The sequence below is a fragment of the Bidens hawaiensis genome, unplaced genomic scaffold, assembly GCF_021521415.1.
Source record: "Bidens hawaiensis isolate Kalapana, Puna unplaced genomic scaffold, B.hawaiensis_p1.1 tig00004864_1, whole genome shotgun sequence".
NCBI classification, from domain to species: Eukaryota; Viridiplantae; Streptophyta; class Magnoliopsida; order Asterales; family Asteraceae; genus Bidens; species Bidens hawaiensis.
The window spans coordinates 5,577-77,665 of NW_027491306.1; the positions used below are offsets into that span (position 1 = coordinate 5,577).

General features: G+C 38.8%; 3 protein-coding genes and 1 pseudogene across 4 annotated transcripts in view; 2 read left to right on the plus strand and 2 right to left on the minus strand.

Annotated features, from left to right (window-relative positions):
• Window positions 1-2,781: 2,781 nt before the first annotated feature.
• Window positions 2,782-3,791, minus strand: LOC143628256 (uncharacterized). Its single transcript, XM_077097893.1, has 2 exons — window positions 3,778-3,791; window positions 2,782-3,697 (listed from the first exon to the last, which is right to left on the minus strand). The coding sequence occupies exons 1-2, from the start codon at window positions 3,789-3,791 to the stop codon at window positions 2,782-2,784; spliced, it is 930 nt and encodes a 309-aa protein (XP_076954008.1).
• An 18,524-nt stretch (window positions 3,792-22,315) lies between these two features.
• On the plus strand, window positions 22,316-23,905 carry LOC143628258 (uncharacterized). Its single transcript, XM_077097894.1, has 2 exons — window positions 22,316-23,041; window positions 23,465-23,905. The coding sequence occupies exons 1-2, from the start codon at window positions 22,316-22,318 to the stop codon at window positions 23,903-23,905; spliced, it is 1,167 nt and encodes a 388-aa protein (XP_076954009.1).
• A 19,488-nt stretch (window positions 23,906-43,393) lies between these two features.
• On the plus strand, window positions 43,394-58,446 carry LOC143628297 (flavonoid 3'-monooxygenase-like; annotated as a pseudogene). The gene is made up of 3 exons (XR_013152724.1): window positions 43,394-43,848; window positions 52,936-53,376; window positions 57,767-58,446. The product of XR_013152724.1 is annotated as a flavonoid 3'-monooxygenase-like (transcript).
• Window positions 58,447-70,826: 12,380 nt separating this feature from the next.
• LOC143628298 (flavonoid 3'-monooxygenase-like) overlaps window positions 70,827-72,089 on the minus strand; it is a 4,427-nt gene continuing 3,164 nt past the window's right edge. The window contains exon 3 of the mRNA XM_077097928.1: window positions 70,827-71,617. Within this exon, the coding sequence (XP_076954043.1) occupies window positions 70,973-71,617 (645 nt within the window). The 3' untranslated portion in view covers window positions 70,827-70,972. The remainder of the gene's footprint in view (window positions 71,618-72,089) is intronic.

Consider the following 72,089-nt stretch of genomic DNA (forward strand, 5'->3'; position numbering starts at 1 on the left):
TGATGCTGGACTGGGTTACCGGATAGGTAAATGGAACTTAAATTATCACAATACACCAATGAAGCATGAGTGAGCGGCCAATTGAGTTCCAGAAGAAGGTTTCGAATCCAGCATATTTCTGCAACAACATTTGCAATACCTCGGTATTCGGCTTCCGCGCTTGAACATGAGATGGTTGATTGGCGTTTCGAGGACCAAGCTAGCAAGTTGTTACCAAAGTATACACAGTATCCCGACGTGGATCGACGAGTGTCGGGACACCCTGCCCAATCGGCATCAGTGTAGGCACGTAACGAGGTCGAGGTCATCGGTCCAAGAGTAAGCCCAAGATGAGAGGTGCCCCGAATGTATCGTATGATACGTTTTAAACTATCCCAGTGCGGAAGGCGCGGGGAATGCATGTGCATGCAAACCTGTTGGACCGTGTACGAGATGTCCGGTCTCGTAAAGGTGAGATACTGGAGGGCTCCGGCCAAGCTTCTATAAAGGGACGGGTCTTTGAACTCAGGGTCGTCTGAAGGAAGCTTTCCTTTAGTGTCAACTGGAGTTGCAATAGGTTTGCCGGCTCGATTTATTATGTCTTGCGCGTAATTCTTTTGTGAGAGGAACATTTCGTTACCCGTTCGTTTTACTTATATCCCCAAGAAATAGCTTAGCGGCCCCAAATCTTTCATTGCGAATTCCGAGCTTAGACGGTCTATCAGGTTAATACGGAGTTTCGCAGACAATGTCGTGAGAAGCATGTCGTCCACAAATAAAAGCAAATATGCGGTGTCGGAACCGTGATGATAAGTGAACAGTGAGTTGTCACTCCGGGTTTGCTTAAATCCTAATTTGAGAACAAATTCGGTTTCAAGATCCCATCCATGGCACGTGTCCGCATGGTTCGAGTGGGAGGGGGGCTGTAGGCTGTGATGTGGAGTGTGTTGGCATTGGGGCCGTAGGTTGGGTGGAGGTGGCTGCGGCTTTCGAACGGCGAGAGTAGGTGAGAATCGGTGAAGGTATATTAACCGAATGAGGTTCGGTTTGGGGAGAAGCCGGTTCGTTGGGAGTTTGACCGAGTGTTTGGGGAGTTTGGGGAGAAGCCGGTTCATGGGGATAATCCAGTTCGTTTATTGGATTGATGGGTGGGGTAGTAGAGTCCCCCGGGTTGGCAGTAGGTGGGTTTTGAGAGGAGGGTTTGTGAGGAGTGTTATGGAGGTTCGACCAAAGATATGGATGTGGTGGTTCGGACAGGAATATATACGGGTCCGATGTCGGTTTGGTGGTTTTGGCATATGGGAAAACAGTTTCGTCAAAGATTACATGTCGGGAAGTAATCACTTGACGGGTTTTTAGATCGAGGCACCGGTAGCCGCGGTGGTTTGGTGGATAGCCGAGGAATACGCATGCGTTTGACCGGTGTTCAAGTTTATGTATCATGGTGGATTGTTTGAGTCGGTAGCATAGGCAGCCAAACACTCTAAGATGAATGTAGGATGGTTGATGGTTATATAGAACTGTGGTTGGGTTGTTGAAGTTATTTGGTTTGTTGGGTAGGATGTTTAAAAGGTAGGTTGTTGTTTCGAGAGCATAGTGCCAATAGGTGTTTGGTAGGTTGGATTGTGCAAGAAGAGTGCGAACCATGTTATTGATAGTGCGGATTTTGCGTTCGGCCCTACCATTTTGTGAGGAGGTATGAGGGCACGATAGACGGAACGTCATACCGTGTTGATTAAAGAATTGAGTAAATTGATTATTGATGTATTCTTTACCGTATCGCATTGTAATTGTTTAATGCGTTTATCAAATTGTGTGCTAATCAGGTTATAAAATTGTTGAAAAATAGAGAAAACCTGTGATTTCCTACTGATCGGGAATGTCTATATAAAATCAGAAAAATCATTAATAAATAAGATATAGTAGCGGTGACCCCCGGAACTCAATATCGGTGAGGTCCAAAGGTCACTGTGAACGATTTCAAAAGGCAAATAAGTACGATTACATGAACTAATAAAAGGGAGTTTGACACTTTTCCCAAAAAGGTTCGCAGACACGTTTATTAGACTTAGAAAAAGGAATAAAAGAAGACTTCTTGAGAGATTGCAAAGGCCATGAGCCAGGGTGGCCAAGACGTTGATGTCACAGTGTTTGTGAGATCGCCACATTTGCTGATGGAGACTTGATTTTTGAGAGCATTTGTGGCGTCAGGAGATACAAATCACTGGTACTGTTGCATCGGAGGATACGGGTCCGCGTCTTGAGGTCCTTCATAGTAAAACCGAAAGGGTCAAATTTAATAGAAACCCAATTATCTGTGATTAAACGTCTAACAGATAAAAGATTATGGATTAAATTAGGTGCATAAAGGACGTTGGTTAATTTAAGTGGCGGAAACGGTGGGGGTAAGGTTTGATTTCCTTGTCCAAGAACCGGAACAGTAGTCCCATTTCCAACGATAATATTACGATGAATGCCATTATTAAAGTAAGACGTCATGTGGGCGGTTGCTCCGCTGTCCATGGCCCATGGAGTATCCGGTGGATTGAGTGACATTGTGTATAAGGCCTGGTCAATGTCGGTCGGGGTGTAACCTGCTACAAACGCCTGATTCGGTCGTAGGCCTAGGATACCTAGAGATTGACTACCAGTGGACCGAGGGGTGGTTGGATATGGGCACGGTGGTTGATTGGACCATTGATTTGCATGTGAACTGTGGCCCCATAAGAGCTGGAAAACCCATTGACCTTGAACCGAGTTGAATGGATTTGGAGGCTGTGAATAGGTGCGGTTGGGTGGTCCTCAACCACCAAAACGACCACGGCCCCTACCAAGGGACCTACCCCTACACCAACCACGGTCAGCCGATGCGTCAGAAGTGGACCGCTGGTCCGACCGAGGGGTTTGGGCGTCGGGTTTTTGAGAGGTTGTAGCATGAAGAGTAGCTCCTGCGCTCTGTGATGCATGTAAGGTCATGTTCGTCTTTCGATCATATTCCCTCATAAGTTTGGAACGTGCCTCGTGGAACGAGGGAAGCGGTTGAAGGTTGGAAATCAACATAGCAATCCCTTCGTATTGCTCATTTAACCCGGTAACAAGTTGTTGAACCATCTTCTCATCCGTTAATGGCGCCTCGACATTAGCAAGCTGATCGCATATGACCTTGACCTCTTGACAATAGGCTACCATGTTTTCAAAGTTATCGAGGCGGGTATTATTGAGTTTCTGGGTAAGGTAGATGGCTCTAGATGATTTGTTATCTTGGAATAATGTTTCAAGGGTGGTCCAAGCTCCACGTGCAGTCGTGTTGGGTTTGAGGATGGTGTTGAGTAGGTCAAGAGAGATGGTGCCATAGATCCATTGAAGGACTATGGCATCTAACCGATCCCAAATGTCGGCGGCAGCAAGGGCAGCAACGGCTTCTTCGGCGGTTTGTTGTTCCTTGGACGCAGAGGAGGCATCAGGGGTCGGTTTTGGCAATAGGTGATCGTAAACATGATATGCACGGCAATGTATCTTGAAAAATTCCGACCACGAGGTGTATTGGTCGGTCTCGTTATCGAGAATGATCGGGACAGCGTTCTTGATGTTGGAACGGTGATTACGGGGTGAAGTTTCGATTCCATTGTTGGTGGGTAGGATCGAGAGGTTGGGTGGGTACCGCCGGCGAGTGAAACAGAGATGATGAAGGAGGAGAGGGTGGGCGGCGGTGATTAGGCTAATGATACCATGTGGAAAGGGATAATTGGTATAATTTTCTCTGCCCCCTCATTATCAGAAAACCGGTTACATATATACACTGGAAATCCCATTTAATTAGGGATGAAATCAACTAACAATATTATCTATATTTAACCGATATACATGCCAACTATACAATATCTATTAACTATAACAACTAAGGTCGTTTTATGAACGTCATAAGGTCTCTCCTTTTATTGGACACTATTCTGGCAACCTTTTTTTTTGTCTCAGTCTCTAGATAAAATATACTTTCGGCTGTCTTTCCAGGCAAACAAGATTCATATAATCGGGACATTAGTAAGGCCTATTGGTTAGATAATCCATTTACTCGTACATCTCTTGGTCTCATTATGTTTACAGTGCAGTTATTCTATTTAAATGATTTAGTTTGTTCTTTGTATTTGTAACATCTAGTATAAAAGTATGTATGTATATACGAGTCTCATAAAGTATTCCAAGTATTGGGTTAGTTCGTTTTAACGATTATAAAGTTGAGGGGCAGAAGTTGTCATTTCCGCAAAGTTCCAAGTTAATGGGCAAACGTGGGTTAAATTATACATATTTTATATAAATATTCCTTACACTTTTAATACTTTTTGTGTTCGTTTTTATTAAATAATATTCATAATTAGTTTATATTTTAATTATAAAGGTTTCAAGAATGAAATAGCTAAATTGAAATATTTTTATTAAATTTGAGACCAACAAGTGAATTGTATATTATTATTATTATACACATTTAGTTTATACAAAACTAGCGTTTTACCCGGCGCGTTGCGCCGGGCAGGTTGGCTAAACTCGGGCATTGGTAAAACCCAAGCATTGTAGGTCCTAGTTTTGAGGCGGTAAGTCAACACGAATTCGGCCAATTTTGGTTATGTGCGTTATGGTATTGGAACTAAACCAAAAAATAAAACAATTAAAAAACTGAGGTGGACCAGCAGGGTGACGTCGGTCGGTAAAGCTCGGGCTTAGTAACACCCGAGCGTTGTCGATCTTGGTTGTTGAGGCAATGAGTTATATTTTATACTTCAAAAATTTGGTCGATCTTCGTCACGCATGTTACGATACCAAAACTGAAAAAAACAAAAAGTTAAGTGAAACCGACCAGATTACAAAACTAACCGGTCCACGCCAAAGTTAATGTTGTAAGACAAATCATTCTACCATACACAAACACATAAATAACACAATTAAAAAAAATAAACCATCATTTGCAGCACAAGGGATTTGAACTTGGGATGAAAGCCGGTGCAAACATCTTCCACTACTAACTAAACCATCCAGCCAACATCAATGCTTGTGAAAACTGTCGAAATCATTACTACATATATAAAAACAGAAAGTGCCAACTTTGTGGCACCAAACTTCTCTTTTATACTATACTAGTCTATATACCCGTGTGACACAGGGGTTCTAAATTATTTTTGAAACATATAAAAAAACATATTAAAAATATAATAAATGAAATTTTAAAAATCAAATAAATATGTAATCAAGTAACTTACATATGCACACACAATTGAAGTTAAACAATTACATTAAAAAGTATGCCACAAAATGTTCAAATGAGAGTCAACTTCTTAATATGAAGATGCAGATGAAAGGCTAAAATGACAGTACAAAGTGATCATGTTTCTCCATATTAGTTTAAAAACTGATAATTTCTAAAAAGGGGCTTCAAAACGGGTTCAGCAATTAGCCTATTCCTAAAGTCAGTCCTAAAGTCAGGATTCAATGTGGTAAACAACACTCAAATCCATAACAAATTAATAATAGTAATGGAACCAAACCTACCCCATGCATTCAAAAAGCTTTCCTTCTTGGCATGTTGCCTATGTTTTTGTACCAGACTCCAGAACCTGCAGATGATTATTTTTGTGAGTTAGCTTAATTACTGAATAGCTTATAGGTTCATGTTATACTATTGGATGATGATAAACTCCTGGTTTAATAATCTACTAAGAAACATATACACAGATAAATAAATAAAAAATGAAGATAACATATATTGATTAAGAAATTAAAATTTATACAAGATTGATATAAACAAAAAAAATGTAGACTGATATGAACAAAAAATTGTTCATGTTACATGTTTGTGTTCGGTATAATCCATCAAGTCTTTTGACTTGATTAATATTGCCTAAAAAAAGTCAAAATAGCCTCAAAATTCAACTTTGATTCAGAAGAAACTAAAATTTAGTAAAAAGTCAAGGTTTCCGTAATTTCCAATACGACCAAATTACCCCTAGCATCAGATAACATCCTCAATCTATTGTAGCTTCTAATTATTTTCTTATAAGTCTATATAGAAAGAAAAATAGTCTGAATTTCCACCATATAGGTTTTGATCAATGCAAATCAAGATTGAAAATGATTTTGTAATAATCATGATAACAATCATTAACGGAAAAAAAGTGATATAGATTATAACAGTGAAGGATAATTTTGCAAAAAAAAAAAAGAAAGAAAGAAAGAAAAAGGGAAAAACAAAGTCGCTTACAAAATAAGGGTACCAACAGTGACACTTGCCCGTAAGGAAGCCTCTTGATTCTTTCACTGATTCGAGTTCCTCTCTCCTGAAATTGATGCCAAAATGATAGTAAATTAATATCAATTTTACATAAAACTGATCATATATATCTCAAGATTACAAATTGAAATCTCAGTACCCGTTTGTACAACGCTCCATGGGTGTCTGATGAATCCTCTTTTTGCAAGCGTTTTCCAAGGAACCGTTGTTTCTTGTTGAAAATGCAAATAATTATCAATATTACATCTCGAAAGGTGATTATCAATATTGGCTCATATGATAAACCAAATTAGGACTATTAGTTCCAGTCTCGCCATTCTACAAGCAAGTTTGCAGGAAACAAAAGCACAATATAGTTACATGATTAAAAAAACTAATGCAGATTATAAAGAAGCATTAATAAATCAAGAATGTACCTGTGGCATCTTCAAATCACAATCCCTGCTTCTTTTCATGCTACCAAATGAGGATTTTTGCAATTCATTCTCGCTTTCGGCTATTTGGGGCAAGAATCTTGATGAAGAAGATGATGGCCCTAAAGAGAAACTGATTTGGTTATTCGATGTCTCTAATGTACTCAATGAACTACCTTTATCAATCCAGTCTCAAATCATTTTACTCAAAAAAGAAATAAATTAAACGTTCAATTATACATGATGAATCACAACATTTTTGGTCTGTAAATAATTAGTATGTATGGATGCTCTTTTTGACTTTTAGTAACCATTTGATACTTAAAAAGATTGCCATATGTTGATAAATTAGGATCAGTGAAGGTTATTTCTGATATCCGAAAGGCAAAAGCATAAAGTTAACTGCTAATACATGCCACTAAACAATATCAAAATAATCACAATAATATTAACAACTTCAAAGACAATAAATAAAACCAGAACTTGAAATAAACAAAAGTCAAAAGTTATTCACCATTTTCAACCGTCAACGCCAATAGGAATCTGGCTGGTGTACTATTCTGCCTCACGAACTCGTCGAAACCAACACGAAGAAATAGGTACTTAAATATCTAAATCTAACTTCGATTTAACAAAAGCAGCAGCCAAAACGGAAATAACTGACCTTATCTCGACCGGAAATCGAAAACCATGACCATCGTCGTCGAGTTATTTCAACCAGAAAATCGGTTGCTGGACTGGTTAGCTTCTTACCGGCGACGGTGTGATGAAGACGACCGAAGATTGAAGATGATGATGTTAAGAAGAGCGAGTATGAATGTTGAGCCTTGAATCATGGAGAGATCTGTGGTGTGGTGTGGTGTGGTGAAGAGGAGACAGAGAATGCAGGTATGTTTTTTCAAACCCTAGATATAACATAGAAAACTTTCAGTGTTGATAAAGCTTTCAGAGGAAGGAAGGAAGGAAGGAAGGAGTTCTAAAACCTTCTCTTCATTTAACACGATTGTAGAGTAAATAGGGTGGTGACAAGTGGCTAAAATGATCTAAATTTATTATATTGGTAGATTTATAATATGTGTTAATGAATTTAACATACAAAACGTGTTGTGTGTGAATTATAACTTTTGAATGATGAATATATACAATATTTAGTTTTAGATTCGTACAGAGTGGGCCATCATTGCAATTATAAAAGGCTTATTATATCTAGAAGGTTATGATGTACTTCGACGATAAAATAATTGGGCTGCAAAGTGCAAACATAAAGGGTTCTTATTAAGGGAAAAGTTAAAAGTATAAATAGGGACAAAAACAGAAGTATGAGTTGAATGTGTGGCAAAGACAAAATCTTTAAAAAAATTAATAAAAAATTATACTTAAAATATAAATAAAAACAAAAATGTTTCCACCGTTATTCCTGTTCAAAAAAACAAACGACGAAAAGACACAATGCCAAGAAAAAGGCACACTGACGAAACATTTTTTTTTCATTCTATAAAAAAAAGTAAGTGGGAAACGAGAAGAAAACATCTTTTTGGAATGAGGTTTGGTGGGGTGATCTTTTGTTTTCTGAGTGGTATCCTACATTGTTTAATTTGGAAACCAAGATTGTGTGATATGCTAGGTAGCACGGAAACGGGTACGGGACCAAGGTACGGGGACGATACAGGTATGGGAAACGGTAAAAATAAAAAATCCAAGATACGAGTACGGCAACGATACGGCAAGAAAAAATATAAAAATTATAAATATTAACAAAGCTGTCCAAAATAGATATCAAAATATAAAAAAATTCCAAATATATTTTATGTAAAATATGGAAGAAATAGTAAGATAACAAAATGAAGAAAGTAAAAGCTAGTTAATGAGATAGTTAATTCACAAAAACTAAAATAATGTATGCTCCCGAATCAAGATTACCCAAGTAGAACTAAAAATTTATTTTGATTTGATTTATTTAAATCATGTATACCATGTACTATTTATATCATGTATACCCGTCGGGTATCTTCTCGGTCAGGTCGGTTAAATAAGTTATCATCTCTTGCAGGGATTACAGTCATATTTATGTCACGAGTTGGAGTAAATGGGTCCCGTCTAAGTGTAACATTCACGCTTGGAGATCATAAATGGATAAAATTCTCACCAAGATCGCCCTTAAAAGAAGAAACATCTCTGCTCCGGACTCCTCGTGAGTTTTCTGTAATGCCGCAGAAAAGTCTACTGAGCACATCTTCACCGGTTGTTCGGTGACCATGCAGGTTTGGGACGCTTTAATCTCTTGGTGTAAGATCCCGTCTTTCTTTGCCTTTCGGTTAAGGATTTACTCGAAGCTTACAACCATGTGGGGCTGAAAAACAAGGAAAAGGAGGCCTTTAAAGGCATTGTTATAATTGCTTGATGGCAGATATGGAGGGCCCGGAATGCTTTGATTTTTGAAGGAAAAAAGACAAACATAGAAGATATCGTTTGCGACATCAGATCGTCAAGTTTCTTTTGGTTCAAACATAGATCTATTTGTTGGTCAGATTGGTGTAACTTTTCTTTGATGTAGTTGTCTTTTCTTACTTTGTTTCGGTGCTCCTCCCTGTTGTGGAGGGTGCTTTTGGCTTCGGCCTTTGTATATAGAAGTTCACGGTTCGAAAAAAGGGGGGGGGGAGTTAAATTAATAAAGCCTGAGAAAAAGTAGGCACAAAAGCATATGTAATAAAATATCAATTTTTTAATCAAGTTGTCACCCCTAGAATTTACTTTCTTCTCACTGCAACTCGACAATCACCGGAAGTTTTTTCCGGCAATGTTTCTTCTTCTCCACCCCTAGTTTAGATGTATTAGATATCATATCTAAACATAAAACCCTAATTTTATTAGGAAACGTCCCAGAAACTCCGATGGAATCGTCCCCAATTACCGCAATCGTCCGGGAAATGTTTCGCCGGTGTTTCGACAGCGTTTCTGTCCCCAAACCGTCCCCAGGATGGGGACTCACACCTTTCCGGCGTTTCCGTGCATCATAGGTGATATGTGACCACATCACTACTTCAGGGATGGTTTGGGGTTGGAGAAGAACACCTAGGAGAGGTTCAAAAATATAATCAGTTTATCGACCTTCAATTAGTTATAGCTGATGCTTGTTTGGGAGATTCAGATGATAAATGGGTGTGGGAGTTGGATCTAGCAAACGATTTTTCGGTTTAAAATTCATATGTTATGGGTCCCGTAACTCATTTGCTAGACCACTAGACAAGCAAGTTTACCTACCGACTGTAATAAAGCCTAATGAAGTCCGGATATCGAACCCACGAGACACTAGCGACACATATACTTGACTCGGACTGATAACTTAAGTAAATTGGTTGAATTGATTTTTGGTATTTTTAATTATTAAATATAAACTAAAGAATACTTAGACTACGACTAACACGAAAACTAGAGACGAGCGGAGCAGTTTAAAACTAATATATGAGATACGAGCTACCTAGGTATGCATCCCCAAACACATGTAATGAAATCTTAACTATGGCAAATTTGATTGAAGACCCGACTCTCACCTAGTAAATCTTTAAACCATAAACGATAAACTAGCCTTAAAATTGGGACAATTGAATATGTGATAAAATGAACCAACTCGAACCTTTGACACCTAACCCCACAACTATCGGATATAATGCCATTTATAAGCTAAAACTCTTTAATTGCGGAGCTGAAAATATCTTAAATAATGAAATCCTAGGAAACACTAGGCACAAATAAACAGCTAAATCCGAGTTATCGGCCACCCAACTACCAAACAATGCCCATCTAATAGCCTAGCTAATGTGAATCGTATTTCTAGTCACCGAGTAGGAATTCACACCTTAGTGGATTGAGTTTAATACTTGTTTAACTTGTATTGTATCTAATAACAAGAAGTAAACCGAAAACCTATTGCTTAACAAGCCAGGATGATATTTCCGGACTGCCTAGACCAATGAAACCAATAAATAAATAATCAAACACAACCAATACCAATACACGTAGATTCAAAATCAATATTAGAACATAACTGCATAAATCACCACATCCAGTCAACAACCAAAATTAAGAAATCAGGACATGGTGTTTAGTTCATCAATCTAAACAACTCAAAATTGTTTAGCTATAACACATTGATCGGTAAGATCTTCCGTATGGGAGTCATGTTACTAGATGGAGTAGACTTATCCCGAAGAAGGTTAATTCATGTTTGGAGAATTCTTTGGGATCGTCTTCCGACTATACTAAACCTAAGCAAGACGGGCTTTTAGCATTCAACATATTGTTTGCCCCATTTGTTTAGCTACGGCTGAATCTTTGGATCATATTTTTGGTGAATGTACTCTTGAAATTGGATATGGAGTTGTATTGGTAGATGGTAGGATATTTTGTTTTCGCTTGTCCGTTCTCCGTATTCGATAATTTTGTGGTTAGATTCGCTTATTTTTACGAAGAAAAGAGAGGTTATTGAGGCGATTACTTATTAGCTTGGTGGAGTATTTGGAGATTTCAAAACAGAGAGGTTTTCGATCAACGGGAAGTCGAAAAAGAGAACTTGTTTGATTCAAGTATTTCATTGTTGTATTTGTGGTGTTCTAGTCGTAGTGTTAGATTTTTTGTTGGTTGGACTGAGTGGATTAAAAATCCTCTCCTTAGAAAGTATGCGTTTTTGTTTCATTCCAGGTTAGCTTCTGGTTAACCGAGTTTGTGATCTTTATAAATTCGCCTTAAAAAAACAGAGAGAATGGGATCGACAATTAAAGAGGAACCACTCCTGTTGCAATGATCTTGTGTAACGCCCGTAAATTTTCGTTAAAAGGACTTATCCCTTGTAAGTTTGTATCTTTAACCGAGACTCGTTCTGGCATTTTCAGGGACCTCTTGGTCGTTCTAGTGAGTTAAATTTCCTAACCTCTCATCCTAGTTGTTGCATCTTTCAAAGTGGAGGGGCTAGTATATAACTTATGTATTATAACATAAAAAAAAAGAAAAAGAAAAAGAAAAACCCTAACTCCCTTGCCTGGTCCAATCGCAAGTTCTACAGCAGCTCCTCTCCATTTTTTTTCTTTTTCCAACCATCTCCAAGGTGTAAAACTCTAATTCAAGGTCGGTTCCATCATAATAAAACTCTTTTTCTTCATTAAACCCTTCGTTGATCATGTTAGGGTTGAGTTTTGATTAAAACAGTTGCTGACAGATTCATACTCGTTTATTGTTTGGACTGTAACTCGATGAAAATTTTCTGTTTTTGTTCAATTCTTGTTTCAAGGTTGTTCTACTTTGAGTCTAGCTTCCATAAAGGTATAATATGTAATTTTTGGACAAGATTTGAATGGTTTTTATAATTTTATACAAACTGCTGTCAAAGCTGATGTGGGGTGACGGATTCTGGTATGTCTTCCCGGCATCATAACTCTTTTTTGACAAGTCCAAATTGGTCGATTCCATTTATGAAAGTTCACGTTTTGAGTTAAGATTACAACCTAGTTGGAATCGCTTAATTTGGTTTGGTAATGATTTTTAAACAATTAAAACACCTTTGCTGCGCGCTGAAGTAGCTACACGTACCTTTTTGTGTTGGAGAAATTTTTATGATTTTTGTGTGAATTGGAAAAATATAATAAAAATATTTTTACATACCCAAGACATTTATACAACTCTGGTAAAAAATTTCATAATTTATTTCTATGATTTTCCTATGTACTAAAATACACTTTTGCATGTTAAAATCTGCTCCTTATTCTCGACATTGATCAATTCTTTTGGTTTAGGACTTAACCGGTGGCTGACCAATTGAGGTCCTTTCGGGGCTGTTTTAATTGAAGTTCTTGATCTATCATCTTCCTAGGTAAGTCTTGTATATCATACTTTAGTATCATGAGTTTTGGCATTCGTTAGATTGGTCAATTATTGATGAAGTGAAAACTAGGTTTCGGTTGTCTAGTTTGTCAATTGTTGCGTCTAGCGCGTTGTTTGAGGGAACTAACAACCAATTTAGTTTGTGTAACTTCGGTTTGATATACAGGCTATGGAAAAATAATTTTTGTAAGTATTGGGGCTGAATTGGTTGTTGGTTACTCAAACGGGTCGGTACGACGCAAATTCGCGTTTATTTGGTAGTTGGTGCGTTGTGCTTGCGACTTACCAACCCTTCCAACTCGTGTAGTGTCATGTGGGCTAGTAGGCTGTGAATTTATCAAATTGGGTCCACACGGGGCTGAGTTGGATGTTAAGTGCCTAAACAACTCTTAAACGTGCATATTAGTCTCACCTAGTACTTCCGGGGGTAATTTGGGAATTCTTTATTCTCGAGGGTATCTAAGGGTCATGTTAGTAGATATGAGGCCCCGGGGGCTGTTTTAATCAAACTTGGTGAGGTTGAGGCTTTAGGTAACTTGAACCATATTAGAACGTCTCGTAGGATAAACGAGTCCCCTCGGTATCGTTAGTAACTATTGTATATAATCCGGCAGGCGCGTGAGTTATGGAATTACTTAGGGGCCCTCTAGCTCGTAGTGACTTGGTGCCTCGTGTCAGGTGAGTTCATGATGCCCCCTTTTAACTCTTTTTACGTTTTGGGCTGGTATACACACTCAATTACAGTTTTACCCGATTTTACTCGTTAAAACAATTTGAAGATCATTGTATTGTTTTGATAATGTTTGTGCAATTATGAAAATCCGGTGTGGGTTATATTTTGAGCCTTATGATATTTTAGACTCGTTTGGTCATAAATTCCTTAAAGTTATATACATGGTTATGGTCTAGACTCGATGATGTTGATGGGCTTGGTAGTAATTGAATACGAGTAGACTTATTTACTTAGTTCATATTTTGGACTGACTATTATATATTACCTTTTGGCCCATAGGCTTATTTGTAATATGGTATATTTTGGGATGATATATATATATATATATATATGTGTGTGTGTGTGTGTGTGTGTGTGTGTGTGTGCATGCGTTACCCTATGGCCTATGATTAGTGATGTTAGTTAGCCATTCGTGACTAAGGATGGCTTACTTGTGATATGTATATTTTGGGATTATATATATTCATCTATATATATAGGTATGAGCATTTGCTACCTTATAGCCTACGGTTGTGTGATGATATTTAGTTCCTTGTGGCTAAGAATGATGCAAGTAGGCTTATTGATGTGTGTGTGTATGGTGATTACGGCCGGGTCAAATATATTACTCAGGTTTTCAAATCCCGTGGTGAAGAGGCCCGTGTGGCGTGATCATCATTTTGGCGGATCAAATATATTACTCGGGTTTAAAATCTCGTGGTGAAGAGGCCCGTTGTATGTTAAACTGTAATCGGGTCAAATATATTACTCGGGTTATACTCGTGGTGAAGAGGCCCGTATCACGTGTTTGGATGTGTAAGCCGTGACCGAGTCTAATATATTACTCGGGTTTGACTCGTGGTGGAGAGGCTCGTGTCATGTGCTTAGGTCTTACCGTGTCCGGGTTAAATATATTACTCGAGTCTTGACTCGTGGTGAAGAGGCCCATGTACGCGTGTTCGATGATTAATGTATTATTTGGTGGAATATACTTATTTATTTTATTATTATTCTCTCTACTGTTTTAGAGCTATAACTTTGAAATAAATTATGATTATTGTTTATGAAAACTTGAACTCACTCAGCTCTAGCTGACTTTGTATGTATGTTAGATTGATTTGCAGGTTGAAAGGTAAGGAACTACGGCTTGGACGTGCTCGGGATTACTTGGACGGTTGAAGGCATATCTAGTCGGAGATTAATTACGCAAATTGTTTTCTTTTCATTTATTACTTTAAACATTTAAATTTTGGTTTTGGGCACTCTTCCCGGTTTTTGGGGATTTTGATTTTTATTATTCCGCTGTTTAATTACTCTGAACTGATTTTAATAAGATGAACTTGTTTGGATAAAACAAATTGGTTTGGTTTTACATTTTTGAGAATTTTTGGAAATGATGACCAACTGTAGGATTCCCGGGTTTTGGGGTCTTACATCTTGGGATGATGACTTACTTTGGGGAGTTAATTTTACATGCTTGCTTTAAATGTTGGGGAGTTTGGAAGTGATTCGCGGGTGTTTAGAAGTAACATACGCATACTCGGGCTTGAAAATGAGTTACGGGGCCCATGACATATGAATTTTAGGTTCTCTTGACAAAATAAATCCGAAACTGAGGTTATCTTAGCTCGCCTTACGAAATAAAGAGTGATAAATCCTTCGAGCTATGCGAAGGACAAAAAATCGGGGAAAAACCCTAACCATTGATATAATCTGTTTTCAGCCCCCCATGTGACATATCCTTCATTCGAGAGACTATTGAGGACCTAGGAGGAAATTTTGCATCATCTCAGAGCTCCCGGTTCATTGATCCATCAATGCTTTCTCTCATTCAACACATAAGCGAGCTATTCGTCATGTAGATGCAAGGCTAAATCAATCATTCCATTGTGACCACTTTAGGTATAGGGTTATTGTATGAAACTGAACATGCCTATGCTTCCATCTTTCTTTTTTGGAATGTATTTTGATTGATGTTATGATTAATCTTTCTTTATGTTAGTTGTGATTACTTAAACAGTTCTTTATCTGGGACTAGGGTTTATCACCGATCAATAGGTTGTGTTTATCAACTGCTAGGATTAGGTTCTTATAGCCATTGAACTATTGTAGTCGATCATTAATTTACCTAAAATCTTATATTAACAAACTGGTAGTTAGATGGACCACGTTCAATTATGCCAATTAATCAGATTAGGTTATGTGTATCAGCACGATCAAGCTGCCGTGTCATGTAATTTCTTAACAATCTTAACTAACGATTCATGTCTATGTGTTTATCCAATTGGTAGGATTCATAGTGTTTAGTGGATTGCATAACCTGAAACCTGAAGTGTGTCGCCCTTTTCTTGAATTGTTTATAAATAGTAAAAGTAATCGTGTTGCTTTAAACTAATCTTTCAAAACTGCTTGACATCATCTATCCGCCTAGTTACTTAGTTTTTAAGTCATGAGTCCAACTTACACTTTCCACTGATTCTCTTCTAAGACGCCTTACTTACTCGTACTAGTTATAGGCATTTAAGTGATTAAAGTACGTATGTTTTTATTAGAGCACGATATCTACATCAGTTGGGATCGCAAGCTAACATCCATTTATATAATCAGGAGTTTGACACCCTAGGTTTACTCGATATGGACCGTATCGAAAGCTCATTCGGCCTGTATTGCAGTTAATTTAGGACTGCCACTTTTGGCACATGAAGACTATGTGTATCCTTTTTTACGAATATAATGCTTCTCCAGCATTCATTTCTCCACTCCATTGTGATTTTGAGCCTTGGACACCTCCTATTCACCCCCTTATTCATTCTCATGCTAAATTGAAGCTGTTAATGTGTATAAATCGTATTTGTTATTAAATAGAAGATTTTACACAATTGTGCATTGAATTTATAAAATGATTTCTACATGGATACTAATCTACACACACAAGCAAATAAACCAAATGTCTACGTAATATATTTGTAAAAACATTGTAGCTAAAGATACCAAATCATTATTGATACCAAATCCTTATTGATATTTATCCAAAAATTAATGACGGAAGCAATAACTAAGTTAATTGGCATAAAAGAAAGACATACCCACTAAATGAAATTGAAGAGCCTACCCATAAGGTGGCCTCATGGGCAGGCCTTGGCCCAATAATCCGAACGAGACCTAATGAAAGCAAGCCCAATAGCATAAGAGATTCTAGAAGATGGCTTGGAGGCAAACCATTGATCTAGTGGGTGGCCCGAGGCACGCATGACCTGGGATAGGAGGCAATAACCAGGAGATAAAAATCTTCAGACTGACAAAGCCCAAGGGAAAGAGGATCGGACCAAAGGACTCGGCCGGAAGAGATAAACCATTAGACCATATGTATAAACACTCTCTTCTATAAATAGGGAAATGATGAACATTGTAATTCATGCACCTTTTAATACAAAACACTTTCACTCTTCACTTCTAGTTGATCTCCATTCTTGTGATTGTTAGGAACCTTCCCTGTTTACTCAGAATAGGTTCCAACATTGGCGCCATCCGTGGGACCTCTTGATCACAGGTCTTACCGTAACATCAAAGAAACGCCGATCAAAACCTAAAAGACATCTCACCACCTTTCCCTTCAGGTTCCGGGAAAAGTCACATCGTTAACGAAGGAGCAAGTGAAGTCCAGCGAGAACCAGATGTCCGGCCAGAAGCCGGCGAACCCGTTCTTGTAGAAGATATCACAGGACAAGAGGATGAAGAAGAAGAACCCCAAGGCGAAGAAGGCGAGAGGGAAGGATGGAAGGTAACTCCGGAGTTCTTACCTTAAGAGCTTTCATTGACGAGGAAGAGAAGGAAAAGCTAGAAACACTCCGGACCCGGCTCTCCTTTGAGACACCCGGGTCATAGTTAAACGAAGAAAGCCAAGGTGTCCAAAAGGGGGGGGTACAAAAGCGCTGATAGAGTTTCTGGTGACTCTCCTCTCCATTTCTAAAGGAAAGGAGAGAACGCCGGGGAACCCATTGGAAGCCCCCTATCGACCTAGGGACACATCCGACGTTTCCAAGTTCACTAAGCGTATAGCTGAGGTGCTGTTACCTCCAAAACTAAAATACCCCTTCACAGTTGACAAGTATGATGGCACGCAAGATCCTGAGGACCATCTGCACGGCTACCGGGGGGCGGGCTGGTCAGTGGTTGGTCCATGCCGGTATGGTGTCTAATGTTCCCCCAGACACTGACGAGGGGAGCCCGGGTATGGTTTGACAGTATAGAGCCCGGAAGTATTGATAGCTACGAGGAATTAAGAGAGAAATTCCTCCGAAATTTCAGCCAACAAAGAAAGGCTATGAAGAACCCCCAACGAAATCTTGCATATACGGAGGAGGGACGAAGAAAAGGTGGAACAATTTATGGAAAGGTACATATTTGAAAGCATGAACATAAAGGGTGTACCGGAAGTAATGAAGATTAGTGGGTTCATTAATGGGGTAAGGTTCTCCCAGCTCACAGAAAAGTTGGGGGAAGACTTCCCTACCACTTTTATCAACTAATGGACACAGTCAGAGCCTTTATCAGGGGAAAGACACTAGCTCCAAGTTAAGGTAGTGGGAGGAAAAGAAGGGGACTTTCAGGACAGAAGGAACAGTAGGGAGGTACGTGGGGGGAGGCCAAGTAGGGCGGGGGAGGATATCGGGAGAGGGAGCTAGATTATCCCCTTACAAGCCCCCGCATCCAGTAAATACCTCTTACTATCTCTGATGAGCTAAAAGTAGTTATAAATTTATTAACTAAAATTACGCTAATCTAGACACTAAGTAATAATTCTAGACTCTTAACTTAACTAAAACTACTAACCGCAAGTGAACCAGTCGACTCTAGTACAGCTAAGTAAGTCCGGATATCGAACCTACGAGACTCTTTTAATTACGTATCCTAGCTAAATTAGACTCAACTACAGACACGACTATTTGTTTATTATTTTAAGGGGGTTTTACTAAAACTAATATTAAATTAATCACTAAACTTAAAAGTGAATTAAACCTAGACTTAATTCAAATTATGACAAACAACCACCTAGGCTAGAATCCCTAATGTATCAATTATAAAATAGTTGGAAAATGTTAAGTTATGGAACTAGGATCTTAAATTATTCACTTAAAGAAAACCCAAACAGTACCCCTGACCCTTCTCAAGAAGACACCTATGGATCTCTCTTAAGTTCTTAAAAACACCATTTTTATTAGACTCGCTTACGGTCGCTAATTTATTTTATGATAAGTATCTCTATAAGAAATCCTACCTGACAGCGCGGAAATCAAAGGTAGTTTAAAGTATTCACTCAACTAGATAAACAAGGCTGAAAAATCAAACCTAGACGGACTCCTTACGAAGAACTAAATATAGCAATCTTAAGCAACCAAAACTTATCAGATACTCTATCACCTCTCAGCTATTTAGATTACCAGCACACTTAGGTCTATTTGATTTATTAATATTGTTCCTATGGCTTTATTGCAAATCAACCATAAACTAGTCAAAAACGCACAGTAGATGACCAAACAGAATCCTATCATATGACAGACAATCACCAAGGAAACTATGAAACAATAAAACTCGTCAAACAATCCTAAGCACACATATGCATCGAATAAATTAGAAGAACCCTCTTACTTAATCATAAACCATAACAAAAGCAAAGTCCAAACTAAAATCCAATATCAACAAAAGTTCATCATAACCTAGGCAATTTAGGGGTTTAGCCAACAACCATACTCAAGAACAAAGCAAATAGATAAGTTCAAATAATAAATTCATGATGAAAATAATAAATTCAAACCAATAATAATGATACATGGATGAGTAGGTGTTAAACCCAAATGCTTTTTGCTCGAATCAAGTCTTGCTGCTTCTCTTTTCTTCTTTTCTTGCGCCTGCCTCCTTCCTTCCTCTTTCTCTCTACTACCGTAACCCACCCTTTTTGTGCGTAGGCGGTCTCCCCTCTAATAATTCCAACCATCCCCATATATAATAATGGTAGCATCATTCCACCTTTTTCCTAGTCCACCGACTCCCGAAAAAAAAAACAATATATTTCCTGTTTGGGCCTTTTCAATTTATTTACTTAATTATGGCCCATATGATCCTTAAATCGAGCCTAGCATAAAATTGATATAGACAATAAGTGAACCTCAATTTGAGAATTCTGAAATATGGGTATTACGTTAAACTGATTTGAAATAAAGTCAACAAAAGAATCAGTTTAATAAACCAAAAGTTTTGACATCACATATTGTTGTTTGCATGAGTTTTTATTGTTTTGCAATCTTCTAAATTACATTAAAATAGACATTCTTAAATAATTAATATCAAATATATCAATTTAGCTCTTTGTTCTTTAAAACCAATAAAATATTGATATAAACCAATTAGACGGATTCCTTGATAAAAGCAATCCTAAAGTTACTCAAATATATAGGAAATAGTTATAATATTTTTATATAATTTAGCTCTTATCAATCCCCCACGGTTGCCCACCCATGTCAGGTCAGAAGCTTTCCGTCCCAGACCTCTTTTGGGAGAACGGTTAAGCGCGGGACATAGGGATGTGATGATAGCTGACCGGGAGAAGTATACCCCCAGACCTCCCACCCAAGCGAAGCAACCCTACAGACCCAATCCACAGGGGTTCTGTAATTACCACAAGAGTCCGGGACACTTGACCGAGAGTTGTGTGCAGTTAAAGAAATTATGGGAAGCCGCCCTAAAGGCAGGCCAATTGCCACTTCCTTCTAAGGAAGGGACCTCGAAGGTCAAGGAGGAGGATGAAGACAAACACTTCATCAACATGATTTGACGAAGAGGGGTAGAAGAAGGACGGGAAGACAAGCCTGCCAAAATGGGGAAAGGTGCGGCGTTCCCTCGAAATCCCATCTGGATAAATGTTCCTTTGTCATTCTCATGTCTGACTAACGACGATTCTAGGGAAATTCCATTGAACATATCGGCCAGTGTGGCAGAGCAACGGGTCTCCCGTGTCTACGTGGACAGAAGAAGTGGGGTCAAGGTCATGTATGAGCACTGTTTTGCAAGACTCCAGAAAGAGGTCCGGGCCTAGTTGGAACAAGATGTATGGCTCCTGGTGGGTTTCTTGGGGGAGGTAGTTAAGCCTTTGGGTTCGATATCCCTCCCTTTCAGCTTGAAAGAGGGAAGGAAAACTCGAAGGGTTCAACTTCGATTTTCAATAGTCAGCGCCCCTTCAAAATACAACATCATATTGGGGTGTCCTGGCATGAGGGCGCTCCGAGCCATCGCTTCCACAGCGCATGGGTGTATAAAGTTCCCAACCCCCGAGGGTGTGGCAACAATACGGTCGTCGGCTGAGATTATGGCCAGTATAAGCCCGGATGGAAAAGCGAAAAAGAAACATGAAGGGATGGAGGAGTGGGTCCTGAACGGGGAGTTCCCCAAGCAAACAGTAAAGATAGGGACTTCGCTGACTGACAAAGGGAAGGCAGGGTTAAAAGAACTGTTGTTAAGGAACGTAGATGTATTCGCATGGAGGCACGAAGACATGACGGGGATCCCCCGAAACCAGGTTCAACACAGCCTCAAGGAGTTCCATTGGATAAAGCCTGTCAAGCAAAAGAAAAGAAGTCTATGGCCCAAAAACACTCAAGATGTATTGGAAGAAACCTGGAAGTTGTTGCAAGCCGGGATAGTCAAAAAGGTAAAATATCCCTAGTGGATATCCAACCCGGTGATGATAGCTAAGTTTGATAATAGCTGGCGAATGTGCATTGACTTCAAGGACCTAAACAAGGCCTGTCCAAAAGATGCGTACCCTCTCCCGGAGGTCGAAAAGAAAATAGAGTCTTTGGCAGAGTATCCTTTAAGGTGCTTCTTAGACGCCTACAATGGATACCATCAAGTACAGATGGACCCCAAAGACGAAGAAAAAACAGCTTTCTAAACTGACGAGGGGACCTTTTGTTACACCAAGATGCCATTTGGTCTGAAAAATGCAGGAGCCACATACCAGCGTTTTATGGACCAGCTTTTTGAAGAACAGAGAGACAGAAACGTGGAGATTTATGTGGATGATCTAGTCATCAAAATCAAGCATGAAGAAGGAATGCTGAGGGACATTAGGGAAACGTTCCAAACCTTGAGAAGGGCCAATATGAAGCTGAATTCGAGGAAATATTCCTTCGGAGTGGAAGAGGGGAAGTTCTTGGGGGTGTTGGTAACAAAAGGGGGAATCCGGGCCAATCCGGAGAAGGTAGAGGCGTTGATCCAAATGAGGTCTCCCAAGAGTCTTAAAGAACTACAAAGGCTCAACGGAATACTTGTGGCCCTAAATAGGTTTCTTTCCAAAATAGCGGGCCCTTTATGGTTGTCTTAAGAAGAAGTACGAATAAGAGCAAGTTCTGCTGGGATCGCGAGGCAGAGGAAGCCTTCCAAGACCTGAAGAAACACCTGTGCAACCTCCCTACGATTGCGACCCCTCAGCCGAGAGAAACATTGATATTGTACCTCACCCAGACATCAAAAACAATAAGCTCTGTACTGATGGTTGAAAGGAGAGAGACGCATGTACCCATTTATTTTATTAGTCGTACATTAAAGGGGTCGAAAGAAAGATATTTTCCAATAGAGAAACTGGTATTGGCTTTGATCTATACAGCAAGGAAACTCCGGAGATATTTTCAGGCGCACGTTGTGCGAGAACTCACTAACCAGCCTTTACATCAAGTATTGTCGAAGCCCGAAGTCTCAGACAGACTGACAAAGTGGGCAGTAGAATTGGGGGATCATACACTTGAGTATCGGCCACGGACAGCCATCAAACGGCAGGTCCTAGCCAATTTCTTGGCAGAAACGGAAGGGGGAGAGGATGGCGAAAAAGAAGAAGGATATGATACAAGGGGAAATGAGGCAACAAAGGAAGGGGAATAGGAACCTTGGTGGAAACTATACACCGACGAGGCCTCCAACAAAGAAGGAAGTGGGGCAGGACTGATCTTGGTATGCCCCGAAGGGATAGAGTTAACTTACGCAATACGGTTGAATTTCCAAAGCATGAACAACGAAGCAGAGTATGAGGCACTTCTGGCTGGCCTCAGAATCGCCAAAGGAATAAGGGTAAGAAGAGTTCAAGCTCATGTAGACTCCCTTCTGGTAGCTAACCAGGTGGGAGGGACCTACGACGCTAGGGATGTGAAAATGAAGGAATACTTGAAAGTGACCCAAGAACTGATGAAGGAATTCGAAGAGGCAGAAGTGATACACATCCCCAGAGGTTCCAATAAAAAAGCAGATGCTTTGAGTAAGCTAGCTGCAGTCGCCTTCGATCATTTGGCAAAAGAAGTAAAAGTGGAGACCCTTCAGCAGCTGTCGATGACGGAAGCAACAGTAGCCCATGTGGGGACCCAAGGAAGCAGTTGGATGACTCCCCTCCTTGAGTACCTGCAGGAGGGAAAAGTGCCAAAAGATAAGGAAGAAGAAAGGAAGTTGAGGGTCAAGGCTTTACAGTATGAGGTAATTGAAGGAGGTTTATACAGAAAGTCCTATCTGGGACCCTCCCTCAAATGCATCGGCTCGGAGGAAGCAGAATATGTGATGAGAGAAATACATGAGGGAATCTGTGGGATGCACATGGGAGCAAAAATGATAGTGGCACGGGCAATGAGGGCCGGATATTACTGGCCAGCGATGTTTTTTAGCGCCGTTAAGGAAATACAAAAGTGTGACCACTGCCAAATACATACACCAGTAGGGAGAAAGCCAAAGTCAAACCTAGTACCGGTAAGCTCCTCGTGGCCTTTCCAAAAATGGGGGATAGACATAGTGCGGCCCTTCCTGGAGGGAGCAGGAAAAGTAAGATTTTTGATAGTGGCGATTGATTACTTCACAAATGGGTAGAAGCCAAGCCACTGCGAACGATCACAGGGGAGCAAGTAAAAAATTCGTGTTGGAAAACATTGTTTGTAGGTTCAGTCTGCCGTACGCCATAATCAGTGATAATGGAAAACAATTTGCCAACAACCCATTTCGGGAGTGGTGCCTCCAACTAAATATCAAGCAAACGTTCACGTCAGTGGCTCATCCCCAAGCTAACGGTCAAGTAGAGCGAGCAAACAGAAGCATGGTGGAGGGAATTAAAGCAAGACTAGGAAGGGAAAAGGGATAATGTGTGGAGGAATTACTCCATGTTTTATGGGCACACAGGACCATGCCCAAAACAAGCAATGGGGAAACACCTTTCAGCTTGACGTATGGAATGGAGGCTATGATACCTGCAGAGATTGGGGCACCAACTCGACGGGTTTCACAGGGGAAAAGGGGAATGAAGAAGATTTGTGTTTAAATCTAAACTTGGCAGAAGAAATAAGGGAGGAAGCAGCAAGAAGGGAAGTGGGATACAAGAAAAAGATGGAGAAGTACCACAATGCAAGGGTCAGAGAAGTCAGATTTAAGAAAGGAGATCTGGTACTAAGGGAGAACGAGGCAAGTAGAAAGGAAGACCAAGGGAAGTTGGGACGAAAATGGGAAGGACCCTACCAAGTTATCTGGGCTGGGGATAAAGGAGACTACAAATTGGCAGACGGGGAAGGAAAAGAGATCCCTAGGACTTGGAACTCCATGCAACTCCGAAAGTATTACGCCTAAAAGTACCAGCAAAAGGGCCAAGGATCAAGTAAAATAAGGCACCTCTCCGTGAGGAAAGATGAGAAAGTCTAAACTGTATTTTTGTGTAATCCCCATGTAAACACGATCCTAATGCAAGAAAATATTTTGTGAAACTGTAATGAATAAGAAAATGAGTCCGTCTCATCAAAATGCAATAAGTAACACACGAGTCCGCCTCGTAAATACTCATGCAACACTCCCCAAAAAGGGAAGGCCTCGTCGATAGGCTACATGGTTAACCAACAATCAAACATAAAAATGATAAGGCAAACACCAAGCATTATCGTCCATATCTAAGTACAAGCAAAGTTTAAATACGCCCATACAGGAGCAAATAACGGCACCCTTGTCTGAAAACACCCATCAACAAACTAACACAAAGCACAATTGTCCGAAACAAACCACAAAACAAACACTATGGCAAAGGAGAAGGGGGATCAACAACCGAGGAAAGGGCCTAGATATCTTCAATATAAATCTCGGGGTTCGATGAAACTTGTGCAATAATGGGAGGAACATGAGCAGTAAGGGCCATAAAAGCCTCTTGAGCCTCCGCCTCTGCAGTTGGGGAAAACGAAGGAGCCTCCTGTAGAGAAATCCCATGAGAACAATGTTCATAGCCCGCACGAAGCCCATGTTGGAACCCGGAAACAAATACCGACCGGTTTAGATTATCTCGAATCTCTAAAGTCTGCCTCCAACCCAAAGCCCTATCATATACCTGCCAGAAACCTTTAGAAACAATCCACTTCCGATCCCCCTCGTGTTTTGAAACGACCCTCCGCAAGCGGGAACATTCTCCTCTCAGCCACTCAACCTCCTAGACAAGCCATCAACCTTTTGTTCCCCTTGACCTTTGGCAACCTCTAGCTGCTCCAAAGCAGATTTATGTTCGGAGCGTTCACGATCGAGTAAAATTTTCAACTCATGAATCCTCACAAGAGAAGGAGTCTCTTCAAGCTACATTAAGCACACAAGGCAAAGTTACCAAAAAAGAGAGAGAGAGAGAAGAGGAAGAGATAAACCTTTGAAATCTTGGCCTAAGCATCGAGGAGGGAAGACCGGACATCATCAAAATCAGCAACTTTTTCCTAGGCAAATTGGAGGTTAGCAGTCAAATCAGAAACCTGCTTCTTTGAAGACCCCAATGCAACCTTCAACCCAGGAACTTCTAAACTTAGCTCTTCGACCAAGGTCTCTTTCGCATCTCCATAACCCGTCGAGTATAACCTTCAACGGACTTTTTCAAGCTTGCAACCTCCTCCAGACTGTTGTGATAAGCGAGATTGGTATCCACAGAAGCTTGACGAAGGGAGGAACCCAGCACCAAGGTCCGATACAAATAAGTGCCAAACTTCCCAACCAGACCATCCGGTAGCATGGTTTGAACATGAGCATAATCAACAGGGGGAACAACACACGTTAAGAACTCATGAGCAAGGTGGGGGGGTATTAACGGAAGAGTTAACCGTCAGGGACCATTTAGGGATGAAAAGGTCAGCGGGAGGCAGATCACCTAAGGAGGGAATCGAGGGAGCTTCAGCGGTAATGGGGGCTTTACCTTTGGGATCAGCATCAGAGACAATAGGACCTTTATCCATCGGAGCAGGAACAACGACTGGGATCAGGAGAAACATCAAAAACCTTGTAGGAAAAATCATCATCCACGTCAACAACCTCATGAACAGAAGAGGAGCCTTGACCAGCAGAACCCAGGTAAGTACACTTGGAGTTACGAAGACGACTTTTGATGGAAGAGTCAAACAGGTCAGACGCAACATTCTTGCGTTTCAAGGAGTCTTGGATGGCCAAAGTGAAAAACCAGAGGCATCAGAGTCAGAAGAGGCATCAACAATGTGAGCAGTCAGGGTAGAAGCATTAGCAGACACCGGGAGAGTAACGAAGTCGGCACCTTTCACGGGACGTTTTTGAAGAATCTCAATCAAATCCATTTCTGCAAAATAACAACAGATGAAAGTTAAAAACAAAAGGCAGGAGAAAAGGTAAATGCAAATAGAAGAGGCAAAGGGTCACCAACCTCGGTCCCTGTCAAACATAGTTGGACGTTTCAACGGATCTGGCCAAATTTAACTGAGTCCCACCATGTACAGCAGAGGTTCGGGGTAAGTGGCGGCCTCAGTTGAATTTTGAATCAACAATTTGTAAAGCGAATCATGACTAGTAGGGAAACCGGGGGCAAGATCATCAATATGAGAACCAATATGACGACGGCGAGTAAGACCAGGGGAAAAGGAGGAAGAAACAAAGAAAAAATCATCCTTCCATTCCCAAGGGTAGAACCCAAAAGGAATATGGAGACACAGGGAGGATGTTTACCATTGGCCCGCCGTTCAAAAGTATACCAATCGCCATCAGCTTTCAAACGGTAAAATCGACAGAACAAAGTAACAGAGGCATCTCCGCCAAAAGCACGGCAAGCAACCTCAAAGTGAGTCACACGAAGAAACCCTAAAGGGTGAACTTGGGAGAAGCACAATCGATGATGTTTCAACAAGGCCAATTGGAACTCAGTTAAAGGGTAACGAATGTTTGCGAACTCGAGATTCTTCACATACAAAGCAATAAACCCAGGGAGACTACAGGCCGTCTCGCCTGGCCTAGGAAGGGTAGGAGACAAGGATAGGGGAATATGATAGGTTGAACACAAGGAAGCCATTCTGACAGAGGACATGGTCGAGGTTATGGTGGAACAAGAGTCGCGACTCATAATGAAGCAATGAAAGGAGATAACAAACATGTGCAAAGATGGAGAAATCGTCGGGGAGCTATTGGAAGAGAGAAGATCAATAATGGTGAAATGACAAGGGGGCGGTTATTACTAACATGGGGAACACAAAACCATCAAAATTCAAAAGAGATTGGGCCGGATCCTTCAAGTGGGCCAAAAAGAAAATAGAACGGGCACATCATAAGCAGGCCAATAAGAGAAGAAGCCCAATGACAAAACAACGAAAGAAGGATCAGGAAAGATAAGATGAGTCTATGGTTCTCGTCATAAATAACGAGAACAATAGACTGGGGGGACTTGAAGAGCCTACCCATAAGGTGGCCTCATGGGCAGGCCCTAGCCCAATAGTCTGAACGAGGCCCAATGAAGGCAATCTCAATAGCACAAGAGATTCTAGAAGATGGCTTGGTGGGAAACCATTTGCGAGGGAAACTCCATGTAGCACGTTCGATCTAGTGGGTGGTCCGAGGCACGCATGACCCGGGATAGGAGGCAATAACCAGGAGATAAAGATCTTCGAACTGACAAAGCCCAAGGGAAAGAGGATCGGACCAATGGACTCGGCCAGAAGAGATAAACCATTAGACCATATGTATAAATACTCTCTTCTATAAATAGGGAAAGGATGAACATGGTAATTTATGCACCTTTAATACAAAACACTTTCACTCTTCACTTCTAGTTTATCTCCATTCTTGTGATTGTTAGAACCTTCCCTGTTTACTCGGTATAGGTTCCAACAGAAATCAAATGGAGAAAGATTATCATCTAGGCTTTGAATCCTCTTGACTTATGAAGTAAAGTATGGAAGGTTGTTAGTATCTTAATACTTATTTTATTTTATATTTTTTACTTCAAATAGCCATTTTAACCGTCTCAAAAAAGTGTTGTAAACGAACCGAATGAACACGGACACTTAATCAAACAAATATTTATGTTCATATTTGTTCATTTAAAAAATGAATATTTGTGTTCGTTTTTGTTCGTCTGTTTAAAATCTAAATGAACATAATTGAAAGCAGATAAAAGAACATAAATGAACAAATGTAAATGAACATAAATAAAAACACTTAAATGAACTCAAATTAACAACTATAAAACCTTTAAGTAGATAACTCATGTTGATAATATTTAATTATTTTCTATAAATACATAAAAATTATAAATAAACCGACATAAACGAACATAAGTAAACGAAAGTTCATGAAGATAAATGAACGAATGGAACATGTGTTCATGTTCGCTCGTTTAATTAACGAACACAAATTTTTTCTTCATGTTCGTTAGTTAATTAAGTAAACGAACATAAACGAACTTTCCACTGAAGAGTTCATAAATAATTTTTCAAGTGTTCGGTTCATATGCGGACCTACTTTTCAATTCACACAACTTTATCCCCTGCTATTAGTTATATATGTCACCGTTTTTATTTTATTTTAACTTTTTATGTTAGAATTATCGGGTATTACAGGACTCATATTTTTTCCATGTCCCAGTCGAATATCATTCAGGAACATCCTGTTCGGACTGCAAATATAAATTTGTTACTATATATTTCATTGTAACTATGCGTAGTAAAGCGAATAATCTATATATTTATGCAGTCCTTTTATTATTCAACTTAATTAAAATATACATAATCCTCCACTCACCAATGGAATAAAAAACTCAGACAGAAACCTTTAAATGAATCCCAACAACTATAGAGACAACAATGCAACGACAACTACTGCTACAATATCATAATAAGGAATTATAAATACTAACAGCACCAGCTTCTGTATCTAAAAAGAAATATTATAGTTTAATGCTGGTGGCTTAGTAACAGAAAAATCTTTTAAACACTCAAAAGTTCTGGGTTAGAATCCCACTAACAAATAATTTTGCCATAAAAAAGAAAGGAATTATCATATCAGCACAATATTCATAATCGACATAAATATGTTTTTAAGCTAATTAGTGTTATTTCACCACTTGGAACACTTCAGACGGCAGTAGGCAGATAGTCCAAAAACTATATATATATATATATATATAAAAGAGAGAGATATTTTGAGAACCATGTTGAGATGTAAGAACTTCATTCTATGCCACACATTTAATTAAATTGATTAGAATATGTGATTGAGATTAAATCTGGCAAAAAAGTCAAAGTATAAGAGAGAATAAAGATGTAAGTGATTACACTAACTTTTATGTCCATTACACATGTGTAAAAAGTCGACTCGGTGTGTAAAAAAATCTGTAATTTTTTTACGTGTATGTAACCTATATATATTACGCATGTGTAAAAAAAATTCGAAAAAAAAAATTGTTACACTGAGTTCTTTCGAGTTCTTAAAACTCAAAGGGGTTTTCATTTGAAATCTCCCCATATACATATATATATATATATATATATATATATATGGGACGGATCATGCGAGAAGTCGATCTCAACCATTGATTATCTCTGATTAGTTCTATGCATTAATTTCTCTAATTACTCCTAAAATATTTTTCATACTAATTCTTGTAGAAAATTACAAATTTGAATTATCTGTTACCTACATATAAAAAAATATATATGTAGGTGAATTGTATTAAATTGATCACCTACACAAGTAACATAATAATCTATACTTAGCTTATATTCAATTATACAAATTGTTAGTTATTTTTATTTTTATCAAAATATAACTCGTATTTACCAACACAATTTATTTTCTCCTACACTAATTTTGTTTCTTTTATTTTTCACTAACACATAATTAATATTTACCTACACATATATCGTATCCACCTACACAACTTGCTAGTTCATTTTGTTTTCACGTACATATAAATAATATTCATCTACGTACATACATATATACATGCATGCATACATACATACATACATACATATTTATATGAAAATGTTGACGAAAATTTATTTTTTAAAAGTTTAATAGGGTTCGGTTTGGTTAAACAAGTGAGGAATGGTATTAGCTTTAATATAATAAAAGAAATAAGATTTAAAAACAATTAATAGAAAAAAATTCAACAAAAACTGGTTATAAAGGAGCTCGAACCCGGGTCTATATGGACCTTGGTTCAACATGCCCAAACATAACCAACTGGACTACACAGAAATTGATAAAAGCTTGATTCAGATAGTTTATATTTACTTTCTCACTCTAAGGTATAAACCCTAATCAAACAATCCCCAAATTGAAGATCTTACACTATCTGTTGATTAAAATTAACAATGGGGTTTTATTGGGCATTCAAATCCAATTACAACCCATATTTTAATTGCCTTGAGCGATTAAGAATTGAAGGAGAACCAAAAATTAGGGTTTCCGGCCGCGAACAAGTTTAGGAATGAATATAAACGACTTTAATTGCTGCAAGTGTCTTGGGGCTTAGGTTCAGGATTGTAAGAGGATGTTACATGTTCATTTAATTGAATGATGGACAAGTATTTATAGTGATACAATGTTAAAATAGGTCCGCATTCAAGATTTAATGAAATTGATAAAATGATTCGATTAACCGGTAATTACTCGTTATTTCCATAAGGGCGACTGACGTGGAGTAGGGCTGTTCACGAACCGAGTGGGCATCTGCTCGAACTCGACTCGAATTGAAACCGAGCGGCTCGATTCGGTTCGAATTTAAAAAAACGAGCAGAAAAGCCTTGCTCGAACTCGCTTGGTTTACAACCGAGCGGCTTGATTCTGCTCGATTTGGCTCAAATTAAAAAATAATAAAAATAAAAGGATGCATCATTTGAGTAAAACTGTTGCGTGTTAGTAGCTTCGATTTGATTAGGTTATCGAACGAGCGGCGGAGCAGACGAATGGCGGAGCAGACGAGCGGCGGATGACAGACAATGTTGCATTAGGGTTGAAACAATGAGAGGAGAGGAAGAGAGCAGATAACAAGAAGTAAAGGATGATACATTTTTACAATTAGGGTTTACTTTTATATGAGCTTTGGTATTTGACTGATTATTTTAAATATCAAATGAATGGGCTTCAGCCTTCATGTTTCATTTCATATTTAGATAATTATATTTATATATATATATATATATATATAATAAATTTAAACAAAATAATTCAATCCCATCGAACGAACCTATATATAATACGTATAAAATCAACTAAAAATATTTGAGCCGAACCGAACCGAATGGACCTTTGCTCGTTGCTTGGCTCGTTTGCAAACCGAAACGAGCAGAGCGGCTCGTTTACAATCGAGCGAAAAAACGAGCGAGCAAATTTCGAGCAATTTTCGAGCGAGCGGCGAGCGATTTCGAGTGACGAGCGCTTTGGACGGCCCTAACGTGGAGGTTAAGAAGCCATAAACTCCTGATTTCGTGGGTAAATTGAAGCAAAAAGATGGAAAGGGGTTCATGAAGGATGACGGGAGGGAAAGAATGAGCAAGAAAATATTTTAAAAAGTTTGCTATCAGGTCCATTGACTTGGGTTTGGTGGTCAAAAGTTGCAAAACTTAAGTGTAGGGACTGAAAACGCACATGATAGATACTTTAAGTGTAAACAAACGTAATATAATTAATAAAAATTGACGTTTTTTAATTAAAAATGAAGATTCGATTACAAACGGGTAATAAAAATGAATATAAATATTAAATCCGAATTTGACAAATGTCATAGATATGCTAACATATGTTTCTCCACTTCGACGATATATTATCCTCGTTACAGTGTTCAGCATGACCCATTGATAACCGTCGTTTGAATCATGCAAAAACCTAATTAACCTAAGCAGCTAGGGTAAGTCAGGTATCATATCCACCAGGAGTATGTGGTCAGTGTGAAGTGAAATCAATTCCTAAACTTATGAAGTAATTCAATTAAAGTGCTAATCACACTAGCAAACGGTTTATATGTTATAACAAGTAACCAAGTAATCACGTATTCAATCAATTAACAAAGACAAATCACACCAGGGAATCCAAGTAGTTAACCTAACAGCAAACTCATGCAACTTAACAGATTAACTGATGTGTTGTAAAACACACGTATTTTTCGCACCTTTTATCTACGTAATATATTATATTTTATGTGTTTTTACTCGTTTTAGATAGGTTTTACATACATTTATTAATCTTGTAGGTTTTGGGTAAAAGAAAGAAAGAAACTGGGACTTTTCGAGCTTTTTACGAGCCTTTTACGCATACAAGTTCAAGATAAAGCTTAAGGCCCGACCCGTATGCATCATGGAGGCCCAAGACCATATTATATTATATTATATAAAAAAAATAAAACCCTAATCAGCAAAAAGAGCTGCTGGACGGAATCAACAGCAGCACAACAACAATCAACAGCAGCACAACAACAGCAACAGCAGCAGTAGCAACAGCAGCACGACAGCAGCCAACAGCAGCACGATAGCTGCTGATCGGAATTTCCAGCAAGAAAAAAGAAAGAAAAAGCTTTTGTGTGCTAGGGTTTTGATCGTGTGACGGCTAGGGAAGGAAGAACAAGCAAGAATCAAGCCTCGGGATCATTCACCACTGTTTTTTACAGCCGAGAGCAGCCCCGGAACACCTCATATCCTTACCTCTTTTTCATTGTTCATACACTTTTAGTTTCTTGCTTAATTGTTGAATTGTTTTGCAATTACTTGAGAGATTGAATTGTTTATGATTAGGATTGATTGTTGGAAGATTGTTAAGATGGTTGGTATGAGTTTAATGATGGTTTTATTAAGTGTTTGCTGCTGTCCAAAAATTATGCTCGGCTAATCTTGTTAGTTCTACCTAGGAATGATGATAATTGTTAGGATTTGATGAGTTTTATGGATTGTTTGATTAATAGACCTTAATTGTTATTGTAAAGTTTTATTTAGACATGAAATAGGTTGTGTTTAAGGGCTGGAAATTTTGGTGATTTATTGCATAAACCCCGTGTGTTGATTGATTAGTTTTGTATTGATTGATCGGTGCATTGTTTGATTCTAGACTTTGTGTTTAGGGTTTGTTTGCGGTAGGTACCACCGTAGGGTTTTGTTGCATGATTTATTGGATTAAGTACAGCGGTTAAACACCTTCCTTGAGACCGAGAGGTGATAGGAAGTTAGGGTTGTCTCATTACCTTTGCATGCTAGAATAAGGATTGCGCGAGAGCGAGTTCGTTTCTTGTCAGGTTTAGGTGTTTTGAGCGACTAGTTGATCTATTTTTGTTTAAGTTGAATTGTTCCTCTATCCTTGGTTGTGTAGTATTCATTACCATTAGGGTCGAGTGTTGGTGAGACCGAGAGGTGATCCTTCATTAGAACACGTTAGCAATTATTTCCCGGTTTGGTCGTTTTAGGCGATTTTGAGTAGTTTAGGCTTGTTGTGTGAGACCGAGAGGTAATCCAGTGAGCCCGAGCGATCCTTAGTCATGTCATCTTTAGGGACCGGTGTCTTGAATTCATCCAATCTATTAGCTTGTTAGACCTACAATTTGATTCAAACCTAGGTAGACGTTTTTCTCCCATCCGAAGTTAACACCGTCAGTTTTCCGTTAAGTTTTCTATTTTTGGTAACTTTTGTCAGTTAGGTCAGTCAGTCCAGTTAAGTCATTTTATAAAACAAATTTAAAAATCAAAAATTAATTAATTATTATTCTTAGGTAGGTCGTGTCTAGGGTCGTAATCGTTAGCGTCTTTCGTGTCTTCGTGTTCGATACTCGGACTTCCTAGAGTTATATTACTTGCGACCGGTACACTTGCTGGTTGTGTGTGGTTAGGATTTTCGTTTTAATTAAAGCTTCGTTGTGAGGGTTATCCGACGCACATCATTAACAATCACTGATCAATACCGATTGACTAACTAGATAAACCTTAGGCATCAACGCTTACTAACACACAGCACTGGTTATCAAACAGTCCCTGCCAGTGTGACTCAACTAAGGGAAAGTGTATGCTTCATTACATTCAACTAGTCAAAACAATCCTATAAGCAATTATCATAGCAACTGGCACAATAATCGTTCTGATCGAAATAAACCTAAACCGACTTAGTGCACAATAATACTAGACATCAATACTCATAGATTAATCAAAGATCATTACAATCAACTCATTCTAAATACATGAGAAAAACTTAAAGATACAATACTCTACATCCCGGGTATGACTCGAAGAAACTAGCCGCGCATCGGCATCTCTCGGGCCTCGGTTATGATCTGGTAGGCCATGTAGGACACTTAGAGATGATTGGGGATGATCGGGACTTGCTCTTCTACTCGGGAAATCTCCTGGAAGGTCAAGAATGCCGTCTAGGGTCGTCCAAATGTGATATAAAACAAAACCCTAACTTTCACGATTCTAGGGACCATCGCGTAGCGCGATGGCCTCCTCTCCTGGTCCATCGCGCTACGCGATGGACCAAAAGTCAACGCAATCATTTACAGGGCATCGCGTAGCGCGATGCCCCACCTTCAACACCCATCGCGCCCGGGTCTTCATTCCATGCTCGTACAGGTCCAAATTAAACACGTTAAGTACCTGTGACCTGAAACACAACACACACGTATGAAGTACCAAAGTTCCTAAACTAAACACGTAAAACAAGTACGTTAACACAATTAAATATGTACAAATAAACCGAACATCACATCCCCACACTTATCTTTTGATTGCCCTCAAGTAAAACTCTAAAGTAAACATTAACCGCCATCATAGGTCAACCAATTATCACCATTAATACTAGCAAGGTTTAAGGTCATACCCAGTTTCCCAGAATGACACTTTCTAGATTGACAACCCACAAATAAAGTTAATGCTACCATAAAACCATAGAATCGCCCAGACAAGTGTACTTTGTTTCCGGTTAGAGCATACATGTTCACACCCCTCACACTATCAACACTCCACTCGGTTTAATATTTTGACTGACAAAAGATGTGCCAGTATATGTCTCTGCCCTTAATATACCTAATATGAGTTACAACTTAATATGCTTGCTGGTCAGTCTTATCTCCACCCATTAACCACCGGTTGCATAAAGACTCGGACTAGGGTTTTGCTGAGGCTTAGGTTTGGGTGTGGATTAGGCTTATTTAGTGACTCAGATGGATGAAACCCAGTTAAACAACCCAATATACAAACTCACAAATACAAACGAACTAGATACAAAATCAACAGCTAATAACAACTGCAATACTGAAATGATAACTTCTTTTTGTCTTTTTGCTGATTATTTTTTTTTTATTTTTTTTTTTTTGCATCAATACTAACTGAAATGACTGATAATTACAACTCAGAACTTAACAACTTTACAACTCGTCTGACTAAGTACAACTCGATATATATACAACTCGATAACGAACTGGATTTCATCACACGGGTAAAAATAAAATAAAGGCCAAGGCTGAAATGGTGTGTAATGTTCAGTTTAACAAACGAAAAGGAATAAGGTCCAAACGGGCTCCTAGGGGATAATGTCGGGTAAGGAATTTATTTAGTGAGGAAAATATGTACGGAATGGGTTTTCTAAAGTCCTAATCTCCATACAGGTGGTGGTATTAAGATCTCGAAAAGCATGTGGCAAGCAAGTTCTAATTCTGTAAAACATACCGGTTTCTCTCAATAAATGGTAAGACATGTTTTATATCTATTATATAATATGTGTATTAAGTATAGGGGCCAATCTCACAATATATCTGGAAATATGGGATGCCGATATGGAACATGTATACCCGTCCCCTTGACTCGTTATCCCGGCCTAAATGATTCCATTTTCCAACTTCTCATTTTAAAAACATTTGTCAGGAAAACTATCGAGAAGCTGAAAAACCAACCATGACCAAAAACCTCTAACTTGGCATTAATAGCAATAAGTGGCAGTTAACAAGTTAAGTTTCTGAATACTGTTCGAGGTACTATTGGGCTAAAAATTTTCAATTTTCCACCATCCCCACACTTGAGGTTGACATTGTCCTCAATGTTAAAATAATAAAACAATTAATACTCATTTGGGGGAGGGGGTTGAACTGACAGTTTGACCACTTAAAAACTCGGGAAACAAATGTGATGAACTAAAGCAAAAATATACAATTACAATCTTAACAAATAAAAATAACAAAATAGTTTATGAAACCGAAATCACCTGATAATAAAGACAATGCAATGCGAAACTCGGCCCACAACTCTCAACACACTCGTGACACAGGTCTCCAACACTGACCAATTCTGTCTAACCAAATCTGCACAACTCTCGAGACATGTATAAGCAACCACTCACAAGTATAAGACTTAGGTCTTTCGAGAGTTAAAATTATCATTATATTATAAAATCATTACCGAGCCAAGTTAGTCAATTTCATAAAAAATTTTGTTAATTAATTAAAAATAAAAATAAAAATAAATAAAATAAAAAAAACCTAACTCACTTTCGTAGGAATCACAGTTGCATTTAGCGTATGCAACAAGCCCTTTAAACCCCCCGGTAGCCCGGGTGGACGAGTGAGGTCTCGTGAGGGTTTATAGTGAACACACCCACAAAGTTCCTAAAGCAACACAAACAAATATACAAATATATAAATATTATTATTAATTATATTATTATTATTTATTTTATTTATGTATTTTTTTAAATTTCGGAGGTCCGAGGACCCATCGCGTAACGCGATGGTTCAGGTAAGCCAAGGTCGCGCTACGCGACCCAATTGATATGGAATTAAGGTTTAGACACCATCGCGTGTAGCGCGATGGTGTCTGGTCTGGCGCCATCGCGCTACGCGATGACGTCAGATGTCTGGGATGTCTCAGCCACCATCGCGTAGTGCGATGGTGAACTGTCCAGGGCCATCGCGTAGCGCGATGGTCCCCAATGAACAGAAAGTTTTTGCCGAATTGGGGTCGGGCATTTTCGGACCTGGTCACTTTTCGACATCTCGACATTACCCTGAACACGTTTCCGAAGTCGGAATTTACAATGCGTTCCTGGATTGACGTGAAATTAACCAAATGCTTACCGAACCTCATGATACACACCTCACCAACAGCCTCCCCACACTTGAGAAATGCTGCACAGAACTTGAGACCAAAGTCAAACAACGACACAACGAAAAGAAAATAAAATGAAACACACTTACAAACCCCGGGTTACCTCCCGGTCAGCGCTGAATTGCGTGTCTACAGCTCGACAATGCCTCGAATGCTTCAAGTAGCTTCATAAATCGGTGAGGTCACCATAGAACTCACTGATTTCTTTCCTCTCCTTCCTTTCCTTGCTGTCGGTTTCTCTCCATCTTTCATTTTAACGCCTCTCTCATTCCAACCTTTCTTCTCGCTGCTACCCTTCAGGTCGTTCCTGTCAGTTACAAAACATCCCTCTCTTGTATGATTTGTGCACGATGGTACGCACTTGTCAACAAGAGGGTTAGTAGCATTTTCAAACAATGATAACCGCTTAACACGGTTCCCACACTTAATGCCCAAAAATCCCTCAGCACAATCAATTACCACATGTGCTGTGGCAAGGAACGGCCTGCCCAGTATGACTTCAGATTGTTTAATATTACCCTTAGCATAATTAAGTACCAGGAAGTCAACTGGGTAGCTAAAATCGTCCACTTGAACCATCACATTAGTGACCATGCCCCGGGGGTGTGTATGAGTTTGATTCGCCAACACCACGGTGGTGTTTACACTCTCTAACGGGCCAAACTCATACTGATCATATAAACAGCCGGGCATGACACTAACACATGCTCCAAGATCAAGAAGTGCCCGATCAGTTTTGAAATCTCCAATCTGAATTGATAAAAGTGGCACTCCCGGGTCTTGGAGATTACTTGAGGTGGTATTATCCTCCACCTCCTCATCATCCGTGTTGGTCAATTTGGCATTTAAACACTTATCACGAATGCAATTTTCACAAAAATTTGATTCATTAGAGTTCGATTTCAATTCATTTTGAGAAATTGTTTCCTTTTGACCAACACATTCATTCTCATCATTAACATCATTCACTACCGCCTCAACAAACTACGGTGGTGACTCAACTTCAACACAAGTAATTTCAATATGAGGTAAAAGACTTACCGCGTTGATGTGCACACTGTTACTCTTCTTCGAGCTTGAGCTGGCATGTTGCGGGTTTACTGTGGTATCGCTTGGTAGCTGACCCGCGTTCTTATGAAATCTCGCCACGTCTGCTGCAAGCTGACCAATCTGCTTTGACATCGCTTCTGCTGACTTGTCTCTCAACTCGAACTGTCTCTACGTTTCCTTCTGATTATCAGTCACGAGCTTCAACAACGCATCGAGTTTCGAATGAATTGACTCGTCTGAATTTCCTGAACTACCATTCTGCTGGTCCTGATTCTGATTACCCGACGAACTGTTACCCCAGTAACCATCTCTGTTATACCCCCGACTGTTATACTGACTGTTCGAACCACCCTAACGGTAGCTGCTCTGCTGTCGGTTCTGACTGGACCCCTGAAAGTTCGGGTTCGACTGGTTCGACGCGTTCCCGTATTTGAAATTCGGGTGATTCCTTAGGCCCGGGTGATAAGTGTTTGAATTGAACCCTTGGCCCTTGGACTCCCCGTACGCGTAACTGACTTCTTCCTCATCGGTATACTCATCATCATCGAACCCGGGGCAATCTTCAACATTATGCCCCAATCCACCACAATATGAACAAACCGGGAATTTCACCCTGACTTTACCAACCTCTTTCTTTTTCTCTTTCCGATATCCCGCGAGTTCCCGTTACAACTCTGCAATTATGTCTGACTCGCTCGAGGCTGATTTAACTGTTTATGTAACCCCGAATTTTCGTCTTCGATCTGTTGCTGCCTCTGCCTTGGAATCTTCACACATAAATTCCAAAAATTCCCAATCATCTTCCTCGGGTTGATTCAACAACTGACTATTACACGAAGCCTTCAAATGCTTTCTGTCTTCATATGTCAACCCATCAACGAAACACCTAACCAACTCCCACAACTCAATCTGATGGTGCGGACACTTCCGAATCATTTCCTTGTAACGAATAAAAGCCTCATGAAACAACTCACCCGGTAACTGTGAAAAGTGTCTAATCTCCATTCGGGCCTCGATAGTCTTCAACTGTGAATAGTACTCGTTAAGGAAAACCTGCAGCATCTCAGCCCAGCTCTCAATACTGTGCATCGGTGGCGAGTTGAACCAGTGTTTTGCTTTGTCTTTTAATGAAAACTAGAACAACCGCAACCGAATCTCATTCTGATTGTATGTACCATCACCAATAGACCCGCAAATCGCTGAAAAATCTGACAAGTGTGAATACGGGTTTTCTGATCCCAGTCCGTGAAAATGAGGAACTATGTTGATGTAGGACGGACGGGATTTAAATGTCGGTTGTCCCTGAACACGCACCTGTGGGACAATCGGTGATACACCATCTGAAATACCCGGTCTGAACCGACTCTTAACACCTTGAACCGGAGGCCTGTAATTCCTTTGTTTAGCCCTCGGTTCCTCAAAACCTCCCCGATTAACCTGAATCGGTTGTCTCTGTTCCTCCCGATACCTGCCAATACCACCTCGATCAAGATTTCTGTTCCTCCACCTGTTACCTCTCACCCTAACCGGTTCCTCAACCTCTTCAACACGCAAACCCGCATTTTCATTTCTCGGGCCAAATTCCTTCTCATCTCCCTCTTCTTCATCTTCAGTGTGAATACTGACATGGTCAAACTCTTGAATAATCGTCTGTCGGTGACGAGGGGTATTGTTCGGGGCTGATGGCCCAGGTCTGATCGGGCTGAATTTTGGGGTTGTTGATTGGTGTTTATTGGTGGTGGTAGGTCATTATTTGGTGAGTTCTGGTTATGTGGTGGGTTAGGCTCAGGTTGGAAAACATTAATTTTGGGTGGTGGGTTTTGGTATTGGTTCATGTTCTGACCGTCCATGTCTGGATGTCTGATCTGAGCTCGGTTCTGCCGAGCTATACGTTCAATCTCTGGCTCGTAAATCAGTAGGGAATTTCTTCCTGAATAGCGGGTATGCATAAACCTGTTACCTACACAAATAACACACCCCGCGTAAAATGGGAAAATAAAACTAAACTAAAAATAAAAACAAAAACTAAATTAAACTAAACTAAACAAATAAATCAATTAATCACAAAAACACTAAGCGCACTAACTCCCCGGAAACGGCGCCATTTTGATGACCGTCGTTTTAGTCATGCAAAAACCTAATTAACCTATGCAGCTAGGGTAAGTCAGGTATCGTATCCACCAGGAGTATGTGGTCAGTGTGAAGTGAAATCAATTCCTAAACTTATGAAGTAATTCAATTAAAGTGCTGATCACACTAGCAAACGGTTTATATGTTATAACAAGCAACCAAGTAATCACGTATTTAATCAATTAACAAAGACAAATCACACCCGGGAATCCAAGTAATTAACCTAACAGCAAACTCATGCAACTTAACAGATTAACAATTACTGATCAATACCGACTGACTAACTAGATAAACCTTAGGCATCAACGCTTACTAACACACAGCACTGGTTATCAAACAGTCACTGCCAGTGTGACTCAACTAAGGGAAAGCGTATGCTTCATCACATTCAACTAGTCAAAACAATCCTATAAGCAATTATCATAGAAACTGGCACAATAATCGTTCTGATCGAAATAAACCTAAACTGACTGAGTGCACAATAATACTAGACATCAATACTCATAGATTAATCAAAGATCATTACAATCAACTCATTCTAAATACATGAGAAAAACTGAAAGATACAATACTCTACATCCCGGGTATGACTCGAAGAAACTAGCCGCGCATCGGCATCTCTCGGGCCTCGGTTATGATCTGGTAGGCCATGTAGGACACTTAGAGATGATTGGGGATGATCGGGACTTGCTCTTCTGCTCTGGAAATCGCCTGGAATGTCAAGAATGCCGTCTAGGGTCGTCCAAATGTGATATAAAACAAAACCCTAACTTTCACGACTCTGGGGACCATTGCGTAGTGCGATGGCCTCCTCTCCTGGTCCATCGCGCTACGCGATGGACCAAAAGTCAACGCAATCATTTACAGGGCATCGCGTAACGCGATGCCCCACCTTCAACACCCATCGCGCTACGCGATGGGTCTCCTTTCTCAGCAACTTCACATGATTGCCTCGGTAAGCATGCTGGACATCCCGGGTCTTCATTCCGTGCTCGTACAGGTCCAAATAAAACGCGTTAAGTACCTGTGACCTGAAACACAACAAACACGTATGAAGTACCAAAGTTCCTAAACTAAACACGTAAAACAAGTACGTTAACACAATTAATTATGTACAAATAAACCGAACATTACCCATAACATCATAAAAGTTCGCCAAAATATGGTGCTCATTTGATCATTTGCTATAACATAGAGAGAAAGCAGAGAGAAGAGGATGAAGGGAGATGATGAGTAGGTGGCCAGACGAAGAAGATGGTAGTTTACGTAAAGGTGATTGAAGCGAGTAGGTTTTAATATACGAATGAAAATACGAAAAATGCTCGGGGCAGTATGGGGGAGGCACATGGGGAACACCTTCGAGGGGCGGGCGGCAAAAGGGGGGTAGTCTGGCTAGATCGAGCAGCGAAGGGGGTGGGTGGTGGGCCCTCATTCAATTCCAACGGTGATTTGGCCGTTTAAATTAAAGAAAAATAATTTTTTTTCTTTATATATCCATCATTCACTCCAATTTTACAAACATCTAATTCACATTTTTAAAGTTATAAGTTTTCTCCAAAATTATGGATTCCGACTCATTTTCAATACCCGACTTCTATTACCATGAGCCGATGCTATTTCAGATTCAAAGGATGAAGCAATATTTAGTACGATTCGAGAGGCTGGTAAGCTCTTAGTCGGTCATTGTGAAAGTTCACAACCACGAACAAGATGGCCTCATCTTGAACGGGATCATGTAGGTGCTCATGACCGGATGATAAAAGATTACTTTTCTCCGGACTTGATCTTTTATTCGGAAAGATTTCAACGCCGTTTTCGGGTGAGTCGCCAACTATTTTTACGAATTGTTGGTGATTTAGAACGCGATTATGTATTTTTCCAACAAAGGGAGGACGCGATAGGTAAACTAGGATTTTCTCCTATGCAAAAATGCACAGGGGCAATTTGTTAACTAGAATGCTCGACTGCGAGCGACATCATGAAAGAGTATTTACAGATGTCGGAAACAATGGGTCATGAGGCCCTCCATATGTTCCGTGAATGTGAGAATTATTATCATCTTTATTATTTATTTCGAAACCTTATTATTTGGTGTTAAATTTATTAATCTTGTTAAAATTATTATTAGGTATTGTTGAACTTTATGGTAAAAAAAATATTTGAGGAGGCTGACTCAAAGTGATATACAAAATATTTACGAGGTTCATCAACAAAGACACGGTTTTTCCGGGAGTCTTGGTAGCCTCGATTGCATACGTTGGCTTTGGGAAACTTGCCCAGTTGCTTGGCAAGGTCAATATCATCGGGGTGATCATGATAGTTTAACACTTACTCTTGAGGCGGTCGCATCATTTGATATTTGGATATGACATGCGTTTTTTGTGATACCCTGCGCAAACAATGATATAGCTATGATATATTCGCCCCCTATTTTTGACCCATCATTGACGGAGTTTCACACGATACCTCATTTTTCGCAAATGATGTCAACTATGAATACAGATATTATCTAATCGACAATATTTATCCGGAGTGGGCCAGGTTGGTCCTTAGTCTTACATGTCTGAATGACAATAAATGTCAATATTTCAAGAAAAAACATGAGTCACAAGAAAGAACCTCGAAAGGACATTCAGGATTTTAAAGAAGCGTTGGTCTATCAATAAACAGTCGGCTCGTTTTCACCAAACGGTTAAGTTAAGAAACATAATGCACACTTGTATTATCTTACATAATATGATATCGGAGAACTTGGACAGAGCAATTTGTCAAGGCGAGTACAACGATGAGCTAGAACCGATCTCAACACTAAACAATGATGAGAAACTTGTTATTTTATTAGACACGAAAAAGGGATACGAATCATAGTCTTTGGTCAGATTTGGTTGAACATATTTGGAAGAGCAAACAAAATAGTGGCGACAACTAAAATAGTTGTAATTATTTTTATTTTATATGTTTTTAAATTTAATTTAGTTTGTTTTATTATTATTATTATTATCTACTTTTATTTTATTGTGTTGTTTTTTTTTTGTTTTCATGAAAAAAAGTAAATAAAAAATGTTTAAAGCCCTTCAAGTCTTCGAACCATAGAAGGGTAACATTGTCTTGGAGCTTTAAAGCCCACAGTGTCCCAGTGACGATTACGCGACACTGTGGATGGGTTTAAGGCCCCCACCATAGTAAACAATCTTAAGAGACAGAATTTAAACGGAGAGACCCATTTTAATTCGACAGAAAACCATGTTGAATCAACGAGCACACAATTTTTTCGGGGAACACAAAGTAGTACCGCCCACTAACCACATAAACACAAATTACAATTTTCTAAAAAAAATAGAAATTTGTTACAATTCATACTTGTATTTATATATATCATTAAGTTTTAGGTATTAAATATTTTAAAAGTACTCCTTTTATTTATTAACACTTATTTCAATAAACAATAGTCACCGGCCATGCAAACAACCTTTCTTCCACGAGTTCCACCTACCTTTCCAAGCATTTATACATCACACTTTTCGAACAAACCCATTCACAATCCCAACCACCATATCTAAAATGGCGATTCTAACCCTGCTACTCTACACCTCCCTCACTGCCATACTATTGTATCTACTCCTTAACCTACGCACCCGTCGCCCTAACCGTCTGCCACCAGGCCCCACCCCATGGCCGATCGTCGGAAACCTGCCGCACCTCGGCACAGTTCCGCACCACTCGCTGGCGGCATTGGCGGCGAAGTACGGCCCGTTGATGCACCTCCGGCTAAGCTTCGTTGACGTGGTGGTGGCCGCCTCGGCGTCAGTCGCGTCACAGTTTTTAAAAACTCATGACGCGAATTTCGCCAGCCGGCCGCCCAACTCCGGCGCGGAGCATATCGCGTATAATTATCAGGATTTGGTGTTTGCACCGTACGGTCCGCGGTGGCGGATGCTTCGGAAGATATGCTCCGTGCACCTCTTTTCCGGCAAAGCACTTGATGATTTCCGTCATGTTCGGCAGGTATTAAATTAAACTATATATTAAAAAGAAGTTTATTCATGCGTGAGGAATTTACTATTCCTCTACGTTTGGTGGCTTTATGCATGCCGTACAACAATCTTATGCGATTTATAACTTTTTTTTCATTTGCTATTCTTTCTTTTTTCACCTATTAACGTGTTGTACCCTTTCTGAAGAAACACTAACCAGACCCCGGGCAGATTACGGGTAACCTGGGGGTTAGATAGATGTTTCCCACGAGGGGTTAGACCCAGAGAAGATGGTTCTTCTGATAACCTGCAAAACAGACACCGTGAGCTTGTCACTGAGAAGGGGGGTTCCTCTTTGTGACCACCCTCCGGCGTGAGAATCAGACTAGATTGCTCTTTAAATATAAATGTATATTAAGAGATTGCTAGAGCAGATATCAGGTATAATATGATGATAATATGGTAAGATATGATAAGATGAGATGGTCATACCATTTGTGGTATTTATAGCCGAATGTAGGTTTCCAAGGAGGTGTGGCCTGCTGAATAGTAATCCTGTTCAACCAACAGTGGCCTACGCACGTGCCCTGCTGGTAGTTGGTGGGTAGGCAGCGGCTGATAGTGACCAGGCCTGCTGTATACTATTCCTTTTCCACCAACTGCCGGCTATGCACGTGGTATGACAGGAGTTGGTGAGTAGGCAGCGGCTAATAGTGACATACAGTACAGGAGCATGCTGCTCGCCATACTGTTGTCAATAAGCTGTCGTATCTTTAGTCAGATCTTTTGCCCATATCTCGTCAGGTACAGTACAGAAGATCTTCCCGTATCGTACGGACTGGCTTATTTGGGCGGGAGTATTCCCCCTCCCGCCCTTGTGCGGGATTGTTCCCGGCTTTGCTCATTCCTTCAGGTGACACTGAGTGATTGAGAGCTAAGTGCCTTGTGCGTGTAGCCATGCTGCGCGGGTGGCCTTCCCTGATGGCTTGTATCCGAAGCTGCGGGAACAGGCGGAGTCCTTCACCATTGGGAGGCATTTCCTGCGGGAACAGCTTGCGTACTGCGCGTAAGGACGTCACGTCTCTGAGCATGGTGGGTCCTGCGGATCCAGTTGGTTTCTGCGCAGACGTCCCTCTTCAAGGTGAGTCTTGCGGGTCCAACTGGGCTCTGCTGGGACCTACCTCTTCAAGTCCCCCCAGTCCAATGTTCTTCTCATGAATTATTAATAAGTGAGGTGAACTTTTGGACTTAGCAAGGGGTTTTGAAAAGGGTTTATTTTTTAGGTTTTCCGTGGTGATTCTTCCCGCGGTTTTCCTGATGTCACGCAGAAATTCCCGACTTTTCTGCTTGATCTTTGGGTGTGAAGCGGGTAGGTTTGTAACCTCCTCGCACGTCAGGAGCGTTGAGTCCCACTTGTGTGGATTCTCCATGGGGTCTTGGTAGTTTTCAACATAGTGATCAATTATGCTAAAACCACCAATTCCATCTTGGAGTTTCAAACAATATAGTTCTCGACGTTCCCGTCATGCGGGGATGTTATTCCCGTTTCCGCAAGCATGGCCCAGAAGATCCTTCTTGGTTTGAATTCCCTGCAGAGTGCTAAGTATGTGAAGGGTTTTGCCTTGACACTGTACCCGCACTCGTCTTACGGTTACTTTACTTCCAAGGTATTCCTGGCGTCAATTCCCTGCGGGTGCTAAGTATGTGAAGGGTTTTGCCTTGACACTGTACCCGCACCCGTCTTATGGTTACTTGGTTGCCAAGGTAAGGGGTATTTTCCCGCTTACTTTTGAATCTTTTTGAATTTTGAATTTTGAAATTCGAAGAGTTGGTGGAAGGATAAGAACAGTCCAAACCTCTGAAACGTCGTGCGACGGTTTCTTCTGACTGTGTCAGGACGTGCAGGAAGTTATGGTGACGTGACAGTACATGGTCATTCCAGACGCCTTTTCAGGCGCGTGGGCGCGATTTTTCGGGCGCGTGGCCGCGAAATTAATGGTATGCGTCCCATCAACAGCTGTTCCAAGCTTGCTTTTTGCCACGTGTCATAGTTTCATTGCACCTTCGATTTCTCTCTCTTCCGCATTAAATGCGTCGCATTAATTGCGATTAGTATATAAAGGGGGAGAGGGTTCTTTGTAATCCACACTTTCACTCTTCTTTTCATCTTCTAAGTGATTTCCGGCGAATACTCACCTTTTCAGGCAAGCATTCTCCCGAAATCGTTTTCTTCTTTCTTTTGCAAGATGTCGTCTCGTGATATCGATTCTTCAGCCGATGACAAGAGTACTGCTGGCGAGTGCCAGTGTGCTCTGCCTGGCGATCTGTATCATTACATCGTCAGGAAGTTCATGCTCGAGTCTCTCGAGCCTGAGTTTCCTGAACCCCACCAGACGGTGTATGATGCCCCCAGAGGCAAGATCGGGGTTTATGCTGCATTCTTTGTTTATGGGATTCTTAGGTTCCTATTAACAAAGTTTGTTTACCGTGTCCTTGAGAGGCACGGTGTGCACCTGACCGAGGTGCACCCAATGGCGATTGCCAAGATCCGGCACTTCGAGTGGGTGTGCCGGATTCTGGGCGTTGAGCCCTATGTTGACCGCCTGATGACCTTCCGTGCCAAGATCCGGACCATGGCTTCCGTGCCATAAGTGAGGCTGAACGGGGTTTCTCCCGTACTGGCCTTCTTCAGCGTTCTGCTTGCCCAAAGGACGTGCGGAAGCTCGTCCACCCAGCCGGATCTGTGTTCCAAGAGTCTTTTCTTGATGCCTTCGACGATGCTCTTATTTGCTCTTTCCACCTCACCATTACCTTGCGGGTGTGCCACTGAGGTAAAGGTGTGGGTGATTTGAAGTTCTTTCAGCCACTGTTGTAGCTTCTTGTCAGCAAAGTTGGTGCCGTTATCGCTCACCAAATTCTGTGGAAGTCCAAAACGACAAATAATAAATTCCCAAATAAATTTTTTGATATGTTTTGCGGTTGTTTGGGCTAAGGGTTTTGCTTCTATCCACTTTGTGAAGTAGTCGATGGCTACCACTAGGAACTGAACATTTCCTGCTGCTGTAGGAAATGGGCCTGTCACATCGATGGCCCACTTCTGAAATGGCCATGAAGAAGTGACTGGAACAAGTTCATTCTTCGGGCGGTGCGTGTTGGGTGCGTAAAGCTGGCAAGACCTGCATTTTCTGATGTATGCCAGCGCATCCGTATGCATCCCCGGCCAAAAGTATCCCGCGTTGTTTAGCTTAGCTACAACAGCGCGGGGGCCTGCGTGTACTCCACAGATGCCTTCGTGTACTTCCCTTAGGAGGTAGTCAGCATCTTGGTTGTCCACGCATCTTAAGAGTGGGCCAAGAAAGTTACGTCTGTAAAGGATGTCATCGATGAGTTGATAATTCAGTGCTTTACAGCGTAGTTTTCTTGCCTGTGTTTTTGATTCTGGTAGTGTACCTGCCGCAAGGTATTTTATTATTGGTGTCATCCACGTTTCCGTGCCGGTTTGGATGACACAAATTTCCTTGTGCGGGACCGAAGGTGCCTCGAGGAGTTCAATGCGGATATCCTTTCCTAAGTGGGTGAAGGCTAATGATGCAAGCTTGCTTAACGCATCCGCAGATTTGTTTTCACTTCGCTTGACGTGTATGACTTTGCAGTCGTTGAAATCGCGCATAAGGGATTTTGCTTGTGCGAGGTACAGGGCCATTGTGTCGTTCCCGGCCGTTTACGTCCCGTTGATCTGATTGGCTACTAACATGGAATCCACGTGGGCTTCCAAGTTTTTCACTCCCATCTTACGCGCAATTCTCAGCCCAGCCAAGAATGCCTCATACTCGGCTTCGTTATTCGTACTTGGAAAATCCAGTCGAATAGCGTAAGTGTATTCTTGGCCTGCTGGGTTGGTTAGTTTCAGCCCTGCGCCTGAACCCTCGTTATTGGCTGCCCCATCAGTGTAGAGTCGCCAGACATCATTGATGTCTTGTGCTGGAGAGGGTTGAGCCTCTTCCTGGCACTCTTTTTCCCGCGATGCAGGCACTTCTGCAATAAAGTCGGCCAGAACCTGGCCTTTTATGGCTGGTATTGGCTTATACTTTATCGCGTATTCCCCCAACTCAATTGCCCATTTGGCTAGGCGTCCCGATAACTCGGGTTTGCCTAGAATGTTTGCAAGTTTGAAGTTGGAGAGAATGGTGATTGGGTGACCCTGGAAATATCGTCATAACCTGCGTGAAGCGTGTATAAGTGCTAAGACTAATTTTTCGAGGGTAGAGTACCGGGTTTCTACGTCTGTTAGGATACGGCTGACATAATAGATTGGCATCTGGATGCCTTTTCGCTCTACTAGCAGGACTGCCCCGGTTGCTCTATCTGTTGCGGAAAGGTATAGGATTAACTCCTCTCCCGCTTCTGGTGCTGTGAGTGTTGGGAGTTCGATCAAGCGTGACCGAATCTCCTGAAAAGCTGCTTCCGCTTCTGGTGTCCAGCGGAAGTGCGTTTTCTTTAAACAGTTTCTCAACGTTGACACGAAGGGAAACGACTTATCCGCGTGGTTTGCCAAAAAGCGATTAAGTGCCACTAGTCGTCCATTCAGTGTCTGAGCCTGTTTGATGGTAGTAGGTGATTCCATTTTGATAATGGCTTCGACCTTTTCAGGGTTCGCTCTGAAGCCATCTTTAGTGACGATGACCCCCAAGAACTTCCCTTCTTCCATTCCAAAGGCACATTTGCTCGGGTTGAGCTTCATGTTTATCTTCCTGAGCGTGTTGAAAGTCTCTTCGATGTCTTTCAACATCGCTTCTGGGTCAGGGCTTTTGATGACCAAGTCATCCATGTAGACTTCCAAGTTCCTCCCAATTTGGGCATGAAACTGGTTGTCCATCAGGCGTTGGTATGTGGACCCAGCATTCTTAAGTCCGAATGGCATCATTTGGTAACAAAATGTGCCATCGGGCGTCCGAAAAGCGGTTTTGTCCTGATCATCAACGGCCATGTGTATTTGATGGTACCCCTTATACGCGTCCAGGAAGCATTTAAGGCGGAACGGTGCCAACGAGTCCACCTTAAGATCAATTTCGGGTAACGGATAACAATCTTTGGGGCATGCTTTGTTCAAGTCCTTGAAATCTATGCACATGCGCCATTGTTTGTTATTCTTCGGTACCATAACGGGATTTGCAACCCAAGTTTGATATCTACTAACGCGTACGATGCATGCGTCAAGGAGTTCCTTGACTTGGGTTCTACACGCGTTAGTTTGTTCTGGCCCCATTACTCTGCGCTTTTGTACGATCGGCGTAACAGCCGGATCGCATTTGAGCTTATGCTCTGCCTTACTTCGGGGTACACCAGTCATGTCAGCTGGTGTCCACGCGAAGATGTCAGCGTTTTTTTGTAATAGGCGCTTGAGTAAGGTGCGTGTGGGATCAACAATTGTCGGGCCAATGGTGACGGCCTGGTCAGGGTACTTGCCGTTGAAGGCCCATCTTTCTGGTTCGGTGATGGTTGGTTTAGCCATCTTTGGTTTGGGTTTAGATGAGACAGATGCGATGCATACCTGGGGAATGCCGGTGATCATCGCTACACCCTCAGCTGTTGGCCATCCCATCATGCCGTGGACTGAGGATACCACGGCGTTGAATCTTGCCATCCCGTCTCTCCCGAAGAGAATGTCGTATGTGTGGTGTGGCTTTCTCATCACGACAAAGTCCACATCTTCTGTGCGGGAGTGTTTCCCATCCATAAGAGTGACGGGGAAAGATAGGATACCCAGGGGGGTGTTTGTGCTGCCATCAAACCCTTCCATCGAGGCGCAGATCGTTTCCAGGCGTTCCTTGTCTTCGTCATCTAGCTTGTCGAAGAACTGCCTGTACATCACCGTTGACGAGGCGCCGTTGTCAGCAAAAGTGCGAGAAGTGATGTAGTGCCCCAGCTGGCTTTTGATGACGATAGGGCCTTCTTTGCTGGGTCCTCCTGGCACTCGCGGGAAGCGCACCTCAGCTTCCTTCCACGCACATGGTTCTGTTGTTCGCCTTTTTCTTCCTCTTATATTACCATGAACCATGTTGATGCTGATGTCAACGGGCTTTCGTCCGTTGCCTCGGTACCGGTTGTCGTTCCTTCCTCCCTTCTTGATTAATGCCACCAGGTGTGCCAGTCTTCCATCCTTGACGAATGCTTCAACAATATCCTTCAAGGATGTACACTCTTCTGTACCATGACCTTTTGTCCCGTGGAAGTCACATGATTTGCTCTGATCCGCATTAGGTCGCTGTCGGATCATTGGGGCTTTTGGCCATGGTAGCTTTTCAGTGGCAAATATCTCTGTGACGCTTTTGGTGAGTGGCGTCCACCGGTGCTTTTGGCTTGAAGGGTGTGTGTGATTTCTTCCGCCAACAAGAGGGTGAGAGCTGGATGAGGTGTCAAAGTTTACCCTTGACTGCCAGATACCTAGCTTCCTCTTTTTGTTCTGCCGGGCGATCCGAACATTGTTCTCTCTTGTCCTCTGCGTGTAGAGGTGTGTATTCTGGGGAAGATCCCTTCCCAGTTGCTTCTCCGTCTCGGCAAAGCGCTTGGCCGCCGTCATGATGGCATCCCATGTTGATGGCATGCCATCCTTACCCGTCAATGTGCGGATAAGCTCTGGGTATTCGGCGCCTTGGATGAAAGCGGCGCGAACAAGATCTTCACTTATGTTGCCGAGACTTAGCTTTTTGGAGTTGAAGCGAGTGATGAAGTCTAGTAAAGATTCATCCTCTTCTCTAACGCAGTTGAGGATCGTCCACTGTTCTTCAGTATATTTCCTCTGTTGGCTGAAGTGCTGGCTGAACTTGTTCTGAAAGTCCGCCCAGTCATATATGTGGTGGACCGGTAGACGATCGAACCATGCCCTGGCCGCTCCAACCAGAGTCATCTGGAACATATAACACCACGTGGGTTCCGTCCAGTTACTGACGGTTGCCCCCGCAATGAATCTGTTCAAGTGGTCGTCTGGGTCGGATAGACCATCATAAGTGCCAATGTTGGACATTTGTTTGGCACTTCTCGGGGCGATTGCTTCCCCAATGTCCCTTGCGAACTTTGACTTTCCTGCATTTGTAGCAGTTGGCCTAAAGGTTTTGGAGAAGTCACGCGGGTTTCTCTCCGCATTCGTTGGTTTAAAAGCTTCCCCAAAATTCCTTTTCGGCTGGAAGTCCGTTTCCTTACGCTTCCCTTTCGCCTTATGGCGAGGGTTTGCGTCGGTATCGGATTTTTCCCTCTCGTCGTCTGAGTACTCGCCCTCGCTGTTCATATTGAGATGTTGGCGAGTACTGCCGAATTCGTCAGCCTGTTGAACTGAACGCAAGCGTTCATCCAATTCAGCTTGGAACTCTTTCTGACGTGCTTTGGCCCACGCCTTCACTTGATCTAGTGTTTGGCGAGGGACCCTCGTTCGTTTTTCCAACTGGGCATCAGTGAACCCCAGTGGAATATTTACTGCACTTGCCCCGGCTTGGGTAGTCGGGGTAGTGTTCGTAAGATTTGTATAACCGCCGGTGTTCCCCCCAGTTTCTGGGGTTGTGGTTACCGGGGTTTCTTGGTCGGTTACTGGCCTTGGGACCGGAGTAACGTTAACCATTTCTTCAGAAAATTTGAAAAAACTAAATTAGTTCTAGCTTTTATGCACGGATGGCGCCAATGAAGAAACACTAAGTGAACCCCGGGCAGATTATAGATAATCTGGGGGTTAGATAGATGTTTCCCACGAGGAGTTAGACCCAGAGAAGATGGTTCTTCTGATAACCTGCAAAACAGACACCGTGAGCTTGTCACTGAGAAGGGGGGGTTCCTCTTTGTGACCACCCTCCGGCGTGAGAATCAGACTAGATTGCTCTTTAAATATAAATGTATATTAAGAGATTGCTAGAGCAGATATCAGGTATAATATGATGATAATATGGTAAGATATGATAAGATGAGATGGTCATACCATTTGTGGTATTTATAGCCGAATGTAGGTTTCCAAGGAGGTGTGGCCTGCTGAATAGTAATCCTGTTCAACCAACAGTGGCCTACGCACGTGCCCTGCTGGTAGTTGGTGGGTAGGCAGCGGCTGATAGTGACCAGGCCTGCTGTATACTATTCCTTTTCCACCAACTGCCGGCTATGCACGTGGTATGACAGGAGTTGGTGAGTAGGCAGCGGCTAATAGTGACATACAGTACAGGAGCATGCTGCTCGCCATACTGTTGTCAATAAGCTGTCGTATCTTTAGTCAGATCTTTTGCCCATATCTCGTCAGGTACAGTACAGAAGATCTTCCCGTATCGTACGGACTGGCTTATTTGGGCGGGAGTATTCCCCCTCCCGCCCTTGTGCGGGATTGTTCCCGGCTTTGCTCATTCCTTCAGGTGACACTGAGTGATTGAGAGCTAAGTGCCTTGTGCGTGTAGCCATGCTGCGCGGGTGGCCTTCCCTGATGGCTTGTATCCGAAGCTGCGGGAACAGGCGGAGTCATTCACCATTGGGAGGCATTTCCTGCGGGAACAGCTTGCGTACTGCGCGTAAGGACGTCACGTCTCTGAGCATGGTGGGTCCTGCGGATCCAGTTGGTTTCTGCGCAGACGTCCCTCTTCAAGGTGAGTCTTGCGGGTCCAACTGGGCTCTGCTGGGACCTACCTCTTCACTTTCCCAACCAACTTCACTAAAGAAAAAATCTATCTAAAGAGATAGAGAAGAGATATATGTGCATCACACTCTTTCTTTATTTAGTTGTTTTTAATTGTAACATTAATGCACAATATAAAAGAATTAGTTAATCCATATGATCGATCTAACTAAATTAATTAGAAATTAATTTTTTTAAACTATGTTTTGTAGTCCGTGTATAATTTTTAGGTCTGTTTTCTTTAATCGGTTTAATGATCCGGCTTCAACTTTGTTATAATTGGTCTTCGGTGTCTAAAAATACCGGTACGAAACGAATTTCCATCACCTCTGTGAGTCAACGCGCTACTTAAGGATACAATTCCAACGGCATAATATCACATAACCACGGATCATGAATCCTAGTTGTAATTTAATTTACGTTCATAAATATTTCCTGTAATGTAAAGTTTGATTCAAAAGTGTTTTGTGTGTGCAGGAGGAAGTAGCGATACTCACGCGCGCTTTAGTTGGTGCCGGAAAATCACCGGTGAAGTTAGGTCAACTGCTCAACGTGTGCACCACAAACGCATTAGCACGAGTGATGCTAGGCAGGAGAGTATTTGGTGACGGAATTGCAGGCGGTGATCCGAAGGCGGATGAGTTCAAGGATATGGTGGTTGAGATGATGGTGTTGGCCGGAGAATTCAACATCGGCGACTTTATCCCGGCACTTGACTGGCTGGACCTGCAAGGCATTACGAGAAAGATGAAGAAGCTGCACGCTCGATTCGATTCGTTTCTCAACACAATTCTCGAAGAGCATGAAACCGGCAAGGGTCACGTTGACTTGTTGACCAAGCTGATTGCACTCAAGGACGATGATGCAGATGGAGAAGGAGGGACGCTTTCAGATATCGAAATCAAAGCTTTGCTTCTGGTATGTTCATGATTGCACTCAACGTTGGCTTTAGTTTTTTTAACACTATTTAAATAAACCGAAAATTTCAAATATTGCTAAAATAGAATATTAAACTAAAATCTTTTGAGCATAAATTTAGTAAGAGAATATCTTATAAAATATGAAAATTAGATTTTATTAATCTCATCTTTCTGTTATTGGCCGATAATAATTTCAACTTAGTTTATTCCCACCAGTGGTCTCAAATTTTAAAAAGTTGGCTCTCAATAATCATGCGTTAAAAAAAAAACCTAACGGCGTTAGTTTTTTTCCGAATTTCTAACTGATTTTTTAAGGCTTTTGATCGAAAGGAGGATACGAGTCGATTAACGTAAAACTTAGCTCAAAATGATGCAATAATGCTTCAAATGACTTGATTAGTGCTTCAAATTAGGCATTTGAACTTCAAATTAACAAAAATTAAGCTGTCTGGAGTATCCTTTCGAACTAAGTTTTACGCCAATCGACTGGTATCCTTCTTCCGATCAAAAGCCCTAAAAATCAGTTTGAAATTCGGAAAAAACTTAACACTGTTAGGTTTTCTTTAACGGGGACCGTTGAGAGCCAACTTTCCTAAATTTGGGACCACTGATGGGAATAAATTAAGTTGAGATTATTATTATCGATCAATAGCAGAAAGTTGGGATTATTAAAATCCAATCTTTCTATAAAATATTAACCAACTTTTGATTTAATCAGATCACTCATGTAATTTTTTTTTAAATCGGGTTACTAAATCTTCAAATCAAGCTTTACCAATTTTTTTATGCATCAAGAAAAAATGGAGAATAAGATGTGGAGATCGGAATTTGCAATATCTGTGGTTAAACTTAAAAAACGTTAATTATATTAAAATTTAAAAATAAAATTCATGTCATTTTTTAAAATTGAGTGACCTAATTGAAATATTTTTTAAAGTTCAGTAAACTAATTAAAATTCTTTTAAAATTTGGTTATTATTTTATGAAATTGCCTTATTTAGTAATGATTAATGTCATTATTATTATTATTATTAGGGAAAACTTCAAAGAATAATAATATACTTTTTCTTTATACCAATTTGTTTACTTTAACTTATTATTTATTTATTTTTTATTTCAATTAAGTTAACATCATAAATGTTTATTATTTTGGTTGGTTATTATACTGACGTGACATTTTAATTTACATTGTTACATTGATGACATGAAATTTATAATTAATGAAATGGATATTAAAAATTCATTTGGCTATGTTAACGAGAAAGTTGGCTAGTCCTTTTTTTTGACGATTATATAATGAATTACTGTGTTATTCTGTTTATTATATAATTTGTCTAAGTTAATATTAGATGACTTTTATGTTTTTTTTAGAATTGTATACGTCTATGCCTTAAAACATAACATAAAAATATTGTATGAAAGTTAAAAATTGAAAGTAAATATTTTTTTAATAAAAAAATTCAATACTGATGGTTTACGAGAGAAGAAACTATTATTTTTTTTTGAAATTTTAATAATTAAAAGAACATATTTTTTGAATTTATATATTAATAAAATCCATGTCAATAATTTTAATTTCCTATCATCAGTCCACGCCATCATAATAACCTACCAAAATGGTAAAAAAAAAATATGAATTAGTAGATAGATGAAACTTGGGGGTTGGTCTAAATGAGATAAAAAGAATCATGAGTAATCTAATTAAGACAAAAAAAATTAAAATAACTAAATTGATTTAATGATAAAAATTGGTTATTATTATAATAAGAAGTTCTTATTGTGACAAGTGATTTGATATTTTTAGAAGTTATATTCAAGTAGATATGGGATATCAAGTTTATAAGGCTGAGGGGTGTGGGGCTTTAACGGGGGCGCTAGAGCCTCTCCGCTCGCGCCCCCAGGCGCTAACACCACACCACCGGGGCGCTAACGCGAAAAACAATACAGGCGTGAGCTGGTTAGCGGGAGAAGAGAGAGAGGAGCACACCTTTTGAGGTATTTTGGACCGTTGGGAGCCGAAAAAAACAAAAAAAATATATATTTTCTATATAGGTTTACGTAAAAGAGCCGTTGAGCTCATATTAAATTAAAAAAAATATTTTCTTAAACCATAAATATATACCTTTATAAAATATACTATCATTTCACAATTATACACATTTCCTCCTAAAATCCTCTCAAAACTAACGCAAAAAAAATGTCAATGTTTGAATATATTTATAAAAAAAAAAAAAAAAAATTTCGCTGGAGCCCCTCCACACCAGGGGCCAGGGCTCCAACAACCCCCTTATCCAGTTTCTCTCTCTGCCACACGTCATAATATTATTGGTTGGAGCCCCCACTAAAACCCCCATTAAAGCCCCCCACACCCCTCAGCCTAAGGTAATAAAAAAAAGATGATCACATGCAATAATAAATATGATGTTTGAGTAATATATACATAATCAAATGCTATATTTGAAAGAAAAAAAAAGTCAAAAAGAAATAACTATTCTAAAATTTGGCCGTTAAAGAAAACACGTACTTGGATTTTGGTGACCGAAGTGTAACTTTCGTAGTCAGGACTTTATGTAACATATAATTAATAACTTGTTATAATATTCAACATCAATATATATTAATTGAATCAGCTAGTTGTACACTGATAAGTAGGAGACTTGGTGTTTTATGTGACTCAGGTTCGATTCTTATCCGTAGCATTTAGTTTCAGAGGCATTAGGGTGATGATGAGAGACTAGGTGATTAAGTGGCTTTCACTAGTTTGATCCTTGAACTAAACTAGTTTTATCTCACCGTACTGTCGTGCCTTCGGACGAGTGTTTACGGGCATTTGCCTTAGGTGAGGGTTTTTTCAGGATCGAAAATGAGTATATCCCAATACGATGAATTTAACCACTAGCTCGTTTAAAGAATTCGTTGGTCTTTCAAAAATAAAAATTAAAAAAGAAACATTCAATAACGTAGGACAAAAAGACTTTTGCCATTCCTGCTTTAGTGAAGTACTGAAGTGTAAAGGTGATTAGGTTGTAAACATGTAGTCAATAGTTAAATCCCTGTAACTTGTAATATTTTTTTCTTTTAAAAAAGAAAAAGAAAACAACGTATGACGATGATTGATGAGATGATGAAAAACATTTTCATTGATACCGACTCTAGAGAAAGCCTTTGAACATAGTTAAAACATTAAAAGATATAAAAACCCTTTTTTAAGTTATAGAGTAAAGTGTCAAAATCGTCATTAAAAGATATAAAAACTCTTTTTAAGTTATAGAGTAAAGTGTCAAAATCGTCCCAGATGTTTGATTAATTATGTAATTTTAATTCAAAAAGATTTTTTTTGCAACTGAACCCTTGAGGTTTCCCAGTCATTGCCAGATTTGTCCAAATTATTAACTCCGTTAATTGTAATGTTTAAATGAGGGGTAAAACCGTCTTTTTAATTTATTTACTATTTTAATTATTTTTTAATCCCATTTAATGTAAACTAATAAAAAGATAAAGTTGGCCCCACTCCTTTTCATCTCTGTCAATCTACCCTCTTTCCTCATGAAACATTCATATGGTTCTAACCTAGTTACCTCCAATTTGGAGATTTTGTTGATCTGATTTGATTCGATCGATGAAAACAACATTTGCTAGCGTTGATCATGAGTCGGGTATTCATCAAATCCAAATCCCTCATCGCAACGAACGGCGTCATCTTCTTCGTTTACGGCAATTTGGTTTTTACAAGAACTGATAATCTAGAATCAGATACCGTCGTCGTCAAAGGGTGTTGGGTGATGCAGATGTCAGTAAGGGGAGAAATCTGCTGGAATCGGCGCGGTGAGACGAACGGCGGTCCAGCAAGGGTAGCCGTAAGGGGAGTGTGGTTTAGTGGCGGTGGAGTGGGATGCGGAGATTGTATTGGGCGATGGTCCAAAAAGCTTACGATTCGAACCTGGTTTTGTAATTAATGTCGATGGTGGTGGAGTTGAAGATGGTGAAACGGTTTGGTAGTCCCCACAGTTCGTATATACATTATTTAGTTTTAGGTTTTATTTATTTTTGAATAAAAGGGGTGAGAAAAAAGGATTTGAAAAATGAATAAAACAATAAATAAAATTGAAAAGATGATTTTATCCCTCATCTAACGATGGGAAATTGATAAACTTATTGATTTGGATGAAATTGGCAGGACTCATGAAACCTGAAGAGTTCAAATTCGTAAAAATAACCAAACCTCAAAGACGAAAATGACACTTTACTCTAAGTTATATATGCATCCCCACAATTCGATACAATTGGCATGTGTTAGACAGAATAAAATGATACAAGATTATGTTCAAAATTTAAATAATTAAAATTTTTCTCGTTTGATGTCTAACTAAAGCTTATGAATGCTCTAGAACTTATTTGTTGCGGGAACGGATACATCATCTAGCACAGTGGAATGGGCAATGGCCGAACTAATTCGCAATCCACAAATTCTAAGACAAGCCTAAGAAGAAATGGACAATGTTGTTGGTTGAGACCGGTTTGTAACCGAATCGGACCTTGGACAACTAACATTCCGCCAAGCCATTGTAAAGGAGAACTTTAGACTTCACCCGTCAACACCACTCTCATTGCCAAGAATTGCATTTGAGAGTTGTGAAGTTGATGGGTATTACATTCCCAAGGGGTCCACACTCCTTGTTAACGTGTGGGCCATTGCCCGTGACCCAAAAATGTGGACGGACCCACTTGAATTTCAGCCTACACGGTTCTTGCCGGGAGGTGAAAAGCCCAATGTTGATGTTAAAGGAAATGACTTTGAGGTTATACCATTTGGGGCCGGACGAAGGATTTGTGTGGGAATTAGCCTAGGGTGAGAATGGTTCAGTTGCTTGTCGCTACGTTGGTACAAACCTTTGACTGGGAATTGGCTAACGGGGTACAACCCGAGAAGCTCAACATGAATGAAGCCTATGGACTAACCCTTCAAAGAGCTGAGCCCTTGATAGTGCACCCGAAGCCAAGGCTAGCTCCTCACGTATATGAAAGTGGTTAAGCATATCTTTTCGTTTGAAAAATTAATAATTTTGTATTTCTGTTTTGGTTTAGTGTTAAAGTTTGAGAACATCCGATGGGAATGGGAATGGGAATGGGAATTTATGTTCATAAGTTAGTATTAATATAAGAATTGCATAAATACAAACATCCTTTTAAAGTTTTAGTACACATAGTTGCATACAATGGCGAATCTAGAAAAGAAATTGAGGGTAATCTCAAAAAAAAAAAAGAAAAAAAAAACAAAACAAAGAGCGTAACATCATTTAAAGTTTGCAAACAATTTATAGTTAGTGGTTCTCTGGTTTTTTTAAGGTCGGAAGTGGGTTCAAATGACATTTGAGCTTGAGGACTAATTTTGCAAATAGTTTGTAGAAAATGTGGTTGCGGTTTGGTAAAAATAAAATGCAATCAGCAAGTTTCGAACCTGCGCAACCAGCATCCGGCAATTTTGAGTCATGCAAAATAACCACTCCAGCAGGTACAATTTGAGTTATTGGTATACTAAATATAATATACATACTAATTTCGTAACAATGCTAAAAACATCAAATTTTTATACTTCGCTGACAAAGTTGAGGAGTAGCCCAGACTATCCCTATCCCTGGGTCTTATTGGATCCGCCCCTGGTTACATAGCGAGATACACAACATATATATGCAAAGAGAACCTGCTCTCTACCATATCATTTCTTCCTTGATTACTAGAAAATGATGTATGACTTACCAAATTTTTTTTTAATCAAAATTGACAATTACAAATGATTACATCCCATTAAAAAAAGGGAAAAATAATAGAATATATATTTTCGTAAAAAAGTTTTTAGTTTTATATATGTTGGTGTTAATGAGTAGTTTATAAAGCTGATTGGGACGAGTATTTTTTAAGTACTAAACTTGCCGGGACGACTATTTTAGATAAAAAAACAGTTTGAATGACTTTTTTATGAAATTTTGGTACATTTGGTACTTTTCTTAATATTTTTATTATTATATTAATTTTACTCATAATTAGTTTTATATTTTATAATTTTTAAAATATGAAGTTTTACTAAAATCCAAATACATTGCTGAGACGTTTTGTTTATCTACGCGCCGACATAAATTTTATTCAAAACTGAGCTAGTAAAAAAAACTTCGATATAAATTTGACTAGCTTGGTTTTAATAAAATTTATAACGATGCGTAAATAAAAATACGTGCCTCAATTGTGTATTTGGATTTTAGTAAACCTTTATATTTTAAAAGTTATAAAAGAAAACTAATTATGAGTAAAATTAAAATAATAATAAAATATTAAGAAAAAGTACCAAAAATTTCATATAAAAACTCGTTTAAACTATTTTTTTTACCTAAAATAGTCGTCCCGACACGTTTAATGCTTTAAAATACCCCTCTGAAATTTTCCTAGCTTAAAATAGTCGTCGCGACTAGTTTTGTAAACTACTCGTTGACACCAATAATCTAGTCGACACGACTAGTTTAAAATACATATTTCTGGAATTCTTTACAAATGATACATAAAATTAGAAACTTGTTTAAGAAAAAACCTATTTTGAGAATTTCACGATAAAAAATGCATAGAATAATAAATCTTACACTAAAGACCGTATATCACGACAAGCTTTACGCTATTTATGACTCGTGTTAATGTGCTACTCGTTTAAGTCAAACACTGCAAGTTGGGCCCATTACGAAGACACTTCTCGTCGCTATAGCCTTGGCTATCTCGATGACACCATGTCGTCAATAAAACTCCTGTCGAGATAAGTCTCTTTTCTAATAGAACTTTTGTCGACATAAGTCTCTTTTCTTGTAGTGAAATTGCGTAAATAGTTTTAGACTATGTTCCAATGTTTTATCGAGGTAAAAGTGGCCAACAATAAATATTTTGCACGCCCTACATTTATTTTCATAAGTTGTAATTTTTGGTGTTCGGACACCCATCCCAAGATAATACATGCTTAGTTGTCTTCGGTTCGTATTCGGTTAGATAACGTGATGGAAATATAATATTAAATCCATTCTTAATGATAAAATATTGGGAAAACTTTCAAAACAGACCATTTAAAAAAGAGAGAAAATAGAAAATTGCCCACAATGTTCATGATTCCCAAAATGTCCCAAGAAATTTGGATCGGGACAATACTTTGGGATAAGTTTCGACGAGATTTCTACACCAATTATAATCCGACACGTGTAAATGAATCTGACAAGGCCAGCCAAAAATATGAAGGGAGCCGTCCATATTTTCTCACTAAATCTTGTTATCAAAAGCAGTCTTCCCGGACGGTTTTTTTTATGTTTCCTACTTGATCCGTACAAATTATCAAATTCTTAAAAATTGTCCTTTTGAATTATATCTTACAGACGCATTTAAGAGAAATTTGTTCCAACAAGACGAGATTGATCCTCCATCCATGCTTCATTCTCTTCCTTAAATTCCATGGAGAGAAGCTTCTCAATCAAACACACTAGATTATTCGTCTTCTCTCTAACCCTCAGCTTCTCCATCCTCTTTCTAACCGCTTTCTCTTTCTGGCTTTTCAAATCCAACCCATTAATCATCATCAATCAAGAAACCCATTTTCAATTAAGTGAAATTAAACCCACCTTCAATTCCAACTTATAAAAAGAAAAATATCAATCTCAAAAATATCAATCTCTTCTCTGTGAAACAAATTTGTCTCAAATGCTTTTGTCAAGACAGAATTCAAAGAAACAGTTTTCAAGGATTTGATATTTGTGCGGATTAGGTAGGAAATATAAAAAACTGTTTAGGAAAACTCTTTTTGAGAAGAAAATTTAGTGAGAAAATATGGACGGCTCCTTCAACATTTTCAAATTCTCGGCCAGCCTTGTCAAATTCATTTATATGTGTCAGATTATAATTGGTGTAGATTTCTTGTCGAAAGTTATCCCAAAGTGTCGTCTCAGTCCAAATTTCTTGGGTCATTTTGAGAATCTTGAACATTTGTGGGTCGTTTTTTATTTTCTCACTTTTAAATGGTCCATTTTGGGAACCCTAAAATACGGGGAAAATTTTTGAAAAGAACCTTTTGTAGAGAGAGAAAAAAATTGACCACAAATCTTCAATATAATCAAAATGTCACTAGAAATTTGGGCTAGGGTGACACTTTGGGTAACGTTCCGAGAAGATTCTTCTTACAATTATAATCTGACACGTGCAAAGTTACAGACAAGACTGAACAAAATGTTGAAAATGTTGAGGGAGTCGTTCATATTTTTTCTTTAAATCTTCTGTCCAAAAGCGGTCTTTACTAACGATTATTTTTTATGTTTTCTACCTACTCCGTACGAATTCCCAACTTTTTGAAAATTGTCTTTTGAAATCCGTCTGCTAAGACGCCTTTGAGAAAAATTTGTTCCAAGAAGACGAGATTCATATCTTTTGTTCTTATAAGTTTATGTTTCATATACATCTCCATTTCTTTTCTCTCATCTATTTCTCTTCCAAATTTCTTTGATCTTCATCGACAATAATGGAGTTTAGCCATCTTTAATTACGAGCCATTAGTGGTTCATCTTTTTAATTTTCGTCTTGAAAAATTTGTGATATTGATTTAACTGAGAAACATAATACAATTATGCAACAGATTAATTATCCTTTTCCTCTCTTTTTCCTTATTTTCCATACATAATTCTTGCAAATTTTAGTACTAAATATTGTACCGAATGCATTTGATTTAAATACTGCGGTATACAAATGTTTCTTTTCTTAAAATTATAAAACTGTGAAGTAACAGTTAGTTTGTGTTATGTGTAATTAAATCCTTGTATTATTTTTAAACTAAAAAAAAGTCAAAGGTTTCACACACACCTTGTTCGATGCCGTGATGGTATAAAGAACATATTAAATATCCCGATTTTCATCCGTACCACATGGCCTGTGCATGCAAACGTTTGGTAACTCAATATAAATGGATGAAAGAAAAGAAATGGAGATGTAATGAAAGAAAATTAGAAGAGAAATGGATGAGAGAAAAGAAATGGAGATGCAGATGAAACATAAACTTATAAGAATAAAAGATATGTATCTCATCTCCTTGAAACAAATTATTTTTAAATGTGTCTTGACAGACAGATTTTATAAGCTACAATTTTCAAAAAGTTGGGAAATTATACGGAGCAGATTGAAAACATAAAAAGTATCGTGGAAGACTGCTTTTAAGCATAATATTTAATGAAAAATACGAACGGCTCCCACAAGATTGTCAACTTTTTGTTCAGCCTTGTAAATAACCTTACACGTGTCAAATTATAATTGGCGGAGGAATCCCGTCCGAACGCTATCCAAAGTGTCGCCGCGTAGTCCAAATTTCTAGTGACATTTTAGAAATATTGAAAATTTATGGGTCATTTATTTTTTTTCTCTCTTTTCAAATAGGACTTTTAGGAATTTTCCGAAAAATACGTCATCAAAAATTCATATTAAGAATATGATATCGTATGAGCGTTCTCGACAAATTTTCATTTTTCGAAAATGGTTTATTATATTTTATAAACATTTATTTATGGGTACCTATTTTTCAATAGAAGAAAGTCAACTTATAGATAATAGATACATGTAAGATTATTAAAGGTTTACTTTCAAAATTGTATTAAGAACACGTTATTATACTTTTGAATCAGGACATTAGGTGCATTCATATTGAAATTCTTATACCATATCAAATCATATAATTTAAGAAAAATTTAAGGTTTTCATCAATTTTTACACCAAGTCTTGTTCTTTAAAATATGGAATTGATATATAGATATGAGGAATCGGATAGCGAATGCTTTTAAAAAGTGAACAAATTTTAGAGATAAATGTGTTTTTTAGTTCATCTATTTACCATATGGATAGAGATGAGGATTAGAATGTGAATTCTCTTAATGCAGTTTTCTTCTATAATGACTTTTTGTAGTACTTTTTTAGAACGGCGTTATGCAAGTGGACCAAATATATCATTATAAAAGTCTGACAAAATTTGTGTAGTCTTGTTAGACTTGTAAATGGTGACATTCATCAATTTTCGAACTCAGAAATCTAGTCTCTCTCTATACACACACAATATATATATAGGAGAAGTATAGTTTGAAAACCCTTTTAAGTTGAGAAAACCCGTGAAAACCCTATGTAACATCGTTTTTTTTGTTACATGTAATATATATTGTTACATTTAATACAAAACATCGAAAACATAAAAAAAAATGTTTTGCTATTTTTTTTTTTACATTTTTTTAGTAATTTTTATATATATTTTCAGGAGAGAGAAAATATAAATAAACTTTTATATTTTTTATTAACTTTAATTGTGGACCACAAGATTTAATCTTTAATTAAAAACATGTGGTTGAGAATGGGTTTCTAGAGTTTTCACAACTCAAGTGGATTTTTATTCTAACCTAGCCCTGTATATATATATATACATGTCTTATCATTTGGATCTTCGTTACTAAATAAAAATGAAGATATATTTATTTCTTTTATTTTATTTATTAGGTTTATTTCGTTATGCGTTGCTCGAATTTAATTGTTCGTTAAACAATTATCTAATAAGTGTAATTTACACCCTTGTATTTAACTTTTGCACATCTTGACCAAGCAATCAAACCCCAAGGACCAAATTGCAAGTTTTTAAAATTTCTTTTTCTTTCCCACCCAACCCGTCATAACCGAACCCCCAGCCCACCCCTTTTGATCCATGATCCACAAAATCAGGTCGAAATCAAGGAATTAATCTCAATTAATCGTTAATTGGTCTACCACGTGTTCAATCCATGTTTAATCATGCAATTTGACAGCTTGTTGACATCCATATCATTAACTAACTAACCGTGGCTACATTGTCCCCATAACACTATAAAACTCAATCCATAATTCAATTAAATCATCCTATACTATCTCTAAAGCATTCTGAATCAAAACCCTCATTCATTTTACCTTAGAAGGTATTTAAAATCAAGTTCAAGCTCGTGATCAAGCCGCAACCCCTAATATATCATTTTCATTCAATTCGACCTTGCTCGAGGTAATTGATATAGGGTTCTAGTTCGATTTTGTATCCTTATAAAACCCATGTCTATTTTAACCGGCAAAGGGTGTAAAACCTTCAATTGGGATTCTAGGAAGGGAGGGGTCTATTTGGGTTATGGTATAAATATTTTTTTGTCTCATCTTCTAAACGGACTAGACAACAACCCAATTGGCTGATGCAATATAGTTAATAGTTAAGGTTCTGGACTCGCCGAGGCGCGGGTTTGAGCTCCAGCCGACTTTATTTTTAGTTTTTTTTTTCTTTTGTTTTACTAATTTTCTTTTATTTGAATTATAACTGTTTTGAAAACTAATAATGTTTTTCGCGTACCTCTGGTATGGTTAGACATTGTATAGCATCTCCACTCTACACATACATATACGGAGACGCTAAACGAGAATTTATTTTTTTTAAAGTTCGACAGTGCTCGGTCCATTATGTTTCTAGGATTACGAAACTGAAATCAAAGGATGCAACATTTGTGATTACGTTTTAATTTATCCCTCAAAATAAAAGAACAGGGCAAGTTTGTGCCGACTCCAGCACCGTCTCCGGACGCTGGAGTTGCGTTCTCGTTATCATCTTCCCTGAGCGTCTAGTTCATTACATATAAGAAAGCATATTTTTGTTAATAGATTTTGAGAGGGAGCGAATATAATACCAATATTTTAGACATGGATTTGGTTAATTCAGTTTGCGACAATTGAGGTGTAATTAAATTTAGTTAAATTGAAAACCTAAAATTGTAATACGATTTGACAATTGAGGTGTAATTAAATTTAGTTCAATACCTAAAACTGTAATATATATTTAATCATCGTCATTCAATTATCAGAGCATAAAAACCGTAATATCGATATGAGCGTGAATCAATTGATAAAGACAGAGTGTTTAATTCATAACTAGGTTATTGACTCGTGTACGACACAGATGGAAATATAGAAATCGTCAACTAAAGACATATAATTTAAGATGAGAAAGTTTGTTTATATGTTTATTGGAAAGATTAATTGATATAATTACAATTTATATTCGTATGCAAATAAAGTACTTAAAAACATAAACTTATCAAAAAAGAAGAGTCATAGTACATTGTTTGGAAACATAATTTAAAACTTCAAAATCATAAACTGCTAAAGATTTTCTTATAAACCATATTTGTTGTCTTGTTTGTAACTTTACCTTACCTATCCAAAATATATATTTCAAAACAATCTCTACTATTGACTCTTAATAAAGCAATAATAGTTGACCATGAGTAAAAACGTGTCTCTAAGATATATTCTAACTCATGCTAGAAATCCGCTTTGAGTTGTTACAATTATGTCGCGCTTATCTATTGTGTCACCAATTTCACCAAAGATGAACGCTGCAACTTCAGAAGTTTTTGGCAGGTTGTAAGTCCTTGCATCTTGTTGCCTTGTTTAATAATGCGCAACTTTAAATCCATATCAGGATCGTTTTTGAAACAATCCCTTACCATTCAGTATTCTTGAACCAAAAAATTTTAAAAATCCAACGTTGTCTTAAGTAAATAATCATTTCTTTATCTAGTGTTTACGAATCAATACGAACTTGATTCAAGGAAAAAAAAAAGAAAACAAAACCTTTTCCACCAACAATATGATTGTTTGTTGAATTAACACTGAATGAAGTACGCATCCACCTAAACCTATTTTAAGTCTCAAATTAAGGTTTGACTCTATTTCATATATTATTATACTAATAATATTATTATTATATATAATAAAAGAGGAGTTTGGCGACGCTGGACTACGATTGGTTTATTTGGTGGCGCCTGATTGGGTCAAGTGTTGTATATGTATATTTTGTTTTTTATTTTAAGTTTGATAAGGTTATTCACGTTGACTCACCACTACAACGCACGGGATTTACCAACGATTAGATTCCACGGACATTTTTGTTTTAGTTTCGGAACCATAAAAAACGTAACCAAAACCAACCGAATTGATGTTGACTAACCGCCGTAACGCCGGGACTGACAACGCTCAAGTTTTACTAACGCCCGGGTTTTATCGACCGAATAAACGTCATTTTAGATATTTTATATTTTATATGTTAATTTAACGAATTTATTTTTTGGGTTTTAATGCTTAGGTTTTACCAACATTGTTTATACTGTACCATAACAAACGTAAATGAAACCGACCAAATTCATGTTGACTCATCGCCGTTGTGACACCTGGTAAAATAAAAAAGTATTATTATATTCCATAATCAAGATTAGGACATGTTTAGATCGGGTTAAGTGAGAAATTAAGGCCGTAAGTTAAAATATTTTTTTATTCTAAGAATAAAGGTTATATATATATATATATATATATATATATATATATATATATATATATATATATATATATATATATATATATATATATAAGGAAAGCACGTGAGAAGTTAGACCAAATAAAGAAATTTTGGTGATAAGTTAGAAGAAAAGAACGCTTTCGGTTAAACGTGCGGATATTCAACCCGACATTCGAGAAAATATCCATGGGTGAATCCAACTGAATAGTGTAGAGGATTGAAAACCGAGAACGAAGACGAAAACGTGACTCAATTCTGAGTTATAACGAAGCGGGAAAATGCAAATTAGTATTTTTGAATACGGTCGTTAAAGTACATATACCGATGAGCTTGTAAAAGTTAATACTATCTCCGTATTTGAGATTTATTATTTGGATAAAATAAATCAAATAGACACCATATGTTTGGATGAGTTGTTTTTGGGAAACAACCACACTAGTTTTATTAAGTTCAGAGTAACACGGAACCGACAACGGACAAAGGCCAATAATAACTTATTAGCGAAATAATAAGTTAACGAGACAAATTTAAGCTCCTGTCACACCACGACTTAGGGCCTAGGCGTGACACCCGTTGTTGGTACCTGTTTTGTAAATTTATAGAGTTGCGGGTTATTTGCGGAAGTCTTTGGTTATAATAAAATATTAATTTATGTTGAAAATTTCTCAGATAATAAGTATCCGAGTAGTTGATTTACAAACCTTATTAAATTTTGATTTCAATATTTTTATGATTAAAAATTGAGCCATCGCCATAAGCGAGCATGTAACTCCATAAATGACTCTTATTCCTTGCTATATATACTATACTTACTTTCCTATAATGTGGGGGGGGGGGGGGGGGGGGAGGGATACGTCAGCGATATGCTGGTGAATCGTTGACTCTAAAAACATGACAAGATAGTTTTTGAACAATCTCAGCAGAAACGTCTCTTATTTCCGGGAACTTGTGCCACCACCATACACACACAATCATGGTTCTCCAGGAACCGATGCCCATTGGAGAACTTTGGTTATGACTGTTTAGCCTGCGGCCACGTACCCTTGATTGAAAGGCTAGACAGATATGTTTGGATCCAGACACATGTGTACTTGGTCTGAGTTGTTTTTATTTTCTACCTTGTGACTTACGTAATCCCTTAAATTTAGAGATCACGTAATCTCATATAAACATTTGACTGACTTGTTAAGATAAGCAACCCGTTTATCTTAATGACTGACTGTAAATGGTTTGACGTATTCACCTGTGATTGTCTTTTCTGAATGATTTGGTGATCTCGTTTGAAAACCTTTGTGAATGAATGATGATTGACCTATAAAATAGGTTTATATAAGTACCTGGATCATCTCTTGATCCAGCTACAGACCTTTAGTCTGGTTTTGATAGCTTTAAACATTGACTGATCATTTGTTTGAATAAAAGATTTAGGCCCGTAGTCTTTTCATTTATAAATCATGTGTTGAGTTTCTTCTTCATGAAGAAACATCTATTGATAGCTTTCTTCTTCAAGAAGAAACATTGAATGACTAATCTTTATATGTATAATCTTTGGTTTCTTAATCACGAAGAAAACTATATCTCTTGCATGTAATGTTTCTTAATTACAAAGAAACTATTTTTGACTATATCTCCTTATATGTAAAAGCTTATATTTCTTAGTTATGAAGAAACATTATTTTAGCTATAACCTTTGCATATATAAAGTTTTTTGTTAACATAATTATGATCAAGGTTTGGGCTATACCCCTGACTATGGTCTAATCCAAGTATAATATACTAAAATAATACTTAGGCAGAACCCCTACCTTACACAGGTATTGGAGTTTATATGCTTAAGCTTGTGTAGGCAGCACTTCTATTCTTTATTGCGTATTTGAGGTTTAAACCGTCGGAACCTTGGGGCTGGGCACGTACTAAGAGAATCGGCACACAAAATGATGCTAAACGTTTGAAAGTGGTATTGATTTGTGTGAATTGGAATGTGCCGTAGACCTTTCTATTTATAGTAACTTTTGGGTTTCTTCGCGTCGCGTGAAGGTTCGTTCGTGTCGCGAGAACCGCCTATACGTTGCTGAGTCATCAGGCGTGTTTCCACGTGGCACCACGTGCTGCCACGTGTCCCCACATGTTACGCATGCAGATCTGTTACTTCGCGTCGCGCGAAGGAATACTTCGCGTAGCGTGAAGCCGTACTATGTCAGTTTAATGTCTTTTGTCTTTCGCGTAGCGCGAGGACCTTGAAGCCTGATCCTTTGCGTCGCGCGAAGTGCAAAGTGCGCCATTAAAATGCCACATTACACCCACGCCCGAGTCCGAATCCGTGTCCGTGCCTGTGCGCGTCGAGTGCTTCGCACCCTCCGCTAGGACTATGGAGAGTGGTTAGACACATAAGAACATTACTATGGAAACTCTCTTCCTTATAAAGAGCTTCCCTTTTCTTCTTCCTTTCCATGTGGGATTGATTTTCTTACTTTCTTAACATGAGATATTTTATTTTTCTTATCTCATTTTTCCATTACTTGTCTTGTGAATATTTTTAATCCTTCAACTTTCAAAGTTGACATTTTTAATCCCAAATAATTTTGGGATTTTTCTAGGATGTTACATCCTCCCCACCTTGAAATGAATCTCGTCCTCTAGATTCCCTGACTTGGGTTTGAATGATTAGATTCTCTCTAATCTGATTATCGAGTTTAACTCTAATTGGCATCTTAATTGATATTATCAGTCAATGGTATAGAATATCATAAGTAATTATAAATTACTAAACACAGTGGCCAGTTGTGTTTAATTATTTACCTTTCTGTTTTGTATTCTAAACATTTAAGGATGTTTTAACTAAAATGCTTCTTGGATTCAGTCTACCGAATTCTTTCAACTTATTCATCTTGATAACTTTCAAAATATTTCTACTTGTCTCGCGTTGTACTTTGCTTTATGATCTTGACGGATTTCTTCCGTTTATATTCATCTGTTATTTCTTTGAACTTCCAAGGTTTACATAACCGATTTTCCTTGAATAAAATATACTCCTTTGTATCCAATTTAATGCTTCCTTTTCTTTATTTTATCTTTCTATAGATGATGGACTATATTAACTGTATAGTGTTTACAATCTTTTATTTTTCGAATAAAACCGTTTCTTTAATGAATATAAGCATTCTTGTGTAAAGGCACGATCTATATGCTAATATCTTTCTTTATTACATTAGGGATTTAAAAACCCTGTTACGGTTACAAAACTTAAGCTAAGAGGACATAAGTTAGTGTCCATATTGTTTACATGTTGAAAAGTGTTTGTGTTTCTTATCAGGTACTTCGCATGAAGGCTATAGAGAAAGAGGTTAATGAGTATGCTTAAGATAGTGAAAGAGCTTAACCAGCGTGGTTAAATTTTCGGTTTTTGTTCAAATGTGTTACTTTCCTTTTTATATGTTTTATATTTTGATTTATTTAGAATTATTAGACATTTGGTATGTGATCAAACTTTTAATTGTGATGAAGATATTATGATTTTTATGTTTAGGAGTTTTATTTTTATCTTAAATTTTAAAGGTGTCACTAAGATCCCAAAAATTTGTGATGGCACACTAAAAAAGTGCCATTAAAAATCCTAAGGTTTGTAGCGGCAGACAAAAATAGTGTCGCATGTTCAAAGTTTGTAGCGGTAAACAAAAAAGAAAAAAGTGTCAATCCAATAGTTTTTAATGGCAGTGAAAAAACGTGCCACTAAAAGTTAAAAATTTTTGTGGCAGGCAAAAAAATTGCCACTAAAAGCCCAAAAATTTATAGTGGCAGACTAAAAAGGTGCCACTAAAAGGGTTTAGTGGTTGGTAGCACTTCTTGTGACACCTTTATTTGTGTCACTCATTCCTACACATTTCTTTAGTGACACTTCTTTGATTTCTTATGACACTTTTTGTGTGTCATTAAATGGCTTTTTATTTGTAGTGAAAGTTAGCGATATATGATCAGACATTTCGTTTTACTTTATGAAAACTAAATTTCAATTTCATAACCGATTTAAAATATTACATAATAGAAAAGCATCACAATTCACAACTACTAAAGTTTTCAAAATTTGATATGAAACCTACAAAACAGAACTTGTATAGTGAAACCCATAATTATAACCATTTGAAACATGAACTCTAGTTTATTAGTTATTCAAATACAAATGATAAACTAATCCTTAATGACTTCCATACACATGTGGAGCTAGTCTCGGCTTTGGGTGCACCATCAAAGGCTCGGCCTTCTGAAGGGTTAACCCATAGGCTTCATCCATGTTTAGCTTCTCCGGGTTTAACCCATTAGCCAATTCCCAATCATAGGTTTGAATCAATGTTGCAACAAGTAGCTGGACCATTCTCAGCCCTAGACTAATGCCCACACAAATCCTTCGTCCAGCCCCAAACGGTATAACTTCAAAGTTGTTTCCTTGAACATCAACATTAGGCTTTTCTCCTCCAGGCAAGAACCGTGTGGGCCTGAATTCAAGTGGGTCAGCCCACATATTTGGGTCACGAGCAATGGCCCACACGTTAACAAGGAGTGTGGATCCCTGGGGAATGTAATATCCATCAACTTCACAACTTTCAGATGCAATTCGTGGTAACGAGAGTGGTGTTGAAGGGTGGAGCCTGAAGGTCTCTTTTACAATGGCTTGTAGAAAAGTTAACTCGTTTAGGTCTAATTCGGTTACAAGGCGGTCTCGACCAACTACAGTGTCCATTTCTTTTTGGGCTTGTTTTAGTAGCTCTGGATGTCGAATTAGTTCGGCTATTGCCCATTCCACTGTGCTTGATGATGTGTCTGTTCCGGCAACAAATAAGTTCTGAAACATTCATATTTTCTAGTTAGCTATCAAAACACCTTGTTTACACAAAAGTTGTCATAAAATAAAGTTGTGAATTGTAATATTGCATTAAAAATATATGTTTTATATTGATTATAACCATAAAACAAACACAATACCAATTTTGATAATATGGGCATTGATATTGATGTTCGATCGGCACCATCTGGTACCAGCACGACACCGGCACTTTATATAGGTTATGATGCTAAAAAAGTTTTTGTTTGTTTAATTTTTTCAACTTATATTAAAAAAATTATTAATTATTTTATTAGTATAATTAACGATTTATTATAAATAATATTATTATTATATTGTTATTTAGATAACTTAAATGCTATTATTTACAGGGTCAGATTTTTCAACAAATAAGTATAAAAATGAGAATGATGAAAAGAATTTGTAGCAAAAAAAAAAAAAAACCTTAAAAATAATTAAAAAAATCATAATT

What these genes read in the sequence shown, in the direction of transcription:
- LOC143628258 (XM_077097894.1), top strand. Translation starts at nt 22,316, where the DNA reads ATGAACAACGAAGCAGAGTATGAGGCACTTCTGGCTGGCCTCAGAATC. An exon ending in CAAAGTCAAACCTAGTACCG is followed by an intron (nt 23,042 to 23,464) that starts GTAAGCTCCTCG and finishes ATGGGCACACAG; the next exon opens with GACCATGCCCAAAACAAGCA.